Source organism: Salvia hispanica, chromosome 5 (genome assembly GCF_023119035.1).
Source record: "Salvia hispanica cultivar TCC Black 2014 chromosome 5, UniMelb_Shisp_WGS_1.0, whole genome shotgun sequence".
In the NCBI taxonomy this organism is placed as follows: domain Eukaryota; kingdom Viridiplantae; phylum Streptophyta; class Magnoliopsida; order Lamiales; family Lamiaceae; genus Salvia; species Salvia hispanica.
Window position 1 is genome coordinate 11,484,146 of NC_062969.1, and position 61,548 is coordinate 11,545,693.

General features: G+C 33.2%; 6 protein-coding genes across 11 annotated transcripts; 2 read left to right on the forward strand and 4 right to left on the reverse strand.

Moving 5' to 3' along the window:
• Positions 1–24,301: 24,301 nt before the first annotated feature.
• Positions 24,302–27,708, reverse strand: LOC125186260 (protein ABHD18). Of its 4 annotated transcripts, none has more exons than XM_048082616.1 (6): positions 26,948–27,708; positions 25,765–25,849; positions 25,515–25,684; positions 25,108–25,382; positions 24,736–24,931; positions 24,302–24,495 (listed from the first exon to the last, which is right to left on the reverse strand). In XM_048082616.1, exons 1-5 carry the CDS (start codon positions 27,321–27,323, stop codon positions 24,755–24,757), a joined length of 1,083 nt encoding a protein of 360 aa, XP_047938573.1. In that variant the 5' UTR covers positions 27,324–27,708; the 3' UTR covers positions 24,302–24,495; positions 24,736–24,754. The 4 variants fall into 4 exon arrangements, with proteins under 4 accessions (XP_047938573.1, XP_047938572.1, XP_047938571.1 ...); XM_048082615.1 differs by having other exon boundaries at positions 24,302–24,525; XM_048082614.1 differs by having other exon boundaries at positions 24,302–24,584.
• A 2,292-nt stretch (positions 27,709–30,000) lies between these two features.
• On the reverse strand, positions 30,001–31,614 carry LOC125188404 (protein POLYCHOME-like). The gene is made up of 3 exons (XM_048085224.1): positions 31,459–31,614; positions 30,678–31,079; positions 30,001–30,536 (listed from the first exon to the last, which is right to left on the reverse strand). The coding sequence occupies exons 2-3, from the start codon at positions 31,065–31,067 to the stop codon at positions 30,270–30,272; spliced, it is 657 nt and encodes a 218-aa protein (XP_047941181.1). The 5' UTR covers positions 31,068–31,079; positions 31,459–31,614; the 3' UTR covers positions 30,001–30,269.
• A 2,014-nt stretch (positions 31,615–33,628) lies between these two features.
• On the reverse strand, positions 33,629–36,668 carry LOC125188403 (ras-related protein RABA4d-like). Of its 3 annotated transcripts, none has more exons than XM_048085222.1 (3): positions 36,012–36,668; positions 34,766–34,941; positions 33,629–34,328 (listed from the first exon to the last, which is right to left on the reverse strand). In XM_048085222.1, the coding sequence occupies exons 1-3, from the start codon at positions 36,060–36,062 to the stop codon at positions 33,899–33,901; spliced, it is 657 nt and encodes a 218-aa protein (XP_047941179.1). In that variant the 5' UTR covers positions 36,063–36,668; the 3' UTR covers positions 33,629–33,898. The 3 variants fall into 3 exon arrangements, with proteins under 3 accessions (XP_047941179.1, XP_047941178.1, XP_047941177.1); XM_048085221.1 differs by having other exon boundaries at positions 34,766–35,073; positions 36,012–36,099; XM_048085220.1 differs by lacking the exon at positions 36,012–36,668 and having other exon boundaries at positions 34,766–35,301.
• A 151-nt stretch (positions 36,669–36,819) lies between these two features.
• On the reverse strand, positions 36,820–39,368 carry LOC125188401 (OVARIAN TUMOR DOMAIN-containing deubiquitinating enzyme 4). Its single transcript, XM_048085219.1, has 6 exons — positions 39,260–39,368; positions 38,152–38,653; positions 37,966–38,087; positions 37,657–37,697; positions 37,358–37,456; positions 36,820–37,169 (listed from the first exon to the last, which is right to left on the reverse strand). The coding sequence occupies exons 1-6, from the start codon at positions 39,260–39,262 to the stop codon at positions 36,998–37,000; spliced, it is 939 nt and encodes a 312-aa protein (XP_047941176.1). The 5' UTR covers positions 39,263–39,368; the 3' UTR covers positions 36,820–36,997.
• A 442-nt stretch (positions 39,369–39,810) lies between these two features.
• Positions 39,811–43,325, forward strand: LOC125187456 (protein cornichon homolog 1-like). Its single transcript, XM_048084052.1, has 4 exons — positions 39,811–40,051; positions 41,411–41,592; positions 42,429–42,551; positions 42,895–43,325. The coding sequence occupies exons 1-4, from the start codon at positions 39,977–39,979 to the stop codon at positions 42,965–42,967; spliced, it is 453 nt and encodes a 150-aa protein (XP_047940009.1). The 5' UTR covers positions 39,811–39,976; the 3' UTR covers positions 42,968–43,325.
• A 12,483-nt stretch (positions 43,326–55,808) lies between these two features.
• LOC125191036 (transcription factor bHLH48-like) lies at positions 55,809–59,642 on the forward strand. The gene is made up of 7 exons (XM_048088500.1): positions 55,809–56,795; positions 56,966–57,100; positions 57,211–57,276; positions 58,578–58,646; positions 58,913–58,984; positions 59,078–59,270; positions 59,354–59,642. Exons 1-7 carry the CDS (start codon positions 56,346–56,348, stop codon positions 59,389–59,391), a joined length of 1,023 nt encoding a protein of 340 aa, XP_047944457.1. The 5' UTR covers positions 55,809–56,345; the 3' UTR covers positions 59,392–59,642.
• The last annotated feature ends 1,906 nt before the right edge of the window (positions 59,643–61,548 follow it).

Sequence of the window (61,548 nt, forward strand, 5' to 3'; positions counted from 1 at the left end):
AGCTGTGTTGAGGAGTTTTGAGTTTGTATAATATATAAGTTTGCATTTTATCACTACCCACATTTTATAACTATGTTTGCATGTAACTTTTATCTTGAAACCAAACATTTTTCCATTGATAAATAATTAAATAAATATTAACTTGTGAGACTACCATATTATAATACATTATGTTTCTTTTGCAAATAATAAATAATAAATTTACAAAGTGTATGCTCCCCAAGGCTTTGTCACACAGGTAATTGTTATCTTTATCCCATAACGAATCTTACTAGACACCTGCGAAATGCTTACATGTTATCTATTTATGGTAAAATGAATTTATTATTAATTGCGTTTTGCATGATATAAACGCATTATCGGAGTTTAAATTGCAATGTAAGTTGGACGAGTCAAATAATACTCCCTTTTATTTCTAGTCCAGAATCTTAGTAGAATTCTTAATAAAATAAAATAAATCCATTACCCCTTTCAAAATATTACTTCATTCGTCCTATAAAAATTAACTAGTTTTGCTATTTTAGTTCATGCCTTAAAATTAGACTAGTTCTAATAAAAAAAACTTTTGAACAACTAAATACTAGGTCATGTTTGGTTGCCAGGATTCTGTTTGGGAAAGTAATCGAAATCAGATTCCTTAAATTTTGAATTCATGTGTTTGTTTTGGTTTTTAATTAAACTGGTAAAGTAATTAAAATCCCGATAACAAGGAAAGTTAGTACAACTTTCCAGGATTCTGAATCCTAGCTTTTCTTAGATATTCCTTTTCCCAGTTTTAGGATTCTTACATATGTAATATACAATATATTATTAATATTAATATTAATATTATTATTATTATTATTATTAATTATTATTATTATATTTTAAAAATAATTTAAAATTATGAATTATACTCCCTCTGTCCCATTAGAAATGCAACGTTTTCCTTTTTGGGTTGTCCCACTAAAAATGAAACGTTTCCTAAAATGGAAACATTACTCTCTCTACTTTTCCCTCTCTCTTACTTTACTCTCTCTTCATTAACTCACAAAATAACACTTGCATAAAATCCTGTGCCGGAAACCAAATGTTTCATATTTATTGGGACGGAGGGAGTACTTAATTTACAATAAGTAACTATAATTAAAATTATCATAGTTATAACTATATTATTATAATACTGGTATATATTTGTTACTATAATAATAATAATAATTAATAATATATTAAATAATTAAAATATAATTATGTAATATAAAATATGCAATAACAAATAATAATTAATTTTATAAATTAGTTGTTAATCAAATCACAGTGCAATTTTAAATTATAACATTTATTTAATTATGACATTCGTAAATATAAAAATAATAATAATAATAATAATAATAATAATAATAATAATCTTTATTATTATAATTATTTATAATTATAATACTCCATGCAACTATATTTAAATTATATTACTATTATATTATTATGATGGATAATCCATATTTAAATTATCCATCGTAATCATAAATATAATATTATAACTTTTATCATTTTTAATTAATGATATATTAAAAAATTTGTATTACTATTTATTTTATAAATAAAAAATAATAAGTACTCTGTATTTTTTTAGTTTGGTGTTTAAATCAAATATAAAATTTAAAATTTTAATATTTTCCAAACACATGAAAGTAAAGTTATTAGGAATCATACTCTCGGGATTCATTTTCCCAGGAATTATTTTCCTTGCAAACTTTACTTTCCCGTGAACCAAACATGACCTTAGTAAGGGTAACAAAAAAAATAAGAAAATAATATAAAAATCGTTTTTCATTTCCACATAATTATGAAAATTGAAGTTATGTTTTTGTCACATTAACATATGACTATTCAAAGTTCTAAAGCCAGAACTAAAGGTTTACTTAATAATTCTTTGATAAGGACTTAAAAGAACCACTAGTTCACTCCATGTGGCTTTGGTTAAACCCACATATATTCTCTCATTTTCTTCGATTCCAAATCATAGAAGTCTCTTGTGGAATTTACAGAATATAGATTGTTTATATAAAAACATAACCACAATAATATAACTAAATTGGCACATATTTAAACTTTTTAATATTAATTTGTATAATAATTAATATATGTCTATATTTAAAAGCTGAATTTTACCAAGGATCGTGTCCAATGAGGGGTGAAATTTTCAATTAGTTACTTTATACGTTTGGTAGTATGTTAAATTTCCACGAAAAAAAAGTAATTAATTCACTTCAAGTAAACTGTGATTGACTAATTAAAGCAACATGCTATCGCAAGTGCAAGTTAGTATGTACACACAAGAATTATCAATTTCCTCGTTCACAATGCTACCAAAGTTTTTGTTCATTTGTATACTGATTTCATCCTTCATTTCCACTACTCATTCTTATAACAACAAATGCCTTCGCCATCAGTGATGAGTTGATCTTAGATTCTTCTCTTTCGACAAAACTGGTGCGATGGAAAAAAAGTGATGCGTGCTGCAAATGGAACGGTGTGGAGTGTGACGCTTCTGTCTACGTTGTTACTTTGCACCTCAATGATGAGGCCATTTCCAGTGGAATTGGGGATTCGTCGAGCCTCTTCAGATTTAAATATCTGCAGAAGCTTAACCTCGCCTACAATTACTTCAATGATGCCATTCCAAAAGATGTTGGCAATCTGACTTATTTGACACACTTGAATTTGTCACATGCTGGTTTTGATGGGCAAATTCCTTCCGAAATTTCACTGTTAACCAAATTGGCTAGTCTCGATATCTCCAGCGACTTTCGCAGCACTCTTAGCCTTGAGCACCCAAATTTGGAGATGCTTGTCCATAATCTAACAGGGCTTAAAGAGATCTATCTTGATCATGTCAACATTACTTCGACTCACGAAAGGCGAAAATGGAGCCACATTGTATCATCATATTTACCCAACCTCACCACTCTTAGCTTGAGTCATTGTTTTCTACCCGGCCCTTTGGTGAGGTCGTTTTGGCAATTGCGCTCTCTTTCCATTCTTCGTTTAGATCATAACGATCTTTCATCGGTATCACTTCTTGACTTGATGTCCAGTTTTCCTAGTTTGGCCACTTTGACTCTTGCTAAGAGTCGTTTAAAGGGTTCGATTCCATCTACCTTTGCTAGCCTAACCAAACTGGTTCATGTCGATTTGTCAAGTAACCTTTTCTCGGGATCACTTTCTCCTACGAGATTTGAAGGTCATTCCAATCTAGTCCATCTAGATTTGTCGAATAATTCATTCTATGGCAACATTCCCCGCTCTCTCTTTGCTCTCCCTTCGTTGTTGGAACTTTATCTTAGCTTCAACCAGTTTCATGGCACTTTTCAACTTGCCAACTTTCGAAGCCTTCCCAATCTGCAATGCCACAAATCTCTATGCTCTTGACTTGTCTGGCAATAAGTTAAGTGGCAGCATACCCCCTTGCCTAGTTGGAAACATCCGGGGCTTGCGTTTGGGAAAAAACAACCTCAGCGGTAGCATTCCACATATTTTTTCCAGGGATTGTAGGCTTCAATATGTGGAGCTTAACAATAATGCTTTAAGCGGGAAGATCCCAAAGTCTCTTGAACGTTGCACGTGGTTGGAGTTGATGAACGTGGGGAACAACGACATCAACGATAGCTTCCCTTGCATGCTATCGTCCAGGTCGCGCGTTCTTGTTTTGCACTCCAACACATTCTATGGAGAAGTGAGATGTCACAACAGTTGGGAAAATCTTCAAGTTCTGGATATATCTTCGAACCATTTTAGTGGAAGTCTGGAATCAATAGACTTCTCTAGTTGGGGGGCAATGGTGCTACATAGTGATGAACAGTCAAGGCACCGCGATCACCCAATGTGGATATCATCAAGAGTGACATTAGTCATGAAAGGGCTAAAGTTAGAGTTTCACAGGATTTTGCCAGAGTTTGGTAGTATTGATTTTTTTCTTGCAATAATTTCATTGGAGAGATACCAAAGGCAATTGGTGATCATACCTCACTTTATCATCTCAACTTCTCCCAAAACGCCCCCAATGGAAGCATCCCTAACTCGTTTGGTAAGTTGAGAAATCTCAATTCTCTTGACCTCTCTCGAAACCAGCTAACAGGGCCAATACCGATGGGGCTTGGAGAACTCACATGCCTTGAAGTCTTGAACCTGTCATATAATAAGCTGGTCAAAATGATCCCAAAAGGCCGTCAATTTCAAACATTTTCAATTGAATCCTTTGATGGAAATCCGGGGCTATGTGGTTTCCCTCTCAACTGAAGCTGCAGTCATATTGATGAGCTATCACTGCGAGAACATGAAGATGTGGAAGCGAAGAGGGAGAATGAATGGGAATATGTATTTGCTGCACTTGGATATGTTTTGGGATTCAGAAGCATTGTATGGCTACTCCTATTATGCAGAAGGTTTAGAGATAAATACTTCGGCAAAATAGAAGAGGTTATTGAAGACATGTTCGTTAGAAGTGACATGAGAAGAAGGTGTGCAAGAATGGTAGCAAGGAATCAAGTCAGAGACAATACTCAATAGTGTTTTCTTTATAAGCAGTTTCTTTTTGGAGTAAATATGTGTATGTGTATGTGTATGTGTATGTGTATGTGTATGTGTATGTGTATGTGTATGTCTGTTTTGGTCTAAATAAGTGAAAGTTATTTTCATATGTTCTTAATTTGTTCTACTAGTATTTTTAATAACTTCTCATGTACATGATCAGCAAACTAGCTTTAATAACTACTCCATGTATAACAAAAATCAACAAAAAAAAACAAACATAATTTTCACTAATTAAAGAATAAGTAAAAATCATCAATTAATCTCAAACAAACAATAAAAAAGAATAAGTAAAAATTTACAAGGTACTGTATATGGCATACGCCTACTTTTATTTGTTTGGGCTTAGATCTGGGCCTATTAATTAGTTTACCAGGTAAAAAGATACACTCATTACTTTCGTATTTTTTTACAATTCTCTCTCTTTATATATAACTAGTATCACCCACGTGCGTTGCACGATTCATTCTATTTTCCTCAACTTATTTTACAGAGGGAATAATTTTATGAAATTATAAACAATATCATCATACGAAATCTAAAAGCATAAAAATATGTAATAAAAATTCATTATATAAATATATATGAAACCAAATAAAAATATATATTGTTTAGTAAATTCAGTAAAAATCTTTGTAAATAATATGACCAACTAATTAGAATTAATAAAAAAATTATTACTAATTAAGAATAAATCCGTCTCCATCTTCTCTTCTGGAATTCCAGTATTCATCCCAACATTTTTTATCTGCTTGTCTCTATCACCAATAGCCTCACCTTTTCCAGTCATAATCTCCAACACTTCATCGCCGCTTGCCAATGTCATCTTCTCCAGTCAGATTGCCTCCATCTATATAAGAACTTTAGACAAAAAAATAACAATAGTATAAATATATATATTTAAATTTGATGCTAAATTAGAAAATTGTTTGATAGGAACATGAACTTTTGCCACAATAGCAATGTATAAATATATATTAAAAGCAAAAATAATATCGTTGAAAATTTAGAAGAATACCTAAAACCAAGCAAAACTTTTGCAGAAAATAAAGCATCGAGTGGGTGAATTATAAACTATCAAATCATATATTTATAGTCCAAACAAATGAATTGGGAGGCTATCCTAAAACCTTTCAATTTCCTCCATTTATGATTAGAAATTTAATTTTTTAGTGAATACAAATGGACATGACGGCTCATACAAATGAATTGGCTCATTAATTTGTGATTTAGTTGTAGTTAATGTCTAAATTCATTTTAGTAGTGGTAATGGTATATTATTTGGTCAAAATCGGAAGGATTTTCCACTCTAAATAATAAAGAATTATGAATGTTACAAACAATAAAGAATTATGTTGCACATTACATGTGAAATGTATTATAATAAATATAAATATTCATGTATCAATTTAAGTTTGTAACTGTAGTGAAAATCATGTAGTAGTATTTTTTAGTTGAGAACCGGCTATTGACACAATCATAAAAGCTTTAAATTTAAAATTCAAAATGTGTTGCCTTTTGGAATTATTATAACATAAAATGTTAGTATCTACCGAATTTGATAATTATAAGTATTACTATAATAATAACATATCAATCTAAGTTTGTAACAGTATTAACTCCTTTTTTTAAATAGAGTCGTGACGGTATTGACTCATTATGTTTAAATTGTGCTTAAACAATAAATAAATTGTCATCATTATTAGAAACTAAATTCACATCAATATTTGCATATTTCACCCTATATTTATAAAATATTCAAATCTATACTCAGAATTCATAAATTTTTAAAAACGACCCAAAACTCGCCTTTTATATATGTATAGATATAGATAGATTAGTGTTATCACTCATGCTATGCACGGGACAAATGATTTTCAAATAATAAAGATATATTAACAGCTAAATATATTAAAATAAAAAGTTGAGTAGAGAATGAATATAATAAGACAAAGGATAAAGTGGAAATATGTTTCCATTTCAGAAAATGTAATAAGACATTAAAAAAAATATGTGTTTGAATAAAGGAAGCATATGGTATATTTATTAAATGTATTTATATCCTTACACTATATATTTGGAAAACACAAAAGTAAAAAAAATATTGTATAAATTTGATCATGATAACATAGTACTCCCTCCGTTCACTATAAGCGATTAACATTTTTTTGAGGTACATCCCACTAAAATTATATATTTTCCTTATTAGCACCCTGGCTACGCATGAACTAAAAAATGTGTTGAATTTTACTAAAAGGGTAAATGACTTCACTACTATGTAATGTACCAAAATCGCAAAATGACTCCACTACTATCAAAAGGAAGGAAGTAGTTTTATACTCAATAAAATATGAGTGTTAATTAGTTAGTGGAATGTGAGGTCTCCTTAAAAAAATGGTAAAAGTAAAAGGTGATAAATTTTTAGGGACGAACAAAATGAGAATAATTGACAAATTTTCATGAATATGGACAATAGTAGTATTTTTTATGAATTTTAGTAATTCAAGAGATTTGGTCTCTTTAAAGAATTTTCGTAAGTTAATTTATGAAAAATATAAACACAATTTGCAAACAATTGAGTATGTATTAATAACGAAATAATTTTAGTTCCAAGCATTAATTATTTTGAATTTACATTAGATAATCTATTTGTAATTAAGTTTCAATTATATATGCATCTTTCAATAAAATGTAGAACTGTAGAAGGACCACTTTTATATAAAGCTACTCGTCTACAACATCCTCCAATTTGTATTTATTTTTAGATAGAGAACCTCCAACTTTATTATCGAATTCATCAAGTTAAAGATTCATTTTACTATATAATAATTTCCATTAAGTATACCTATATTTTTTAAATTAAAAGTATAATAAAAGGAAAAATAATAATATACAAATTTAATTACAAAAGATAATTTAAATTGAAAATATTTATACAAAGTCTTATAAATTAATAGTCTGAATTAAAACCTAATTTTTAAAACATAAATATAATGATATTCCTAGATTTTTATACAAAGTCTTATAAATTAATAGTCTTATAAATTTTTATAAATTTTCAATTTTAAATTCAACACAAAAAAAGCTCAAATAATACTCTTTATATATAAAAGGTCCAAACAAGAATCCCTTTTTCCATCCTTTTCTCTATTGAATCTTTATTAAAACTGATTTATTCATTTATTAAATTATTTCAAATTTATTCATAATTGATAATTTTAAATTTTCTTTGTTGTTATTTTTGTAATGTATTTTATTTTCTACAACTAATATGTACAAAAATGATTCGTTATTAATAATTTAAATACATACATTTCACTAGTTTCCATATCATTTAATTATTTTTATCTCATTACTCTTCTCCCTCGCAATTTTCGGTAACACCAGTATTAAAACTACCCTAGAATTGGACCCCCCAACGTCAAAATCTTGAGTCGGCCACTGTGTATAGTATGTGCAGTGTGTGTGCATGAGCATGTGCAGTGTGTGTGCATGTGCAATGTGTATAGTGTGTGCAATGTGTGTACATGAACTCATTTATTTCAATTGTTAAAAATTCTAAAATTTTAGTTTTATTATAAAATCTAAAAATATAAAAGTTGAGATGATATTAAATTTATATATAACTCCCTTTGTTCCACGGTAGTAGAGTAACTTCTTTTTGGCACGAAGATTAAAAAAGAGATGTATATTGTATAGTGCATCATACTCCAAGCTCGATCAAAGACCTACTCCGGCCGAGGACGAGGTCTATGAGTAAGAAGATGCAAGAAGCCTTGAGGATGTTCATACAATGGATAAGCCTTGAGGAGAAATCCTGGATTGTTGACCCTTGAGGAGGGCTAGACGGAGCAGCAACGAGTGGCGCTTTGTAGGCTGCAGCAGTCGACCGACGAAGCGGAAGAGGCGATTACTGATGGGTTCGAGATGTTAGATCGAGCTCTGACCAAAACCATCGTCTGTGTTCTGTGATACTCTCACTATACCACCAGATGTGAACAAATACATGACACAAATGTCTATTGCCACTAACCAAGTCTCTGCTCTTCAAGGCGTTGTCACACAGGTAATTAATTTTACTCAATTTATTATTTTTTTGATAATTAAATTTAGTATTATTGCATTTATGTTTATATAGAGTGGATTTTCTTATTAAACAACATTTTACTCAATTTATTAGTATTTTTTTGATAAATTTAGTGAAGTATGTGTAAAGTGTGTAGTTTGTGTAAATTGTGTGTAGTGTGTGTGCATGTGTGTGTAGTGTGTGCAATGTGTATGGTGTGTGCAGAGTTTGTGTTGAGTGAATTCTTTTTTTCTAACAATTAAAAATTCTAAAATTTTAGTTTTTTATTATAAAATCTAAACATTTGAGTATAAAAATTGAGATGATATTGAATTTAAATATAATACTCTCTCCGTTCCACCGTAATAGTGTCATTTAATTTTGGCACAGAGATTAAAAAAAATATGTATAGTGTACATTTTTTGCTATAAAGAATTTTTATTGGGTGGAAATGCAAATGCGGGAGATAAAGGCCTCCCCAACATAATTCTGAGTACATTTTTTTCTTAATTAAAAAAAATTTAAGGATGAGAATATTTATCCCACCCATTTTTTTTTATATTTTATATTTTAATTTTTTAAATTCCACCCATATTTGTGGTTGGTGAATTGCAGCTGTGTGAGAAAAGTCAGAACTGGGCGTGCATCTCGAGGGTGCGACAGAGGAAGTATTAAATTATTCTACTAATAGTTTAGTACCTAATTAGCAACAGATCAGGTCCGTTGATAATTGAGCTCGAACGAAGAGAGGAAATTAAAATGCACTAAAAAATGTCTCTAGTCTATAGAATTCTTTGCCTAGTAGCCCGCTGAGTTCGTCATCTATGAACCCTACATTCCGGTGGTTCGAACTGTCTCTCCAAAATGTCTCTCGTGGTTTGTTGAAGGTGCCATGTCTCTCCAAAACATTGTCAGCGAGATGCCTGTTTTGCATAAGCCGCCAAGAACATCTCCAACGGTCCACTAAATTTGTGCTTCGCATATCCAACGGTCCATTTAGGCAGATAACAACATGAAATTCTTTTGGTATGGTAACGATATGAAATTCTTTATACCGACATTTTAGGTACGGTATACAATACAACATTTTCGGTACGGTAATACCGTATCGACCCAGCCCTAGACACACTTTTCTTTTTAGTTTGTCCCAAATAAGATGACACATTTCTATTTTTGGAAACTTTATCTCTCTCCAATTAATACACCAATCACTTTTTCCTCTCTAATTAAAATATTCAACTCTCTTTCGCTACTAATTGTCATAATTTCACTAGTAAAAATGGTTAGCATCGGATTAGCAAAAGATTTATACAATTGTTCATTTCGCCGTTGTTAAATTTTAGCAACATACTCCCTTTCGTCCCACTCTAAGTGCCAGATTTTCCGTTTTAGGATGTCTATTCTAAATGACATATTTCTAAATATAGAAACATCACTCTCTCTACTTTTTCATTCTCTCTTACATTATTCAATCCAATTCTCTCACAAAACAATACCTATGTCCACCAATAAATGTCACATTTTGTCATTTTCGTCTGTCCACTAATAAATGTCTCATTTGTTTTTTACTACTTTTGATAATGGACCCCACATTCCACTAACTTTATTTCACTCACATTTCACTATAAAACTAATATATAAAAGTAGCACACACCTTCCACTATCATTTTCCACTCACTTTCTACTACATTTCTTACAACTTGTGCCCGATCAAATTGGTCTTGTATTGGTGGAGGGAGGCAGTAATATATAAAATTTCGTGTCAAACTAGAAATGCTCCACTTAGAATGGGACGGATGAAGTATTAAATTATGCTACTAATAGTTGAGGGAGTAACTAATCAGATCAAGTTTGTTGATAATTGAGCTTGACCAAAGAGAGGAAATGAAAATGCACTCCAAATCGTCTCTAGTCTATAGAGTTCTTCGCCTAGTAGCCCGCTAAGTTCGTCGTCTATGAACCCAATGTTCCAATGGTTCGAACTGTCCCTCCAGAATGTCTCCCGTGGTTTGTCGAAGGTGCCCCTGTCTCTCCAGAACATTGTCAGTGAAACGCTGGGTTTGCACCAACCAGCCAGAACATCTCCAATGGTACTAAAGGTCCAATTAGGTGGATAACAGTATGAAATTCTTTCGGTAGTGATATGTATACCGAAACTTTCGGTATGGTAACGATATGAAAAATTTTCATATCGATATTTTAGGTACAGTATATGATACAACATTTTCGGTACGTTATAACTTATCGACCCTGTCCTAGACACACTTTTGTTTTAGTTTGTCCCAACTAAGATGATACATTTCTATTTTTAAAAAATTTATCTCTCTCCAATTAATACACTCAACCACTTTTTTCATCTCCAATTAAAATATTCATCTCTCTCTCTCTCTCCCCATCTTTTCTCTCTCTAATTAAACCCATAAACCAACAATTCCTTAAATTTGCCGGCTATGAAATGTATCATCTTAGCTGGGGTAAATGGAATATATTAGTAACATGTAGAAAAAGAGAAACAAGGTAAACACAAAACAGATTAATTTCTAGTGACAAAAAATTATACCAACATGGCATCTATTTCTCAGACTTCTTATCTCCACACTCCCAAATAAATAAACTTAAACCATTTTTTTAAGAGAGAGGGTGTGAAATTAAATGGAATTGTATGAAAGTTGAAATTGGAAAATGAAAGTCTTCTTGTTATAGAGAAAAGCTTAAATAGAGTTTGTCTTTTCTCTTTGCATTCAATTCATTTTTCCATTTTATATACCATACTCCTCTCTTTTGATTACTCCATAACTGTCTCTCACTCTCTTTTAAAATTTCATTTGTCTCTATCTACATTATGTTGATCTCCAATTTCTCTATAAAATGAGAACAAAATACTAGGTTTTGAGCAACCAAGAAAAGAAAGAGTTCCCTCTCTGCCTCTCTCTAGATCTCATCTCACTCTCCCCCTCTCATGGCTTCAAACAAAGTCAGTAGCAACGAGCTTCATCACTCTCACTCTGCACAAACAGCTCAACATCATCAGATGCAACACGATGATCAAATCAATCATCATCATCAAAATCAATATAATAATTCCATGTTTTCATTTGGGATGATGCCATCATCCTCATCAGTCACACCCTTCAATGTGTAAGCAACTCGGGCCTTATTTTTTATTCTAATTTATTTTCTAATATATATTTTAATTAATTATGATTTGTTGATGTGGAATCTTTGCAGAAGCAAAGAATCCGGCGCTTACGAATCAGGCTATTTGGATCGAGCTCTCTGTCAATACGGTTACCTCAACGGCCAACATCCATCTTCGTCTCAAGATCAACGTCGTAAACATTCATATACACCTACATCAATTTTATTTATTTTTGAGATTTTAGAATATCGAAATCTTTTCTATAGCTTTCTTGAGATTCTGATTCTTCATGAGAGAAATATGTTATTACTTGGCAGATTTCAGCCACTGGTTTAATTTGTGCAAACCCTCAAAAATATTTTTTCATTTTAACTCTGAAAAAAAGAATATACTATGTTTTTTTTCTCAAATTCTGAAATACAGTATGATTTTTTTGCTAACTTTTTCCATGTGCAACCAATATTTGATTTCAATTTGTTTAGCCTTTTTTTTATAAAAAAAATTATTGTCCGATTTTAATTTAATTGGCTAATTTACATTCAATTAAATTAATTTGTGTCTGAATTTATGCAGAGATGAGCCGGCACACTCTCAGCATTATCCCTTCTCAGGCCCTGAATGGTGAACCAATTTTTACGGTAATTAGAATTAAAAAAAAAACATTTTTTATTTTCATTATTGGCTTGTTTAAACTCTTAATTAATGATAATGGGGTTTTTGAATCAATTAATCTTGTGTTTTTGGTAGGGAATCAGCAGTGGTTTGCTAACACCATTTGAGGCATCTGACCCTAGGAATGATTAGGGCTGGGGAAAAATACTGAAAAAATGATATATCGCTCGTATCGTATTGAAAAATATCGAAAAATTATCGAATTTTCGATACGATACGATACCGTATCGTAAGTTTTCGATACGATAACGATATGAATTTCCTTATATCGCGATATATCGTTTTATATCGAAAATTTTCGATATATCGATATTTTCGATATATATCGATATTTTATTTTCGATATATATCAATATATATCGAAATTTTCGATATATATCGATATTTAACGATATATCGAATTTCGGTACGATATATCGAAATATCGATACGATAACGATATGAAATTTTTTTATATCGAAAGTTCGATATATCGAAACTTTCGATACGATAACGATATGAAATTCTTTCATATCGATATTTTCGATACGATACACGATACAACGTTTTCGATACGATATATCGTATCGACCCACCCCTAGAAATGATGTTCAAGAATCTACCAGCATAGTTCAGGTTATGAATTTAAATTACTGCATTAATTAAATACAAAAATGGCTATTTTTAATAAATCTAAATGATTCCCCATTAATTATTATTTAAGTATATAAGTGAAATTTTGTGCTTGGATTAATTAATTCCTTTATTTTGATTTTTCCATTTTAAATTATTTAATTTCAGCGTGGGGTAAACTACCAAGGGCCTACTTTAAGGCAAGATGTTCAAAAGTCAACTGATATAAAGGTATTTTCGCTTAATATTTGTACACAATAAGTTTTTAAAAAATTATTAAATATGTTATTTCTTGAAATAATTTGTTTTTGGAAATACAGACATTGAGCAGGCTTGCTCAGAATAGAGAAGCAGCAAGAAAAAACAGGCTTAAGAAAAAGGTATGATTTTAGTTTAGACAAAACAATAAGAAATTTAGGTTCATTTTTTAATTAATTAACTAATCTATGATAAAATATATAATTTCTTTGATCTTTGTTAATTATTAATGCAGGCTTATGTTCAAAATCTGGAGGACAAAAAAATAGAGCTAGATCAATTAAAGCTGAAAATTCAAAATGCTGGAGCACAAATAGTCATATTTAATTTCCATTAAGTTAACTATGTTTCTCTTAAATCCCAATCCCATATATAGCTAAAAAGATTCTCCAAATGTACATTTTTTGCTATAGGAAATTTTATTGGGTGGGAATGAGAATGCGGGAGAGCAAGGTCTCCCTTACAACAACATAATTTCAGGTACAATTCTTTCTTAATTAAAAAAAATAAGGAAGAGAAAATTTATCCCAACCCATGTGCATGGTTGGTGAGTTGCTACTGTGTGAGAAAAGTCACAGGGCGTGATATTCGAGGCGTTGCATTAATTAAAGAATTAATGAATTGATTCCGCATATTTTCTACGCGCGGCACAATTTGATATAGAGTACGCGCAATGGCTGGAGGTGCACCATTGCTTGACGGTGGAACTGAAGGGCGCGGTCAACGCATACCGGCCGGAGAGCGAGCTATGTAACACCATCAACAACTGGTTGGCCCACTGCAACCAGATCTTCGGCCTCAAGAGCAAGGCCCTCAAGGACGACGTCTTCCACGTCTTCTCCGGAATGTGGAAGGCGCCGGCTGAGCGGTGCTTTATGTGGATGGGCGGTTTCCGGCCGTCAGTGGTCATCAAGGTACAAGAAACCCTAATTTCAAAAATGGAAAAAAAACCCTAAAATCAGAAAATCCCTAAATTGAAAGATGGAATTGAATCAATCTGTCTGATCTCTCAATCAGGTAGCGTTGGATGAGATGAAGGGCTTGACGGAGCAGCAACGGGTGGCGCTTTGTTGGCTGCAGCGGTCGACCGACAAAGCGGATGAGGTGATTACTCATGGGTTCGAGACGTTGGATCGATCTCTGACCCAAACCATCGTCGGTGGCACTCTCACTGTGCCACCAGATCTGAAAACTTACATGACACAAATGTCTATTGCCACTAAACAAGTCTCTGCTCTCCAAGGCGTTGTCACACAGGTAATTAATTTTACTCAATTTAATATTTTTTTATGATTAAATTTAGTATTATTGCATTTATGTTTATACAGAGTGGCTTTTCTAATTAAACTACATTTTCTTTTAATAATGTTAAATTAGACATTTAATTAGTTCCCTTGGTCACCAGAAAAATTCGATGGCTTAATTAGGTTAATTATTATAATGAATTGATGATGCATATGTTGCTTTATTTCACTGTATAAAAATGGGAAAAATGGCAGTGTTCGGATTTGTAACATCGACTATAGTATGTATATGTGTGTGTTTATGTTCAAAAATATTCCACCAGTACTACTAATATATGTGTGGATACAATTTGAAGATGTAAATATCACTAATCTTTGACATGAAAATACCGTGAAAAAGTTCACCCAACTATAGGTTCTTGTATATCTTCATTTTGTTTGAATATGAGTGATAAAATATTGCTAAGATTTATATTTTAAATTAATATATACTGGACCGTGTTAAATGTCATATTATCCCATATTGAATCTTACTATGCTTACCTGTTATCTATTTATAGTAAAATGCATTTATTATTAATTGCTTCTTTGCATGATATACACACGTTAGCGAACTTTAAATTGTAACGTAAGTTGTACGAGTCATATATACTCCATTTTATCTCTAGTCGGGAATCTTTATAGAATTCTTAATCAGAAAGATGCCATCAAATAACAAAATAATAATAATAATAATAATAATAATAATAATAAATAAATCCACCAACCCTTTCAAAGTATTACTCCGCCTGTCTTATAAAAATAGATTAGTTTCTCTTTCTCTGTTATTTAACTAATTGCACTTTAAAACTCGTGTCATTTAAAGTTATGCTATATTAGTAAATAAATACTTTATGCACATTAATGTTTTCTCTCTTTTTTCTTTTCCATATTTTATTTGTCATAAATATATCACCTAACCTAAAATTTCTATATAGTCAACATTCATGTATGATGAGTTGTGTAATAAACATTCATTAATCTTTATTCTTATTAATATTTTTGTATAACTTTAATTAATTAATGAAAAAATGATTGATTTAATTTTTTAATTACAGGGTGATAGCTTGAGGCAACAAACCCTTCACCAACCCATGCTTGTGAGGCTCGAATAATTCAATCACGAATCTTTGAAATTGTTATCCATTCAAAGCGAGTGAATATATTAGCGGAGTCAATATTAACTTTTAGATTCTAGATATTGATCCTTTTGTGTTTTATTCGCATTGGTTATTTAGAATCTTAAAATTATAGATATTATGTTTATAGAATTATTCGGATTGTCTTTGTTAATTTAGTATAATTCATACGTTAGTTCTCAATTATCGAATGATTGATTGTTGTAAAATTTGAGATGTTTTAGCATGTAGATATATTTATAGAGAAGTTATTTTTGGGTCTTATTAATGAATTTGCATAGTTATTGCTATATATAAACTATAGTATTTGAGTAAAAATTGGTTTCTTTATATATTGAATTTCTAATTATATATTGTAGCAATTGTATTGGATTGATTTATTTATATTTTTTTTGTCTTATTGTATATCGATTGAATTTATAGAGACAAAATTTTCATCTTTCTTTAAGGATTCGGGCTTATTTTATAATTTATTTTGTTTTTATAATATTTTATTTCTCTTTCATAATATTAGCGCTAATATTTAAGTTTGTGTACGCTTGTGATAGGTTGTGTACTATAAAATTAAAGAACAATGTCTCAATTAAAAATACTTATATATATAGAATCTTATATATATGATACTGCGTATAGCGCGGGTGGAAAACTACTTTAGAGTAAACACCAAAAATAAGTAGCTACTGCGAAATATTTTGAGATATCACATATAAGTCCTTATTAATTTGAGATGTTGAATTAGCCAACATTTTATAACTATGTTTGCACGCAACTTTTTTCTTGAAACCAAACATTTTTCCATTGATAAATAATTAAATAAAAATTAGCTTGTGAGACTACCATATTATAATACATTATGTTTCTTTTGCAAATAACAAATAATAAATTTACTAATATAGGAATGAACATTGTCTAAAAAATCTTGTTATCATTGCTTACCGTTACAATTATGTATCGATATTTTAGAAGATAAAGTATATTTAATAAATAAATTTATTAATAAGAATATTTTTATAATTATTTAATTTGTATAAATTATTGATAAAATATTATGGATAAATATGTAATTTAAATAAGTATATAGGTATAATTGAAAACGTATAAAAAAAATAAGTAAATATAGAATATTTTTTCGGGTTTGAGGTTAGAGTAAATGATTTGAGTAAAATTAACTTTTGGTGTGATCCATACTCAAAAATGAGTTTGAGTTTGGTGTAAATGGTTGGAGAAGTAGCTAGACTTATATTTTCCTCCAAAAACAATTTTTATCATTTTTGCAACATATTTACCAACTTCACATACTAAACACACATCAAACAAAATATAAAATTCGATTCAATTTTTTTTGGTTCGGTTAAATTTAAGTATTTGGCAAATTTCAATTTTTTTGTTTGGTATGGTTCGAACGAATAAAAACAGAACAAATTTTTTTTTGAATTTCTTTATAAATATTATTCTTAAAATAGACACTCTACGTCCCTAAAAATTTGTCACAATTTAACTCGGCATGAGTTTACATAAATGTAGTAGAAATTAATTTGAAAAAGTTAGTGGAATGTGAGTTATACATTTATATATTAATTTTATAATAAAATATGAGTGAGAATGAGTTAGTAGAATATGAGCTCCACTACCAAAAATAAAAGTGAAAGGTGACAAAAATCTTGTGTCTGCCACTGTGCATGTGCAGCGTGTGTGCATGTGCAGTGTGTGTGCATGTGTCGTGTGAATTATTTTTTTCAACAATTAAAAATTCTAAAATTTTAGTGACATTATAAAATCTAAAAATCATAAAATTGAGATAATTTTGAATTTATATATAATACTCCCTCTGTTCCGCGGTAGTAGAGTTATTTCTTTTTGGCACGGAGATTAAAAAGAGATGTATAGTGTATTACTCCCTCCGTCCCGCTTAAGATGACACATTTTTCTTTTTAGTCTGTCCCAACTAAGATGACACATTTCCTTTTTTGGTAACTTTCTCTCTCCAATTAATACACTCAACCACTTTTTCTCACTCCTATTAAAATATTCATCTTTCTTTATCTCTCTACTTTAATACTTCCACCCACCTTCTCTCTCTCCAATTAAACACTTTAACTAATAACTCCTAAAATCCCGTGCCGGCTAAGCAATGTGTCATCTTAGCCGGGACGGAGGGAGTAATAAATATAATCAAATGTACTACACCAGAGTTAAATGTTATCTTTATCCTATATCGAATCTTTCCGCGAAATGCTTACCTGTTATCTATTTGAAGATAGAAATTGAATCAACCTGTCTGATCTCATCAGATAGCGTTGGATGAGATGGAGGGCTTGACGGAGCAGCAATGGGTGGCGCTTTGTGGGCTGCAGCGGTCGACCGACGAAGCAGAAGAGGCGATTATTGATGGGTTCGAGACGTTGGATCGATCTCTGACCAAAACCATCATCGGTGGCACTCTCACTATGCCACCAGATGTGAACAAATACATGACACAAATGTCTATTGCCACTAAACAAGTCTCTGCTCTCCAAGGCGTTGTCACGCAGGTAATTAATTTTACTCAATTTATTAAGTATTTTTTTAATAAATTTAGTAGTATTGCATTTATATTTATATAGAGTGGCTTTTGTAATTAAACTATATTTTCTTTGAATAATGTTAAATAAGACATTTAATTTCTTTGGTCACCAGAAGATTCGATGGCTTAATTAGGTTAATTATTATAATGAATTGATGATTCATATGTTGCTTTATTTCACTGTATAAAAATGGGAAAAATGTCAGTGTTCGGATTTGTAATATCTACTATAGTATGTATATGTGTGTGTTTATGTTCAAATATCATTCCACCCTACTACTAATATATCACGCAGGCGGTAGTACATGCACGCGCGCGCGCACACACACTTCACCTTCACACATAGTATATCTTTTACATATTTAATTTGTCATAAATATATCACCTAATCTAAATTTTCCATATAGTCAACATTGTATGATGAGTTGAGTATTAAAACACTCATCAATCATTATTGTTGTTATTATTTTGTATATCTATAATTAATTAAAGTAAAAAATGGTTGATTTAATTTTAATCACAGGGTGATAGCTTGAGGAAGCAAACCCTGCGCCAGCTACAGATGCATCTGACAAACCGCCAAGCCGTGCAGTGTTTTCCGGTCATTGCCAAGTACTTCAACCGCCTCCGCTCCCTCAGCACCTTCTGGCTCAATGATACGATACAACCTCATGAGGCGGAACATCAACCAGCGGTCGAAGAGTCAGCCGAGGGGTCGCAAGAGGTAGGAGGCGATGCTCCGGTGGTGCAACCGTCGATCGCTACGACCAAAGGCAAGAGGAACGTGCGGCCGCGATCAAGTTGGGCGACTACACTCCTAAGTAGAATAGGATTTGATCTTTCTTTTTGCTACGTTTCTTTATTTCCTTTTTTTAGACATTAATAGTTTATTTATTTGTTTTCCGCATGAGTCGAGCATATTATAAGCTCCGTTTCGAGTTTTCTTTGTTGATTCTTTCCCGAGATGAATAGGATTAGGTCGAATCAACCCTAGGGTCCTTAGTCTATAAATAGGGCATTTATTCATAACTTTCAATAATGAGAATTATATAATTTTGCCCAAATTGGCTTGAAACTCACGTTACAGATTCTGATCTTGCTGCCCGACGGAAAGTTATTCCGCGCACAGCCAACCTTCATTAGCCGTCGACCCTCGCAGGGCGCCGGAACCATTCTCTGCCGCCAAGCAACGCTGCCGGCAGCCGTTAAGGGGTTTAGCCCTTAACACTCAACCGCACCCGCCACGACTAAAGGCGGCAATGGAGAAATTGCTCAATGGAAAAAACATTTGATACAAAAAAAAAAAAAATTATGCATAGCAGATTCAAACTCTATTTCTTTTCCAGTTATTCTGCTAGATATTTTTGTTGGAGTGAAACTTGGAATAAGATTCAATCGAAATTTAAATTGCAAGATGCATAAGTAGACATATTTTTTCCTCCAAAAACAATTTTATTATTTTTGCAACACATTTACCAACTTCAAACGTTATTAAAACTTTGAAGTCGGAAAGCATATCTGCAACATTGTGATCGGTTGAACCTTGTTGGTTTTCTTTTTTCCTTTGTCCACTTCATCCCTTATGAAATGTAGTCTTACAACTATATGTTTCTAGGAAAGTTGTACTTTGTTAAACATATGTTGCTGCTATCACACTTGATTAGTTGATTGTGACGGCATTAATTTGTATGATTACAAAATCTTTTAGGGATTTTTTGGTATGATGGAATGGAGATTTTAATGGAATGTGCAAGAAATACAAAGGAAATAGAATTGTGCATAGTATGTGCAGTGTGTGTGCATGTGCAATGTGTGTAGTGTGTGCAATGTGTGTGTAGTGTGAATTCTTTTTTTCAATTATCCAAAAATTATAAAATTGAGATGATACTGAATTTATACATAAGATTAAAAAACCATCATGCATCATGCACCAAGCCCGATCAAAGACCTACACCGGCCGAGGACGAGGTCTATGAGCAAGAAGTTGCAACAAGCCTTGAGCATGTCCATACAACGGATAAGCCTTGAGGAGGGCTTGACGGAGGAGCAACAGGCGGGGCTTTGTGGGCTGCAACGGTCGACCGACTAAGCGAAAGAGGCGATCACTGATGGGTTCGAGACATTGAATCAATGGTGACACTCTCACTATGCCACCAAATGTGAACACATACATGGCGCAAATGGTTGTTGCCATTAACAAAGTGTATGCTCTCCAAGGCTTTGGTAATTGTTATCTTTATCCCATATCGAATCTTACTAGACACCTGCGAAATGCTTACATGTTATCTATTTATGGTAAAATGCATTTATTATTAATTGCGTTTTGCATGATATAAACGCATTATCGGAGTTTAAATTGCAATGTAAGTTTGACGAGTCAAATAATACTCCTTTTTATTTCTAGTCAGGAATCTTAGTAGAATTCTTAATAAAAGTATGCCAAAAAATAAAATAAATCCATTACCCCTTTCAAAATATTACTTTATTCGTCCTATAAAAATTGACTAGTTTTGTTAGTTTAGTTCATGCCTTAAAATTAGACTAGTTCTAATAAAAAAAACTTTTGAACAACTAAATACTAGTAGTATCAATAATGTGGATTCAACAATCTACTAATATTATTTTTATTACATTTTATCTTTGTTTTTCTTACTTTACTAATTGCGACTTAAAACCATTTTAATTTTAAGTTGTGCTAATTTTATGAGACGGATTGAGTAATTTAGTATCCAAAAGAAAAACACTCGTCCACAAAAGCACAATATTCCTATTCATTGCCTCTAAACATTAAAACCTATCAATAACAACATTTCATGTATATATTATTAATTAAGGGGTAACTATGTAATATATAAATACTTTATGCACATAAATGCCTTTTTCACTTTTAACTTTTTCATATTTAATTTGTTATAAGTATATCATCTAACATAAAATTTCCTTATAGTCAACATTACTATTCACACGCACACGGTACACGCAAGTGCACGCGCACGCGCTTGTGCGCACAGACTACACACTTCACGCATACACACTATAACATACATTGAGGAGGCTTGCTCACAATAGAGAAGCAGCAAGAAAAAGCAGGCTTAGGAAAAAATGCATGTTTTTAATTTAGACAAAAAAAAAAGCAATAAAATAGTTTCGTTTTTTATTAATTAACTAATCTATGAGAAAATTATAAAATATATAATTTGTTTGATCTTTGTAGTAATTAATAGTGCATGTTTATGTTCAAAAGCTGGAGTCTCAAGCCGAATCATTTAGAGTTGGAAATCTAAAATGCTAGCTAGAGCACAAGTAGTCATATTTAATCTCCACTGATTTAACTAATTTTCTCTTAAATTCCAATCCCATAACTAAAAAATTCTCCAAATGTACGTTTTTTTTCTATAAGGAATTTTATTGAGTGGAAATGCGAATGCAAGAGAGCAAGGCCTCCCTTATACCAAGATAACTCTGGGTACAATTTTTTCTTAATAAAAAAAAGTAAGTGTGAGAAAATTTATCTCACCCATGTGCGTGGTTGGTGAATTTTGCCTGCGTGAGAAAAGTCACACAGGGTGTAAATCTCGTGGGTGTTACGTTAATTAATGAACTGATTCCGCGTATATTCTAGGCGCGACACAATTTGATATGGAGTACGCGCAATGGCTGGAGGTGCACCATCGCTTGACGATGGAGCTGAGGGGTGCGATCAACGAGTACCGGCGGGAGAACGAGATGTGTGTCGCCATCAGCAACTGATTGGCCCACTGCGAACTTGTTGACATAACTATGTAAACATACTTTATGCACATAAATGCTTTTTCTCTTTTATCTTCCAAATTTAACTTGTTATAAATATATCATCTAATATAAAATTTTCATATAGTCAACATTACTACACGCACACGCTGCACACTTCACGTGCACACCTACATACTAAAACACACTGCAGCTTTACACACACTTTGAATTATAATTCAACTCTTTTGTTAAAGACACTGTATTTGGAATTGAATTATAGAATTTCAGTTTCAATTCCGCGTACTGAACGAATCCTTTATAAAAATTCTCAAAAATTGGGGATGAGTATTATATATATCACTCAACTAATATTTGTTTCCATTTTATTTGCTACAACCCCTTCTGACTCTGTGTGTGTGTGTCTCTCTCTCAAAATGAGAACTAAATATTTGGTGAGCAAGACAAGTTTGATTGGGCCAAAAATCCATGTCGATAATGATGTTATTGTTTAAATATATCGTTAAATGACATATTGGGTTTAAATATTACAGCCCATTGGATCTCTCATTTTTGTATCAAAACGCTCTTTGAATTGTAAGACCTTTTAATCTTTGGTGAGACTCAATTAGCTTTCCAAAATTTCACATTTGTAATCTATAATAAATATATAATAAATATATAAAAGGCAAGTTTTAAGAATAATTACATGATTGCCATTAATAATATAAAAAGATTTTTTTAATATACGTATTATATTATTAAATTTAAATATTGTGTAACCTAAATGAAATATTAATACTATAACTCTTCATTTTTTTCATAATTAACTACCCACTAATGACATTCATGGCCACTTACTCACTAACCTATTAATTTTGGGATTTGTATAGTTGTCAAATTATAAAGAGATCAATTTAAATATGTATGTGGATGTACAACTCAACCATCTTGAAGATTATGGACGAGCTTCTTGCTCCAGACAAGGTAATCTTGATTCTTCCAAGTTTGTTCCTTTTATTTGGTATTATGTTGTACTTTATACTGATATTATTATTATTGATAGAAGCTAATTTAGATTGGGATTGACTGTCTTCTTGTGGTCTCTCATTAATTATGAACAAGTAGGGTGAGATATTGATTCGTGGGAGAAGATGGCACGAGTTGAACAGTGATGAGGAACTATCTGGCCTAAGAATTGGCTTGGTGAGATAACATTGTTTGCACCTCCTCAATTATTTCAGTAATTCTAATCTAGACAGTTCTTGAATCTACTGCTCAATGTAACAGGTTTTTCAGAGTGCAACAAATTTTTATTCTCTCACTGTTCGTGAAAATGTTGGGTTTCTGTTGTAAGATATTTGTCTTTATAAATAGTTTTTGCTTCATTGTTATCAACTGTATTTCATGTTTAAGTTATTGGTACAATAAATTGCTATTGTATAAATTTGTGATTTTAGAACTTGAAATAATAATATTGTTTCTCATTCGGTATATGTGTTATTTTTTTTCTCTGTCTGATTTTATATTTTTTAATAATTTTTTTTATTCTATATATTTATGATTTCAGATTTCATACAATGATATTTTTATGAATTTGTAAAATCATTTTACAGTATAAAATAAGTTTAAATAAAATAAATAAATAAAAAGGGTCGTCCATCGCACGTAGGGCTGACAATTTTTGACACGGCATGATAACACGACACGAACCGGAACGAAATTAATGGGTTTGGGTCAGAGCTTATCGTGTTCGTGTCCTTATCGGGTCGACCCATTAAGGACACGAAAATTTCGTGTCGTGTTCGTGTCGCGTTCGTGTTATCCGTTAACAATGCGTGTTCGTGTCGTGTTCGTGTTATCCGTTAACTCATAATATTTTAATATTATTATTCTTATTAACACATAATATTTTAATATTATTATTCTTATTATTTTCATTTTTCAATACTTATTTTCGTGTCATTAATGGTTCGTGTCGTGTTTGTGTCGTGTTGACCCGAAACGGTTCGTGTCGTTAATGGGTTCGTGTCGTGTTCGTGTCTGAGGGTAGCGGGTCGTGTTCGTGTTCGTGGTTTTCTTAACGGGTTGTGTTCGTGTTTGTTGTTATCGTGTTCGTGTCGTTATCGTGTCGACACGATAACGACTCGACACGCACGATTTGCCACCCCTAATCGCACGTGAGTGATACTAGTTACCTTTAAATTGAGACTTTTCGATTTTCGAAAACAATGAGGATAAACCATATTTACTCGAGTTTTTGTGGCATAGAAATACTCAAACACACAAACGAGATTTATTGCAAAATACATCTCATATTACTTCAGATGAGGCACAAGATTTCAGGCCATAGAAACCGGTTTACAGTCTGGTAAAATGGAGCTCGAAACCAGCACAAAAAGAGGAAGATCGATTCAGACAGGCTGCTCGCGAGCTACTCACCTCGAGCTAACAATGGGGCACCATCTCTCAACAAAGACCATTTCAGTCATCAACCACTGTATCACATGGCCAATATGCACACATATCCACTGATTCACTACTACCATATACCCAACTGAACACATTTTTGAACAATTTAGCAATTATATTGAGTTCATCAGCAAGGTATTTTCCTTTTACAATACAAATTAGAGACCGAGAAGAGAAAGCAACCCTCGAGTGCAATTACAAATATCGTGAGTTAGAGTCGAAGAATTAAGACTTACAACATATCTTGTCAAGGTATCATGAAGGAGGTTCCTTCCACTGCAATCTATTAAGTCCGTCCACGATGGCTCTACGGAATTCCCCATTGTGAAGAAGGAAAGACGAGACGTGGCCCCCTGAAACCCACCTTACTTCTGATCCCGGCCACGCCTTCTGAAGCTCCAACACAGAGTGTCTCGGGATATAACCGTCGTCCTGCCAATAACACATGATGAATTCTCAATGAAATATAATGAATTCGAAGAAATGTGTAATTTTCGTAAAAATTGCAAAAATCAGTGATATTCACCTTCACGATCTAAGGGCTGAAAATAATTCATACTCCTACTTCTTATTTTAAGAAATTTAAAATTCATATAAAGGTTGCTTACAGTAGCAGCGACATGTATAACAGCGTTAGGGTTTTTGGGGATAGGAAACCGCGTGACATCAGTTAGAGACAGCACGTCCCGCATCCGTTCCCTCACTTCCTCAATCGTCAACGCGACTTTCTGCATGGCAAGATCTTCTCTAAGAGCTTCCCAAGCAGTCGCGTGCTTGAGAACCCCTTCACAGAATGCCACAACAGCAGAATGTGGAGAAAGAAATGGGAATGTAGCAATAGGCGTTGGATGCAAGGATCCAACCATGGCAGCATGCACTCCGCCTACATTCACGCAGAAAGTATTCAATGGCACGGAGATACAAAAGCAAAATTCACTACCATAGAAGTAAATCAGTCAATAAATCATTTTTTATATTCCATCAAGATCTAAAGCAAACGACCGACGTGTCTTACCCATGCTAAGCCCACAAACACCCATTTTCCCAAAGCCAGCTTCGTAGTCTAACCAATGCAAAAGGCTACGAGCCTCTTCAATGGTAGCTCTTCCTAATAGAAGCAAATCACTGACGCACAACAGCTTTGCACCATGTTGCTGCAAAGGACGTCTTCTTCCATAGAAAGGGCTGCAAAAGCGTCGCATCAGTAAAAGTCCATAAGCTGATGAAAATCTATGGATTTAGGTAAAAGGACAGTTTGAGTTCACCTCTCAAGCACCATGGTTGCTATGTTTTCCTTCAGCAGGGGCCCACCAAGGCGTAACCTACGCTCGAATGTATGGTCTCCTGTGCCTGAAACAAATGACATATGCCACACACTGTCGTCATTTGTCTAATACTATATATAATCCATATAATCTTAGGAAAGTGTTTACTTTGAGTGATTGGATAGATTGGTAAAACATGACTCGTACAAGTACAAAAATGTATCAATACGCTCGAGTAAATGGTAGATTAACTTGGAGTAATTTATCTATCCATCCTATCACCTCAAAGCAAATGCCGCCTTATTCTTTTGTCAGAACGACAAGAAGTTCCATACATCAATTTCTTACATGTTTGTTTCACTGGAAATAGACCAGGAGAAAAGAAAAGAAACTCTTCCTCTATAACCTTCCCGTGTGTGTGTGTCATGTACAGTTTTCAGATCATCTACGTATGTGCAAATGTATGCCTATCAACATATTCATAGCAATTTGAATGCAAAACGATATCACACAAACAAAGGCTCGGAACACTAATTATATCAATATCTTCATCATCAATCCCTCAATAGCATCATTCACCTAATCGACATCATTCTAAATTCAGATCCATCATTCAATTCAGAGGCTTCCACTACGTCCTAAACACAACCAATTCCAAATTCAATAAGCAAAATTAGCTCAAATGATCAAATACCTTAGTATATCCCAAAGCTCACATCCATCTTAGTAAACAAAACAGAATAAACCTATTGTATTATGATCCATCTAGGCTAATTCTCAAAAGTACGACATAATTCTAAAATCTAAATACAGCACCATCATTCAATTCAGAGGTTTCCACTAGGTTCTTGGAAAGACAATCACCAATACTAAGTCTCAAACACACAATCATTATATAATTACACACATACACATACACTGGGTTGTTGGTAAAGACAATCACCAAATACTCAAACACAGACTCATACAAACTAGATTGTTGATCAAGACAATAATCGATACTCAAAACACACAGACAATAGATTCTTGGTATAGGCAATCATCAATACTCAAACACAGACACACACAGAGAGAGCAGGACTAGCTACACAATCCTCAAACAACACAACCAGTACCCAAATCCAGTAACTTTCCACATGACACCGCAATATCAAAGAAAACAGAATGCAAACAAATGAAATACCAGCAAGATGAACAACACATGCCATCCTCTGCGGCTGGCAAGATTTGGGAGCAAGAAAGGCAACTCTTGCAGTGTGGCTCTCAGGTGGCAATGCATTGAGAAGCACCTCATCACAAGGGGTCTGAAACACCCCTTCTCTCAAACAAGCAGTCTTCGATTCCCAAACCGTTTTCCAAACCGGCTGCACCAAAGCAGGAGGCCAATTCTGACCTTCTATTTCAGGAAACAACTGATTTATCATCTTCTCAAGAAGCTCAAGCTTCGTACCGCCCCAACCCCTCGAGAAAAATGGAGGGCTAATCCTTGTTCTGTGCAGCAATGCACCATACACATGATCCAGCACATAGTAAAGGGTGCCCATGTTTACAGCCACCATCTCCTTTTTTGGATGAATTTGGGGGGAAACACACCACAAGAATCAAGAAAAAATTAAGAAAGACTAGATTTTTCCATCAATTTTGGGCTGTAAGAGAGAATCCCTCATCAAAGGAATCTAATTGGTACCAGAACGAATCACAACAAATTGCAATTCAGATCTAGCGAGCTAAAATTTCCAATTTCCAATTTCCAATAGTATTGCTTGAAGCTGGAACAAGATGAGAGAGGGATGATTTTAAAGGGAAAAAGATTACTTTTTGATTCGAAATGCCAAGTAACTTATACCCTACGATCACCAGATTAGGCGAAGAAAGGGAAGCGCGTGTGTATGTGTGTGAGAGAGAGAGGGGGAGAGAGAAAACCAGGGGCGGAGAAGGTGGTGTTGTGACACCGCGGATTTAGATAAGGGTCCGCCGGCGGCGCCACCTCACTATATCCGTAAAAAATTATCTACTGTATTAATTTTTGTCTAATAATTTGGCTGAATCAATTGCACACCTAATTCGAGTCAAATCATGGAGTAATACTTAATTATGGTATTTTTATTTTGAGTGAACTAAAAAAATAGTCCATGGACTATGCGTTTATCTCGTCAATGAACCCTGGACTTTAAAAATATCCTCAGACAACCCTAAACTAAGCGTTTATCTTGAAAATAGTCATTTTTCACTGTTTCCTGACGAAAATACCCTTTTGGGGGGTTTTAGGGGGTTTGGACAATTTGATCTTTTTACATTTTAAATCTGATATTATTTCAGTTATGTACTAAATGATATTATTTCAAAATTATCATTCTTCTTCCCTTTTGGCATCCTTCACTTTGTTTCTTTATTTCAATATTAGATTTAATTTTATAAAATTAAAATTTTAAATATCAATAAAAAAATTTAATCATTAAAATTACTATTAAATAACAAATTAATAGTTTTAATCAATAGTTGATAGTGTCTAATATTTAATCAATATGGTACGACGACGCCTTAGTTTTAATCAATATTTAATAGTTTTAATCATAAATACAACTTCATAATATTTTTAGTCAAATTATCCTATACATTAGATGCATATTTATTTCGGAATAAATCGTATTATATGATCTATTTATGATTAAAATTATTAAATATCGATTAAATCTAAGGTGTCGTCATACCTTATTGATTAAATATTAGACACTATCAAATATTGATTAAAACTATTAATTTGTTATTTAATAGTAATTTTAATAATTAAAAAATTATTGATATTTAAAAATTAAAATTTAAAATTTAATTTTATAAAATTAAATCTAATATTGAAATAAAAAAACAAAGTGAAGGATGACAAAATTAATAGTTGAATGATAATTTTGAAATAATATCAGATTTAGTACATAACTGAAATAATATCAGATTTAAAATGTAAAAAGATCAAATTGATCAAACCCTCCAAAACCCCCTAAAAGGGTATTTTCGTCAGAAACTGTGAAAAAGGACCATTTTCGAGATAAACGCTTAGTCCAAGGTTGTCTGGGGATATTTTCAAAGTCCAGAGTTCATTAGCGAGATAAACGCATAGTCCAAGAACTATTTTTGTAAATCACTCTTTTATTTTTGTTTTGGGTTAATTATATTGATATATACTTTCCGATTGCACACCTAATTCGAGTCAAATCATGGTGTAAAACTTTATTATGGTATTTCTATTTTTATTTTGGGTTAATGATATTGATATATACTTTCTGATTATGCGTATCAATTTTGTTATAGTAATTTTTTATTTTTTTTAAATTTTATTTAGTTATTATGAATCTATGATGATTCTATCATAATCTTTTCAACTCATTAATTTTGTTTTATCATTTTTAGATAACTGTTCATAAAATATCTTATCATGCCCACCATTTCCATGCAATTCAACAAAGGGAAATTGGTCTCTAAAATCATCAACTTTGCCAAAAATTTGGTATTTCCCATGAACTTTGAAATTGGTATATAATATCATGAACTTTGCATTTTGTTTGGTATTTCCCAAACTCACCCAAATATGATATTTTCGTCAAAATCTTATTTAACGTAAGCAACCGTGATATGTTTTATAATATTTTAAACCATTTTTTAAGTTCATAACATATAGGATAAAAAGTCACGTTGAAAACCATGTAAATTTAATTGTGTCAAGTATGATTAAAAAGCCTCGTAAGTTAGTCAAATATAGTAATAAACATGCCGTGGGAAATACCAAACAAAATGTAAAGTTTGTGATATTATATACCAATTTCAAAGTTCATGGGAAATACCAAATTTTTGGCAAAGTTCATGATTTTAGAGACCAATTTCCCTTCAACAAATCAACTCAGTCGATAGATTGATAACTATGATAACAAAATGTATTGCGATAAATTAGGAATTTAAAAATGTGCTCATCCCCTTCTTCGAGTCAAAAGAAGAAGAATAATTAAGTACTACTAGCAAAAAAGAATCCTAATCAATGAATCTCACCAATAATTATTTTAAATTTATACAACATCTACTTCTTTTTATGCAAGATTAACACGGTTGATAATCAATTAAAACTCAAACTCTATGCAATTCAAATCACTAAGTAAAAAAAGAAGAAGAAATAATTAGACTAAAATTGAAAATAGCTTACTTATTTACATTTCTTTCAAGAATAAAATTCATATCCAATGAATATGAATCTATGTTTCTCCCAAACTGTATCCTGACTACACTTCCAATCAAGAATTGAATATGAAATGTGATGTGTAGATGAGAAAAGCTACAAACAAATCAACAATACTTGTGTCTTGTTGCCATCAAGAAATGGCCCCCTAAAAGAAAACTCTTGAGTTGGGTCATCAGTTGATGATCAGCCATGCCACCATCTCAAAATCCTTTAATCTCAACCTTGGTTGAGAGTCCAGTCCTAATGAGCTTTAATCAAGTCTACAACGAGCTTTCTCTAATCAGCGCATGGACCTCAAAGTCCGCACCATTTTCTCCCTCTCGCCTCTCTTGGCAGAGGGCTTCATCTTCCAAAGCTCCTCCATCACTGCCTTCTCGACTGTGTCAATGCTGTTCAAGAGCTTCTTCTGCTGCATCATACAAGCTGCTCCTCCCCCCTTTTGATGTGTGATATCGAGCAATATCTTGGGAACTTTGCCTATGCTTGCTTGATCATGAGCTTGTGGGCCTTCACCTTCTCTTTCTCGCTCTCTTCTTCTTTCAATTGCCTAGATAGGGAGGAAAGAGAATTTAAGTCACATGTAATCCAGAATTTGAAACCACATTTACAATCAAACCAGAAGCAATTCAATCAACATCAAAAAGAGTGCAAAATGGAAATAGATTTCCAAGAGAATTGAGCATTTTACCCTCACTACAGCGGTGATGTCATTGAGAGGCCTTCTGGGATACCAAGCAGGCAATGGACTTCCGCCTGTGCCTCGGCTGCCACGGCCACTCCCCACCACAGGTGACAAGTTCTCCTTCCCTTCCAGCCTGATTTTCGGAGTCCCAAAACTACCCCCACGGCTTTGATGCCTAATTCCCGAGGTCCCAAGAGGACCTCCAGCTGATCCAGGATTACTGACCAACGTTGTATCTCTCCACCGGAATGGAGTCCTTGCATTCAGCCCTTCCTCATTATCATCTTCGAGAACAAAAGATATCGAACTCCTATCACCAGTTCTTGAAACTCGCCTTTGGCTGTAAGATGCTATGATGCTGTCTTGGGTCGATAGCCGATTTCTTGATTCAGGCATTTTGTCAAATATCTTCAGCATAATGTCGATTAGGTATAGTTAGATGCAACCATATCACGATAAATTGAGTCATAAAAATGGAAATTCACCCATCTAAGTTCTAATACATATACTCAAATCAAATTCAGAAATATAAGTACATCCCCCACAGTTTCAAATCAAACCCGCAATGAAGATTAAAGCAAACTTTTCAGTAAAACTCAAACGATTTCCCCAATTACAATGAGGTAAATATGATCACTATGAATCTAGTCATCTGTGCTACTAGTTACACAAAACATAGATTGATTTCATCATATCTTAACACACCTGGGAACTCTGATTTCTCAGCATGAAATTGAACTCGTAAAACCCTAAAAATTAGAAAGAAAAAAAATTAAAATCTCAGTACCTTCAAAAACTCTGTGATTGATCCGATTACTTCCTTATGGTGAAATCGAGGTGATTTCAGATCAGAAGTGAGTGGCTAAAAAGACAATTTATCCCCTCTTGTAAGTGTGGGAATTTGTGAATTAGTGAGTTCAGATTGAAGAAGGAGCTTCAGAGAAAGAAGGTGAAATGGCGATTTTCAGAAATGCAAGTGAAGCCGCTATTTATACAATTGAGTTTAAGCAGAAATGGAAGGCGCGGTGATGATGGTCAGATTTTTCCGTTCAAATTTCTGTAATTACCATTTTACCCATCAAATTTATTGTAGAGATAATTTCATTGAAAAAAACTATAGGATTTATTACTAAATTAATCTACACTAATTGTGTTACGCGTGACACATTTATAATGGTACATTGGTACTAGAATAATGCAAATTTGTTAGTAGATTAAAAGGTTAAGACTTGTTAGATTAAAAGGTTAAAAGGTTAAGACTTTGACAAAATTGACTAGTTTAAAGTTATTTTAGGCAAAATTAATATCGTCGACTGGACTAGTACTAATATTATTGTAGTACTAATAAAAATGTTTTAAACCATCAATAACATAAACTAAAGACTCTAATTATCGTGGTAGTACTACATAAAACTTATCATTTAAGGACACAAAAATTTGGATGCAATTACTCGCATCGAAAAGTTTTAAAAAATAACAATAATTTAGGATAAAAAAAACGTTTCTAAATTAAAAACATTAAGAACACATTAACTAAATCTTTTGTTTATTCTAGGAACCATCCATTTGGATCCAATTTAGTTAAGCACATGAACAATAAAAAGACTTTTTAAAGTATTGGTGGTATATTTAAAAATACAAATTAGCATTCTTAATTACATTAAAAAATTCCTTTCATAGATTTTTTTGTTTAAGTGTAGTAAAAAAATTGTTGGGAACTAAAGACAATACTTAATCAAATGCATGGACTATACAGTATACCCCCAAAGACGAAGTTTTATCAATATTCCCTTCATTCATTATTGAGAAAAAATTTCCTAATCTCAACCTACCAAGTTAATTATGAATTAGTGTTATGGTATATATCCAACTAATAATATTTTGATATTGTGACACATAATATAGAAACTATATACACCTAAAATATAGAAATTGCCTCAGTTTTTTAGCCATAATTAAAATTTTGTTATCATACTAATTAATTAATTAAAGGTTTAACTTTTTTATACTATATAAAAACAATTATAGAAAATTTCAAAAAATAAAATATTAAAGGCAAGAAAAGTTCCATTTTATATGCAATGAAAAATAATTTTATATGCATAAAAAATTTCAGTAGCATATCAAAAAATTAAAGGTGGAAGATTTTTTTGTTCTATGCATATTAATTATGGTCATAATCACATACTAATATGCTATGAAAATTTAAATTATGGTCATAATCAATTAGTATGCTAAAAATTATTCTTTGATTTCACAAAATGTCTAAACAAGTAAATAAAGTATGGCCATGAGTAAAACTTTGTTAGCATATAGTACTTATTTTCAATTTTTTAAAATTTTGATAGCGTGTAAAAAGTCATACAAAATTTCAAATGCCTTCCATTTTGATTAGGAACATTTTCTAATATTTTTCTTCTTCATAGTTTAACAAAAAATGGCATTGCATAATTTATGTTCAAGATTATTCTTTCATATCTCTCTCAAAGTACTCCCTCCGTCCCCCATTAGGAGTCACACTTTGACCGGGCATGGGTTTTAAGAAATGTAAAGAAAAGTTTATTTGAAAAAGTTAGTGGAATGTGGGACCTATTTTTTTATATTGGTTTTATAATAAAATGTGAGTGAATTGAGTTAGTGGAATGTGGGACCTACTTACCATTTATGCTAAAAATAAAGTGTGACTCTTAATTGGGGACGAACCGAAATGGAAAAGTGTGACTCTTAATAGGGGACGGAGGGAGTATTTAACAACCAATACATACTACTGTTGTAACTAATTGTCATCTCTATTCAAGAGGTTATTCTTCTAATTCCATCACTTCTTTATCATGTTCTACTATGTTCTCCTTTGAATGCTATAAGATATAGCTTAGGTAACAGAAATTAGGAAATTATCCCATTAAACAATATTTCAATTGAGAAAATACAATAAAGAGAATAAAAATGATCGGTTAGATTTAAAATCATGGAATGAATGTATGGTCTCTCTTCCTCTCTCTTATCAGCAAAGATAAGAAAACTGCAAGCTTCTTTAACTGGGAAAATGCCAAAATTCTACATGTACATCAAAATGCAAAAGCCAAGTACTTTGCTGCTTTACAATATCTTGAAAGCTTTGCTCAGTTATGCAACACCAGTTCTGTCATTTCAACCACAAAAAAGAAGACTAATCTAAACCAAAAAAGGTGTGTACACAGCAATGTATCAAGAAAAAAACACTCAGGTCATGTGCAGCAACCAGACTTAGATTTGTTATCTCCTTGACCATTAACCATGATGGCAGTGCCCTTCAAAGACGAAGACTTTGAATACTCACCATTCGCAGCCAGAGCCTTCTTGCTCACGATCCGGTATATCTCCGTGAGAATGGTCATGAATGCACCCTCCACGTTCGTTGCTTCAAGAGCTGACGTCTCCATGAAGTACAGATTCTCCCTCTCAGCAAACTCTTGAGCGTCCTCTGTGGGGACTGCTCGGAGAGTCGCCAAATCGGACTTGTTCCCGATCAGCATTATCACGATGTTCTTGTCAGCATGCCCTCTTAGCTCCTCCAGCCATCTGGCCATGTGATCAAAGGATTGGCGTTTTGCTATGTCGTAAACCAGCATTGCACCAACCGCACCTCTGTAATACGCGCTTGTCACTGCTCGATACCTGGGATCATCGTTGCAGAGACTAATTAAGGTCCAACAGTATCATATCAAGTAGCATAGATGAACTAGTGAGATGGATTTGCTCATTTAAATGGTTCTGCTTTTTTGTTCAGCTTCTAAGTGTATATGCAAGAATTTAGCACTCATTCATCCAATAAATTACTACTACATTCCAAGTATAGAGGAGAACACTAAATCCTTCAATTGAAAAATTCAACTTTCACACATTGCATAATAAAACCTAGAAACCCAATCTATCACAAAATCACACGCAAATAAGTCTCTCTCTCTCTCCATTAACAGTTAGCATATCCAAAAATCCACATTCAAAAATCAGCTAAAAGTCAGTTATCACATAAAACAACTAATAACAGTGGGAAAACAATGTAAAATCAAGATCTACTTCAATATTAATTGGAAATTAGGCCAAGATTTAACCTCTCTTGACCTGCAGTATCCCAAATCTGTGCCTTGACAGTTTTTTGATCGATGAGGAGCGTCTTTGTCTGGAATTCAACCCCAATTGTGGCCTTCGATTCCAAGCTGAATTCATTCCTGGCAAACCTAGACAACAACTGCGATTTTCCTACGGCGGAATCCCCAATCAACACGACCTTGAACACATAATCAATCTTCTGATTAAAATCCCCTCCAAAATTTGACATTGCCACACCCTCGCGATCCTTTCCTCCGATTAGATCATCCAAACATCAAGATTTTTTCACCGTGTAAACTTCGAAATTCGACTACAATCAACGAAAATCAACAATAATCTCCCCTTCCAAAGGATCATCATAAGACAGAAAATTCAATCGTTTTTATCCGGAACCACGAAAATTAAATCATTATCCGGCCAGCTGGAGTGAGTTTTGAGCGAAAAGGAGTTGATCAAATATTTGGGATTAGGGTTCGTGAGAGATTTCAATCGATGAATCGCATTTTTGTGTGGGAAAATGGGAATTTTTTGTGAGCTAGCTGAGCAGGAAATGAACCAACGGCAACTGCGGGGCCCAATAAACGGTTTTTGGCGGAGATTACTAGTTTGCCCTTTGTATTAAATGGATATTTTTAAAATTATATATGTGATCATTTTTTAGATGAAATCATTGAATATATTTGTTGGCATGTTTTCATCAGTGAAAAACAAGAAGAGATGTACAAGCAAAAAACATATCTAGCTTTCGGTTAATCCTACAACATTGTTTACAATTCCTTAAAAAAACTCATTAAAAAAATGTAGTATTACAAGGGCATTTTTGAAATTTTTAGGATCATAATAGCCCAGAAATTTTATTGTTTACAACATACAAGGCTACATCTAGCAAAATACATTATCCACATATACTCATGTTCGAACTATAAACACGGCCCAATCCGACCCTCAACCCGAAATCGTGCATCGACATGAGGACTTTGGAGACGTCTCTAATTCACGCATTATGCATATCGAATTCTACAATGAACTCTAAACTTATTCCATATTTCAAGAAGCAATGTTAGATCTTGCTAGATTATATATGTAAAATACAAATTGTAAACATCACAATCTGGTCCAAGAATTCTCATAATCAAAATCAATCTTCAGGATTTGAAATGAAGCAAAGAGAGAGTGATTATGAGTTATGACCATGCAATGCATTGTGCAAGCTTACACCCACAACAAATTCAAATGCTCATCACTCACAATGTTTGGTGATGCTTCACCTTCGCAATAGCCCCTCACCGGTGCCCCCATTGAAATGTTCGATATGAAAAGGCGTTGGGGATTGGTAGAGGTCCACTGAAATTGTTCAGCAAGAAACACAAGCAGGCTGATTTCTGATGGAACGTAGCCCTCGAGATTGTTGCCGGAGAGTGAAATGAATTGCTGTTTTCCGGGGAGTGAGGACGCCTAAGTGTAATCAGGAAGTCATCGAATCATGGTAGCCAAACTCACATGTTCAATATCCTCTCAGTCAGAATCAAAATCCACTAACATAGGTGTTTTGGCAAATCCATAAGCCAAAGATTCAAATTTCTGCCCAGCTCAAAGCAATAGATCAAACAACAAAACGAAATCCCAATTCTGCCTTCATAGTGGAACATAAACACTAAATAACCTTTTTATTGCTACATCTCAAACATAGGAAAGAAGACTTTTTTTTACAAGAGAATATGCAAAAGAGACGCTTCAAAATGCATCTTTCATACAAAATGCTACCATGGTTGAGATATGACGAGCACGTCAGCATACATCGAGCGTATGCCTCGCCAGTCACACATAGACAACGTGCACATCACCATAAACTGGTGTGCATGTTGAGATGTGTGCACTCGAAGGATGGATGCCAATCATCGAGATCAAAGTGCTAGCATCTTTTACAGTTTCTTTAAAGACTGAATACTGGCCAAATTTAATGCTGATACTGCAGTCTTTAAACTAATTCAAATTAAATTGGGCTGGAATCCAACTTATTAAAAAAACAAATGAAACTGAAGGTTCAGTAATAGACTAATAGTAAAGAATATTTATTTTTTTAAGTAATTTTGTCAAATTTGAGGCCATTATCCCTAAAGATAAGTAATGTTAGTGTACATGAAACTCATATATGAGCCAAGACGTTATAGAGGCATCAACCCTTAATAAGTTCCGGTCAAAAAAAGGCCATCTACCACGTTCGAGCAAGAGTCTCAGAGTCGAGGCCTTGCCCCTCTCTTAGCAGGAAGGTGCAGAGCATCATAGTGACCATATCCATGGTAAAGAACTCTAATGGGATCATCTTTTCCATATTCTTGCCCATACTCGGCTATAGATATCAAGCCGCCAGAATCTTCATCGCGCATGTATACAGTGATTGGCATCCTGGGATTTACGTGTCCATTAGTTCTCATATCACATTTACATCTCGACTAACACAACATTCGATTTATTGAGCATTTTTTATCAACAGAAACGGCTCAAGATGAAACCACCCCACCAGGGAAGGGCAAATTTATACTTGCGTGAATGCATAAAATAAACGCTGCTAATTGCTCGAGAGGTACACTTACTGTAGGACATGAGATGCCATTAATAATTCAGGTTCGCCTCCCCAAGAATGAGGCTTCCTTATTTGTGAAACGTATTTATCAAAATCACCTTCTATGAACCTGAAAGGTTGTAGCAAACAATATACTATTAAAATGCAGGATCTAAAAGAAAGGAAAAAGTAGAGCAAAATAAGAATATTGATGGACGAAAAAAGAGCACGTTTAAAAACTCAAGTTGTTGTTTATCTGATAGTTGTTGTTCATGACATCGTCTTGGCATCATTACATTATTCATAGACGATAAAAGAGGGAAGACTAACCATTCTGTTTCTTCTCTTCTCTTGATAAACTCATCCGCCACCTAACAAACCATGTAGATTCGTTGTGAAGGGACTAATCTTGAAAATTATGAAGAAATCGGGAAGGATTTGAAATGTTTAGTTCGATCCCCTCAAATTTCGTTGAAGTCTTAATGTAATGTACAAGTACAAAATGCAACATCAATATCAGCCTATTGTTATACACATCTTATGCCAAAAGCTAATTCGGCACATGTCGATTCTGTATTTTACATATGTATGAATACCCTCACAGTTTAAACTCAAGTTAAAGCCAAAGATGCAACTTACTCGAGCCCTTAACTCATCAGCTAGTTCTCTTTGCGCGTTCTCGTTTGGTGCTGGATTTCCCAGTCGGATACAAGCTCCATGAGCAACAGAACGGAACAAGCATCTCCCGTCTCCAGGTATACCTGTGCAGTCGAGGAGTTCTGTAAATAACATCTAATTAAAAGAAAATGACATGATGCTACTAACCAATCACAGTGTAGTCTGCCAGGACGTTCTTGCTATTTGAATCCCCGGCACAAGAATCTCGCCTCATCTCATTCCCCTCATGTGACTCAGCATATGAAGGTTGAGCAGTCGAAAAACAGACCATTAGTCCAATAAAAAGGCCGGCTGACACACTGCGTTGCCTCAAAGAAAAAGGCCCTACTTTACATTTAACACTTGAGCCCTGGCCTCGTTTGAGCATCAAAAGCCTCAAATTCAAATCCCCGTAACCAGCTGAAATGTTGACACGGGTATCCCGACGACCAACAGGGCCTTTAAATGTCAGTGAATGACATCCTAAAGAGCTACTAGACTTTGTATTGCTGGTTAAATGATTTAGTCCCGCGTGTTTGCTGAGGGTGGAGCAACAGCACGACGGGTGCTGGAACGCATCAGAAACACGGACAATCGTGTGTCTTTGCACGTTCCCAACTAAGCATACAATGCTCTTGGTGCATGTTGTGATGGGAGTGAAAACAGCCATCTTGATTTAGAGCAATAATGCAAGTGAAAAAGATCAAACACCACTAATAGTACATAAAATCTATAATCAAATCTCCATTTACACAAACAAACCATTCGAAAACACTAAAATTTAGGGCTTAAATTCGTATCGCCATAGTCAGATTATATATATATTAATAGAACCATACAGAATCACAGATGCAGCCCTAAATTGATCAAAATTGAATACCAAAAACAGAGAAACAAAGAGGATGCTTTTACCAGATTTATGTAAAAAGCCAAAACTTATAAACTTTCACACACAACACAAGGTCGCAGACAGAAACAGATGGAAGAACACATTAATTATAGAGATAGAAAATTAATTCTCAGGCATAAAAAACATTGATCAAATTAAGCATGCCACAAATAAATCAAAATAAACTGAATTGAATAGAATTACCTACATGACTTCCAAGGTTTCTATTGTGCAAATATAAAAAACAAAATTAGCTGAATATACGAATAAAAGACATCAATTTGAAGCAGAAAAGTAAGAATAAAACTCAGCTGGAAGCATTAGCTAAAATGAAGCAACTACAGAATAAAAGTAAAGAATAAAATAGCCATGTAAGTAAAGAATTACCATTGAATCTTTCTGAATTGTTGTTGAAATGAAAATAGAAGCTTCAAGCAAACTTCGGTTTCTCAAGCTTTGAAGCTCCGTAAACGACGTCGTATTTTGTTTGGACCGGTCGCAATAAAAATAGCCTAACTAATTTTTACGGCTAATAAATTAGTACTCCCTCATTTGAGGCAGAACTTTTCGGCACGGAGTTTTAGAAATAAATGCTGGGTGTGTTAAATAAATAGATAAAAAAGTAGGAGAAAGGAAAAGGCAGAGAGAATAAAATATAAAGTGAATAAAGTAAAAAGAATAAAGTAAGAGAGAGTAAAGTAAGAGAGAGAAAAAAGTTACTACCATATAAGGAAACGACTCACCTATGAAGAAACTTTCTGAAATGGTAAAATGACTCGACTATTAAGAAACGGAGGGAGGACTAGTATTTTCCTCTTTTTAGTTGTTCCTAAAAATTATGTTTTGTGTAAAAATATACGCATTTCACTTTTTTTAAAGGGAACGATTTTATAAAATAGCGAATAACAAAAATTATACTACGAATTTGGCTTAATCATATGGAGTATATTCAAAAAGTAAACCCACGTTCTCAGAGTAGAATTAGTGTGAGACAATCATCATTTTTTCTTCTTCTTAACCCTCAATCGCTCGTCAGGGAAATAGGATCCAAGAAAGAACTTGCAACGGGGGCAGTAAATTTCAGTGTTAATTCCTTGCAAAATCATGGATTGGTTACCATTTCTCTGGTTAATTTTCTCATGCATGAACCTAACTCTATTGGGATTAAATTTTTACGAGGTATTTTCTGTCCTTTTCCCCCAATTTTACAGTTCCTTAATTGCGATTTATCATCGCCCCTTTTGGTTTTTGTGATAATACTCAGTTCCAAGTAAAAAAAAATTGAAATCTTTTTGTAGCTGTGAGGATTAGAGACAAATTTTGTGTTCAGATTGCACATTTGAGCTTCTGTTTAGTTACTATTAGCATAAAGATTTTGTTTTGTTTATATTCCAGTTGAAAAGCTAATTGCTATGTCAATGAGAAAAATTTTGGGTTAGTCTAGTGTATGTATTTCTTGTCTTGTGCAATTTCTTTTTATGTGAAGTTTGGATTAAATTTGCAGCTTGGTTAATTAAATTTGTGAGCTAGTTAGAACACTGCAATTTTTGATAGCTATGAGGTAGAAAAATCATGATGTCTCTAGATATGAAAAGCCCACTTGATTTAAGTATATGTTTAATTGCTGTGAGAATAAAGGTGTTAATTATTTCTAGGGTTCTTGCTTATATGCTAATTAGAATCCATCTCTCTCTCTTTTTTTAATTTCTTGTGTCTTCCTTATTCGAAAAGTTAATGGCTCTGTAAAAGAGAAAATCTTGGCCAGTGTTTATGACTGAAAATAGGTGTTTGAAAGCTTCGTTATGACAAGAATATTAGTGTAGTTTGGATCAAAGTTTCTGCATTGAGCATTGCTCCTTGGTCCTTATGAAGTATAGCAACCAAACTCCATAGGGCCACTTTCTGTGTTAGTTAGGTTCATACACTAATTGTAGCAAATTAGAGAATATGACCAATGGTTGATTTGATGAATTGGCTGAGGATTTATTTTTCCTTCATAGTTGTCTGTATTTGGCCAGAATTTTCAGAGTATAAGTTAAAAATTTGTTCCTTCTGTGAATTTGTAGACAGTTTCCATGTCTACTTTAAAGATTGTTTTAAATTTTGCATGTCGGCTGCATTTGTGGATGCATAAGTTTCTATGCGGATAGAGAACTTGGCTTCAAATCTAGGAACGTCAAACACTAACTGTTTCAATGTTCTTTGTTGGTTTCTGCAATGAATCGTTTTTTTTTACAGCCAACTCCTCTTTGCTTACCTGCCTCGACTTCATGCATCATCCTCTTGTTTTAGTTCATAACTTATCTCGCAGTCTATGATGTTATGCGATTTCTTGATCGTATATTACAAGTTTGTTTAAGCGCCTAAGCTCTTTGCTTGGTATAGATGTTTCTTGCCTGTGTCCTAACGTTTCACTCTCGTCTGTCTACCTATTTCTTAATCTAATACCAGCATTTAATCCTCACATTTGTTCGTATAAGTATCTCAGCCACGACCCAACATCTACATGGATCTCAAAAGCTCGTTTGTTTTCTGTAGTTCTTAGGGTTCTCGGATTTGGAGGCAGACTTTTTGAATCCCTACGAATTATCGTCTCGTATCAACTATGTGATTGTGCCCGAGTATTTGTTGCATGGCGCACTGTGCATTCTCTTTCTCATGACGGGGCATTGGATCATGTTCCTGCTCTCGCTTCCCACTGCATACTATAATCTCAAGCAGTAAGTTTTCACCGCACAATTATTTTACACAGCAGATAGTGTAATTTACTCATACAATTATAACTATTTATATTCAATACACCATTTATATCTAAATTCATATTGCAAATATATGCTTCAAACATGTTTTGCAACCATATTTGCTATACCTTTTGTGCGAACTTTTATTAGTATATGATACTACTCCTATTATGTTATCATTATTTATTTTCATTAATACATCGTATTTATAAAAATTGTATCATTATGCATTACATGGTTTAGAGTTATATCAATGTCACATATGTTTCCTTAGTGGCAATGTTGAAAAATAGCCATTTTGTTTGGTCGACATAAATAGTTGCCAAAGTTAAAAATGTTTATACAAATTATAGCCACTTTTTTATGTAAATCGACTACGTTACCTTTAATGAATTGTAAAAAAACTATGTTCATGGGAAAATTAGAGGTTCACGCAATCATGCGAATTGAACAATTTCGCATGAGCCTTCAACTTAAATTACTTTCATATTTTTAATTACTATGGGCATTTTGGTAAGAAATTATATATTTTCGCTAGGATTTATATGTTTTTAAACTTTGGCTACTATTTATATATGGACCAAGCAAAATGCTTATTTTTTGCATCTATATTTCTTATCTGAACTGTAATATCTAGCCATGCCCTATCCTGCCCTTGGAAACGGATTAGGCCAGGAGAGACTGAGCCTGGCTAGGATCATCACGTGTCATCGTGTGAACATGCTTGGTTAAATTTGTGCATCCGCAACATCATTACATTTTCACCAGATTGCTCGTCCTGTTTCTGTCTAATGTCTCTCGAATTTAAATTTCAGGTATCTATCAAACAAACATCTTGTCGATGTCACTGAAGTCTTCAAAGTAGTCAGTACTGAGAAAAAGGCTCGTCTTATAAAGCTGGGGTTTTACGTCATCTTCTTTGGTCTAGTCATTACAAGGTTAGCTAAAATACTTACCCTCCAAATTCTCTGTTTCTGGTGAATGAATGCATAATTTTTTTAGTGGTCATTCTCATCAAATGTGTGTTGTTTGGATGTAGAACTATTGCTATGGGGACATTTTCTTTTCCTCCACTCCAATGACAAAGAATTAGATTTTCGAAGTTGATGTAATAAAAAAATTGCATATTTTCTAGGTTTTGCATCTTCTACATGGTCAAATGGTTTTGTTCTTTAATTATGTTTTATTTACTTAAAACTTCTGGTTTTCTTAAAATAGTAGAGGCCGTTCTTATCCAGCTCAATAATTCTTGATTTATGATGGTTGAATGGTAATATACAGGCTTGCATTGTCGGTTGTAAGCGCTGTATTTGCTGACGATGAGGATATTGTGGCTTGGTCGACCATATATTGAACTTGTGTAAGCCAGCGTGTGGCTTCTTCCTGATGATGATGGTGTGCCTTGGTCGAGAGTGAGACAACGCCATTTGCAACCGAGTCTCTCAATTTAATATAACATGGTTAGCCTCTCTCTCTCTCTCTCTCTCTCTACCCATAGATTAGGACAAGAGCTGATGTCTGATCTGCTCAATGGCTAGTAAATTTGTTGGTCATGACATATGTTTTTAAGTTGTGATCATTTGAGCCTTCTTTCTTCACATGCATTGTAATTTGATTGAATTTTTCTTTTTTTGGTGTTTGTCTGCATAATGTACCTTGATTATAATTGTTGAATAGGATGGCTAATTTGTACTACTAGTATTTTGTTTTAAGGATTTGTTCATTTTGACTTTGGTGTAAGTCCGACGTTGGGGAAGGTATTTCACTAGGTGTAGCATTCGAGATATTAAATGGAATGAAGAAAGATCTCTCAATATTGGAAATTGCACTTGTATCTTTACTAACCTTTATGTTGTTGATTCGTTCGCACAAAAAGCTAATGCCTTCAAAAAGATGTAGACAATACACTAGATATTACTCCCTCCGTCCACAAATAGGAGTCCGATTCACTTTTAGCATATATGGTATTAAGGTCCCACATTCTATTAACTTATTCCACTCACATTTCATTTAAAACTAAAATATACAAGTGGGACCTATATTCCACTAATTTTTTTCCACTTACTTTTTTTAATATGTCTTAAAACTCGTGCCGCCAAGAAATGGGACTCCTAATGGCAAAGGAGTAGTAATAAGTGATAAACTAGATAGCAGTCCAACCAAATTGTTCAATCTTCAACTACTACTACCCTCTACAAGTATTATACTCTCATTGTCCAAAAAAAAATATCTCGTCTATGGATAGCACGGGTTTTAATAAGAAATAAATAAAGTAAGAGAGAACGAGAAAAAACTAGGTAAAGTAAGAGAGATGAGGAGAAAAAGTAAGTAAAACGTGAGAGACATTTTACTTTATTTAGAAATAAGACTATTTTTTGTAGACATTCCAAAATTGCAAAAAATAAGACTATTTTCATAGATTTGAGGGAGTACTAGTTTTACTATTTTAGGTTGTTCACCAAAATTAGACTAATTTTAAACATAAAATTTTAAACACTACTAACACTATTAATATGGACATCACTATTCACTAATATTACTTCTACCACTTTTTTTTTTCAACTCTTTCTTACTTTATCAATTATGCATTATAACTGGTGCCATCTATAATTTTATCTATTTTTTGTGGATGGAGGTGGCATTATATTTCATTTGTTCCACTGAAGATGACTACTCCCTCCGTTCCATAGTAATAGGGGCGTTTTTCTATTTTCGTCCGTACCATAGTAATAGAGTCATTTCCCTTTTTAGTAAAAGTCAACACATTTTTCCACACCTACTTTACTCTCTCTTACTTTTTTCTATCTTCATCTCTCTACCTTTTTTATTTTCCACTTTATTCTCTATTTACTTAACTCACCTAACACAATTTTTCTTAATCTCCGTGTCAAAAAGTTTTACCTCTATTACTATGGAACAGAGAGAGTATATTTTTTGGGAACGTCTCACTTAAAGGGATATGATTCATAAATTGAAAATACTCTCATGAATAATCTATGCTTCATCGTGTTTCTTCATTATTATCTTCAATTCACGAAACATCTTGTGCTGAAAAGTAAACGTTTTCGCTTTAAGCGGGACTAATTTAACGGACAGGCGAAACACACATACAACGATGTTAAATGGGGCGCATTGTATTCCAGGCTGTGTAATGACAGATAATTTGGGGGGCACAACTGATTGGGCAGAAGACATGAAATTTCACATCACTGTTAAATCAATTTATTAATATAATTGAATGAAAGGACCAATGGGGCATTGGGCCCGATACCCCTATAACTTGTCTCGCATCAAAATATTCAATTTTATCTTATCACCTAAATACTTTATTAACTTTGAACATATCAAACATTGTTATTTTCATTGTCTTAAAATTGAGAGTGACCTACAACTATAATTCCTTCCTTCAAAGTGTATTCATGTTTGATTGTGTGCTAAAATATACGGTGAGTCGAATACTATTATGTTCTAACTTGGCTTATAGTATAATATTGGGTATGTCAAGAGTCAAGACTCACGAGCATAATTAAGTCGAAAAGCACTTTTGGAATTTAGAGATATGTTTTAAATTAAGATGATTTTCTTGTTAAAATATAGGAGTATTATGTTATTAAGTTATTTATCCACAATGATACAACATATTCATTGTTTAAGATGAATAAATTAGTCGGATATATAATACAATTATTCGTAATTGTAGAAAAATATAATTGTAGTTGGCTAATAATTTCATACTACTATTAAGTCAAATCACTTGAGGAGCTTAGCTTCTTCAAGAGCTGACATGCCGAATACTACTATTTCCTTCGTCCCACTTAAAATGACACGTTTTCCTTTTAAATTTGTCTCAATTAAGATGACACATTTCCTTTTTTGATAACTTTCTCTCTATAATTAATACACTCAACCATTTTTTCTTACTTCTTTTTAAATATTCATCTTTTTTTCTCTCTTTATTAGTATAATAATTACATCCATCTTTTCTCTCTCTTATTAAATACATTAACTAATACTCCCTCCGTCCCATTGAAGATGACCCACTTTCCTTTTTAGTTTGTCTCAACTAAGATGACTCATTACTTAAAATGGAAATACCTTTATCTCTACTTTATTCCCTCTCTCTTACTTTACTCTCTCCTCTCAACACACAAAATAAATTTGCATAAAATCCCGTGCCGCCCAAGAAAGGGGTCATCTTCCTTGGGACGGAGGGAGTAACTCCTAAAATCTCGTGCCGGCTAAAAAATGTGTCATCTTAGTTGGGACGGAGGGAGTAGTTCAAGCTTTGTTCGTTTAGCTAGCAAGTTGTACAAGTTCGAATGAACCTTTTCCGACTTAAGCCTAAAATAGCTCGCAGGCGACTTGGTGTATTAACAACCCTGCGCCTAGCATAGTAGTCCCTTAGTCCTGGAGAGGTTGTCAAGGTTGGAGGATGACAGGAGATTTTTTAATCTTTTATTTCGTACATTAAGTAGATAGATAAAAGTTCAACAAATGTATTAGTGAAGAAAGAGAAAATTAACTATAGTAATGTAACTGAATGCATAGATGATTATTTACTCTTTGTTTAGGCATATTAAAAAGTGGGATATCTTTTGTAAATTGTAATACGAATGAAATATTTACGAGAGCATATAAATCTCGTTATAAAATTGGACCCCACAAGTGAGGTGGGGCCCAAGTTTGGTGTATTAACTCCGTGGCTTAGTGTTGGGTCATTATCGGAGGCAAAAACTAGATTGAAGCTGTCTTAGTATTGGATGTGTGGGACATGGCTCATCAACTTCCATGGTGTTGTAAACTTGTTATTCATCTCAAACTCTACACTTATAGGGTCCTGACAGCTCGATAAAGGGTGGAGACATATCACCACAAATATCTTTTTTATATACTCCATTCGTTAATAATAGACGTAAGGCGTGACAGTGAACAGTAAATATTTTAATACAGATAAAATAGAAAACAACAAATTTATGTGACCAAATTTTATACAATCAAAAACTAGTTTATTTATATAAAAATAAGTTTATTTATGCATTTTATTAAAATATATGGATGCATATATAGTACATGAAAAGTGTAAAATATTATGGTCGTATATTTATGATTTATGTATATTTTTTTTAATTTTTTGGAACCATTAATTTTATTTAGTGCATACTTTATTTCAAAATTTAAAAATAATAGAAAGAAAATTCAAATATAAAAATAAAAATGAGGTTAAATGCTAATAAGTCTTTTTAACTTATCCACTTACCATATTTATGATTTTAATATATAATTAATACATCAAATATTAATATTACCTTATTTTGGTTGTACAAAATTTGGTTGTTTATCATTACCCGAAAGAAAAATGATAAAACCTATAGTTCGAAATAACTAGAGAATGGTTTTCAGGTTTGGCAGCTTTATTTTCGAGTGAGTTATATGTTTTTGTACTTTATTGATTGTGTGTTCGCTTTTGTAGGTTGTTGTTGAGCTGTCTTCCTTGGTTTTGTTCTAGCTACATAGTTGTCCGTTTTTATTTCTCTTTGATCTCTGTATCGTGTTCTGCAGTTTCTGGCTCGCCTCTCTTTCAGACTTGACCATTTTTATTTACCAAAAAGAAACATACGAGTATAATTTTCTTGAGAATGATTCATTAAACAAATACCAATGTGTATTTTTTATATAATCAAACGTTTCTTTTATTAATCAACTTCCTATATTTATATCAAGAATATTATTGTTCTTTCTATCAAAATGTCTTCTGGGGTAAAAGTAATTATTACATCACGGGTTCGCATGTTAGAAAATCAAAGAATATATTAAAATATCTTCATCTTAAATAATTTGTAATATCACATCGACAAACATAAAAAAAAAAATTGTAATATCATACGCATCGCAACGTATTCGACAAATGATGCAACTATTCAAATAATTGTCAAAATCTCATCATTTGCACATGCAAATGAAAAAATCTCAAAATAGTTCTTTCACATTGGCATTCATAGTTTTGTACTACTTAAATAGTTATATATTCTCTATTTCTCTTCGTCTAATAAAAATAGAACATTTTTGTCATTTTTATAGATCCCTTAAAATAGTTAATTATGTTTCAAAAAAATCTCTAATGAGATGAATTTTATTCTTCCTTCAATCAAATTTTTTTATCCTTTCTTACCTTATTGTGTACTGTTAAAATTCCTTATATTTTGAAAGTGTCTATTTTTATAAAATGGATGGAGGTATGTACATTGATTAAATAATAATTTAGAAAGTGGGCCCTAAAAGAAAAAAGCCCAAATAAATTGGGCCGAGGGAACAATAATCACGTGAGCGTAGGGCGGCTGGAGCCCCACTTAAATTTTAGGATTATGATGTTTTCTTCTAATTTCATAGTAAAAAAATGAAGGCCGATTATTTAGTGGTCCATGAAATGAAAAAGGCATTAATAAAAAAAAGACATCTAGATGTTAAAATATGTTGTAAATTAATAGAAGTACTTGTAAAGAAGTTACATTATCCTAAAACAATAGGTTATATGGTTGAACTTTTTTATCATTATGAATTATCGATAATATTTTAACTACTCTATTTATTTTTCATGGAAAATAATAAATGTATACTAATTTATTGGAAAATAACATTATTGCTTTTTATTTAACACAATTTATCAAATTAGGGGAGTGTTATATTGCTAACTCAATGCTTGATTGCTAACTATAACTCAATAATAATCATTAGATATTCAAATTAAAGGCATAGATCATCAACCACGAAATATCAATACTATCAACAAAAAACGTCAATAAGGCCATAGGATTAATTCCAAAAAATATCAATAGGGGTATTAATGTCAAGTTAGTTATAACTAACTTTTAAAAGAAATCCCAAAACTTTAAATTCATATAACATATATCAAATTAAAGATAATTTTATAAGGATTCCAACGATATACTACATGCATATGTTCCGACGTCAAAATTTGAAAAAAAAAATCTAGAATTTTTGTATTTTTCGTACACAGGCTAATGTCAATATAGCTAAGATAATATGTCAATATAAAGCATATACAATGTCAATCCTAAATTTGTGTTGACATTCTCAAAGCATTGTGTTGATATTTTCGAAACACTATATTGACATTTTCATTCAAAATCCTAATTTAGCGTTTTTTTTAAAAAAAATTCGATTTAATTATTAAAAACGAAAATTACACGTGGCAAATTATAGACCACACGTTTTTTAAAATGATATGACCTTAAATTAGTTGTAATTAACAATTAAATAATGAGTTAGCAATTCATCACTCTCCTACCAAATTAATTTTAAATTTATAAAAAATGGGTCAACAATGTCGACGGTTTGTTTATTGATTTATATAGTAGGAGTATTTAATTTGGGGAAGATGTGTCAACAAATGCTGCGGTAACAACCAACATTTTAAACAATCTGACATCTTATATGGAGTAGTTTATATTCCATGCGATTTTTTCATTTATTATAGTACTAGTACTACTTTATATTCTCCTTTACATAAAAAAGTTTAGTATCGTATTTTTATTTTTTGTCAGTGTAAGTTTTTAAATATAGACTACAAATACAGTAGCATAGTGTAATAAAATCGTTTATTTTTAGCTAGCAATTATGTGATCAACGGTGCATTATTATTACACCATAATTAGAATCTGAAATTAAATTTAATACCTAGCTAGGTCTTCCAATTATCTAAGTAGATGCCAAGCCTAAATTATGTTGTTTTGATAATAGTGTTATTATTGTTCTAATAAAGTTTATTTCGATTAATATAATTGACACGTCTTATGGTAGATTAAGGTAGGGTTATCATAGCTATTTTCCTATCAAAGTTTAAGATAATTATTATTGTAGATTATTAATTATTTTCGTCAGAAAACTTCCTCTTCTTGACTGATATCCCTATTTTATTAGTACTTCAATACAAGATATTCCATTTTGGTAATAAAATTATTTATTAACTTTTTAAAATTTTATTGAATAAATAAAGGATTCAACCCGATATATAAGCCCATAAAAATTGTTAAATTAATAATAACCGATATATTATGATAACATAACATACTCTTTATTTGTTTTGTACTCTATTTAATATTAAGAAATAAAAAGGCTTTATTTATTTTGCACTCCCTCCTTCCGTGAAGTAGAGTCATATTTCTTTTCGGCATGAATTTTGATAAATGTGAAAAAAAGTAGGGCTGACAATTTTTGACACGACACGATAATCCGACACGAATCCGCACGAAAATATTGGGTTTGGATCAAGTCTTATTGGATGCGGGTTATTATTGGGTCGACCCACTAAGAACACGAAAAAATCGGGTCGGATGCGGGTTGGATGCGGGTCGGGTTGGGTAACCCGTTAAAAATTAATACTAGTATTTTTATTTTGAGTAAAGATAATTTACAAAAATTGCATACACAAAATGCCGTTCAAATTTTAAAAAGGATAATATTAATTTATTTTGATTAGATAGCATCATTAATTACATATTTTTGTGACTAATTTAACTTTATTTATAATTTTTCATTTTTCATTTGTATTGTAGTACAGATATGTACCAGACCCTTATTAAAAGAAAAATTTTAGAGAGAATAACCATCCATAGTTGTAATGGAATAATGATGGAATAATTTTTTAGTCATTTTATTTAAACTATCACAATGATATAAAGATAAATAAATTGCTTTTTTTTTACAAAGTATAAATTAGGAAAACACTCTTTTGTTTGGAAATTCTCTCATATTATTTTTGAAACCATTGATATTTTTTCATTAATTTCTAACTTTTAATTTTGAAAATAATATTATACATATTGGTTGATTATTCTATCTAAAATTATTAACAATATAATATGGGTCATTCAATGATGAGACATTGTTGGACTCAACACATATAATAATAATACAACATTCAAATGTATAGCACTTGCTACATAAATTGATAAGATCATGAAAAATTATTAGTAATACTATATGATAAATCACAATATTTTCAATATTTCATTTACTGTATTATTTTAATATTACTTTTATAATTATTTCCATAGTGTGTAATAATATCATAATAGAGATAATATGATGATAACAACATGTGGAACACAACATGTAAATTGTAACATATCCTTTAATTATATGACTTGCTATATAAATTGATATATTTAAATAGTATGATAAACCACAACAAATTTTAGACCCATATTATAAAATTAATTTATGATTAATAATCTGCTATATTTTATAATGCATCAAATGATACATAAGAGCTAGTTCGACGATAGAAGATTGTTGCTCTCAACGTCCACCTAGGCGTGTGACACTTCAAGTGTATTGGTTAATATATTCAAAATATATAATTATGTCTTCATTCATGTAATTTTGGATAATAATATTAAATGACCATGTAATGACCCTACTTTGCATATTTCTCCATGTGTTATAATATATAGAAAATATTTGAAATTACAAGCTTCAAATTATATTTCAAATTACAAAAATTAAAGTAGTCAAAAGAAATGAAATAAAATACAATGACCGTGAGAGATCCAAATGAAAAATAGTACTAAATCAATTAGTGTTTAGAATAAAAGGATAATTTGAATAAATTTATGAAAAATAAGTTTATACTTATAGATACAAAATGTTAATTCAGGTATTATGTAGTAGCAAAACTAATCAACAAATAATTTTATAATATAATTTATTATTATTATTATATTCTTTTTATTTTGATTTAATAAGTTTAATTTAATTATTAGTATTTTCGCTCTTTTGAAGCAATTTGTAATCGTGTTGTTATCGTGCTTAGGTTGTTGTCGTGTTGTTATTGTGTCGGGTCAACCCAAAGTGGTTTGTGTCGGTATCATGTTCAGGTCGATATTGTGTCGGGTCAACCCAAAGTGGTTCGTGTCGTTATCGTGTTCGGGTCGTGTCCGGGTTTGAAGGTGGCGGGTTGGGTTCGTGTTCGGGTTTGGGGTTTCCTTAACAGGTTGGGTTCGGGTTTGGCCTTATTGGATTGGGTCGTTATCAGGTTGACCTGATAACGACCCAATCCGCACGATTTGTCAGCCCTAAAAAAAGTGGATTGAAGAGAGTTGGTAAAATATGAGTCTCACTTATGCTTTGAATAAATTAGTGGAATGTGAGAATAGTAATTATGAACTACTCCCTCTGTTCCAATCTAAGAGTAAGATTTAATTATGGCACGACTTTTAATAAATTGTTGGAGTATGTAATAATTGAAGTGAAGTAGTGGAAAGTGGGATCCTTTTAACTTTTTGTATGTTTAGAATTTTGTTTTATTTTATTTTTATGTAAATAATGATATTTGAGTATAAATTTGATGAATAATGGGGATAAATTTTATGTTCAAATATAATAATATCTAAATGTGAATCTTAAACTGGGACGAACTTAAATGGCAAAATGTAACTCTTAAACTGAAACGGAGCGTTATTTATGGTCAGATTAAAATAGCAAAATAAGACTCCTCACGCTGGCTGGGGAGTTATAGTGCAGCATTATTTCTGACAAAATGTACAAAAAGTAAGAAAAAAAAGTGTATGACAATGTTGTTTCGAGAATTATTAAATGTTTACGAAGTTATGATCAGGAATTTAATTAGAGAAATTAATGCTTAATTGGGAAAAGCAGTGCTAGAACGTAGAGAGCTCCTCTATGTAGTGATGATCTAAGTAGTGTGCCGACAATTTTGACCATCTTCACAATCACAGTTACTACTTACTACTACTGTTTTAGAATAACTATTAGAGTTATTTATTTCTATTAATCTGTTTTACTAATTGCACACACAATAAAATAAGTATTTTGTATAATATACTATTAAGTTAATAATTTTCAACAACTTTTTTATTTATTAGAGTAAAAATGGTATATAAAAAAATTATTGATGTCAGAGAGAGAGTTAGTAAAGAAAAAATACTAGGAGTACTCTATATAGATGGTAGACTCTCGTATATACTCTCTCTATTTCAAAGAATACTAGGAGTAATTCATTATTTGGACGGTATCTAATTTTATGCAATACTATTATTTTATTTATTAATGAAAAAAAGAATAAAATAGATATAAAATATTTTTATTTTAATAATGAATTTTAATAATGAATTTTAATAATGAATTTCTTAATAAATTAATTTTAATACTCCCTCCGTCCCGCTTTAGCAGTCCCATTGACTTTTCTGCACTTGTTTTGTAAAAATGATAATAAATAGTTAAAGTGGAGAAATAATAAAGTAAAAAAGAGAATAATGTAGATAAGACTCTTCTCTATATTATTCTCTTTTTTACTTTTATTATTTCTCCACTTTAACTATTTATTATCATTTTTACAAAACGAGTGCAGAAAAGTCAATGGGACTGTTAAAGCGGGACGGAGGGAGTAATTAATTTTGTGTTACATCTATAACGCAGATTATTTATATAGTTATTAGTTATTAATTTTAAATATTTATTAAATCTAACATGACCTTTTGCATGTAGAAGTAAATCATGAAGAAATCTCATAAGGTATACTACTCTTATGACCTTTTTCTTAATATTTGTGAAATTCTAAATTTATAATATTTCGTATAGTAAATGCAAAGAAAATGACGGGTTACCCACTATCATTGAATGGCGGTCGATGTTGTTATACTTCAATTTATAAGTATACTACTACTAAAATAGAAATTCATCAAAATGGTACTTACTACTCCATCTTACTTAAGATGGCAAAGTTAATTTATGATTTCTTGGACTACTTTCAAAACTATGGGAAAATACTAGCATCGATCCAAAGTTAATGATTTTTAAGATCAATATCCATAAATAATTAGGTAATACTGTAATTTACAAATGTGTTTAATCGCGTACAAAATTTTAATTTATTGTTTGCAAATTTATCAATTGACAAACACTTCTATGTGTGCATCCTCGTGGTGCACGCATCTCATTCTCGTTCACACCGCTTATGGCCTTCCAACTCCTCCGGTACCCTTAAAGTCCTCCTTCGGCTCTTCCTTTCCAACTCGATCAGTATCCTCACCCACTGCCATACAAAGGTTGCGCAACCTTTCTCCATATACTTACGCCTCCTCCGGAACCCTTGTCATCCTCCTCTTCACCACCATCATCACACACATTGTTGTCGTACAAAGGTGCCACATATCCCTCCTTCGCCGTTGTCATTCCCCTTTGCTTTGTACGGGTCAAACTCGAATTCGGATCAAACTTGACCCGCGCTTTGTCCACAAGGAGTATAATTAATTGCAAAGGAATTGTGGACTTGTCCCCACATGATGACACAATGGGCCTATCGCCCATACTGAACCACTTCGCACGCAATAGACCGCATCACTTTCTTGCCTTCACCTACATTTACTAATTAATCATATTTATGCTGTATTTATTTTATAAATAAACTAGCCTTTAAAAATTTAAGTGATGAATATCGTATTTACTTGCTATAAACTTATCTCTCCTATGATTTATATACATATCAAATGTGACTTCATTTCATAATCTAAAACTGACACTCGACCGTCAACTTTATTAGAGCTATTTACTGTAATTATATTGGTAAAAGTTCAAATATTCACTCATCGACATGGAAGTTGGTATAAAGTTGATAATAATAACTTAGAACGTCCAATTGTTTGAAAAAAATTATAAGGACTAATATAATTCGATTGGTGTGATCGTTCTCTTTCATATATATTTGTATATTTTTTTTTGAAGTTTTTCTAACATTGTTTGGATATAAAGATGAAATAAATTATACTCAAATGAAATAAATGCAGATGAAATTATGTCTTTCTAACATGTTAAAGAGGTTATAATTTGATTGCCAATCTATATATTTATGACGATGAATAATAGTAGGCTGCAAAAATAAGTATAGTTGGGCATTGCATTTTGTATGATCATTTCGTTGGGCGAAGGAAAATGATTTGCCCCAACATTAGTTATTGATAAAGCAAAAATTGGAGACATGGGTGATGGGTCATTGCCTTCCTCAATAAATGCGTTTTTATGTATGTGAATTCGAAAATTATAACCTATACATTAAAAAATATATATATGATTAAATGTATTTTTTTTAAAATATAGATAAAACTTGGGCAGTCGATGTTATAACAATTTGATAAATGATGACGCCATTTTTAAAATAAAATTGTCAACTCAACATCTATCTCATTTTAACGTACATGGAATTTTGCAATCGGTGGGAAATTAACACCTCTATGATCACTAGCAACTAAGGACCAAATGCACATCCTTGCACGCATACCACACGAACATCACGCGTTAGTGTAAAGTGGAACTCCGTGTGTCATACAAATGAGGTGCAAGTGTATGAATTTTTTTTTTTACTCTTTCATTTTTTTTAATTTCATTTTTCACTTTTGTGGACCTTTTTTCAATTTTATTAGTAAACTCCATACGTCCTCAAAAAATAGAAATCGGGAGTAATTGGTAAAATAAAAGAAATATGAGAAAATGTAAGAGCATCAACAGTGGGGCGCTTTATACTTCGGCACGTCAACATTTTATCCTCCTACCCATCCACCTCCAGCGGGACGCCCTATAGCCCGCCATATAGTTTTAACTACCCATCCACGTTGCAACGGGCGCGGGGCTGCAGTGGCACCCGATAGGCTTGCCCGATGCCAGAAGCTAGGCTTAGGGCGCGGAGGATGGCAAGGGCTTCGGGCGGGGGCCTGCAATGGCGCCGTAAGGCGCGCCCGATGCATTGGGCGAGCTATAGGGCGTCCCACTATGGATGCTCTAAGAGAGAGAAAAGATAGTGAAAGTAGTGTGTTAAGATTGTGGAGTCCACATTATTAATGGTGTGAAATTATTTAAGCGGATAATCCAAAATAGTAAAACTAGTCTATTTTGTAAGATGAAAGGATTATTTAAATACTCACTTCGATTCTATTCGAGATTTTCTTAATGTAATTTCTTTTAATTTGTAATTTTTAATCGAGAAAGATATAGGGATATTAAACCAATAATTAAAATGACATAAATACAAAAAATAGAATAAAATAGGTTATTATAAAGAATTATTGGTGTTGATAGGGAAATATGGGGGAGAGGTAGGGACCAAACTCCAAACGTAGCTTTTGCACTTGTCAGTACAATTTTCCGGTTTTCTCATAAAAAAGAAAACGAAGAAAAAAAAGGAAAAAAAATAGAGGCAAATCCATTTTACACTCAACGCGCACTGTAGAGAGAGAAAGTAACAAGAGCATTGCGCTTTGACCGCCATTGATAGCGTAGCTTTCTCTTCTCACAAGAAAAGGCGAACAAAAAGTTAAACAGTCATAGAAAGGAAGAAGAGAACAGTGTTCACCTGCGGCTATCACTATCTCAATTCCTTCCGCTGCTGTACATTTCAAATTGACGCGCCTTCACATTTCCCCCTTTTTCGCTTCTGATAATTGAACCTAGCAATGGAGTAGCCGTTTGCGTATTAGTGCGAAATGTCGGGAAAATGTTCTAGGTGTTCCAAATTCAGCTTCGTCTGTGCTTAGTGAGCGAGTGTTTGTTCAGTTCCGTTGGGGATTTTTTTATCCCCTTCCAATTTTTTGACTCATTCTTAGGATAGTTCGGATTTTGGTGGCGGAGCTGAGCTTCAATGTGAATCGCCAACCACAATTTGCTAGTAGTATTTGTGTCCTCGTTTGTTAACTCTTCAAATTATGGAGCCAAATGTTGAAGCGGTTCAACCGCAATTTAGATCCGGAATATCCGGAACGAAACCAGGAGGGATGGGGTTCGTGTTCGACGACATCCACGGCCTGATCCCCGCTCCGCCGGAGACGGACGGAACATCTTTCACGGCGCTTCTCGAGCTCCCGCCGCCGCAAGCTGTGGAGCTCCTTGTGAAGGAGGATTTTCCGGCGAAATCTATGCCGCCGCCAATTTTTCCTTCCAATATTGCCCTAATTGACCGCGCCTCGATGTTTTCTGTATTTGCTTCGGCGGATAATCCGCCGGAGAGCACGAACATTTTATCGGCTTCGAGCTCAATGAAGACCGATTCGGTGAAGCAGGAGCCGTTGGAGTCAGAGCATCACCGGAAGTCTTCATCGCCGGCGGTTTCGAATCAGAGCTTGAAGTCCATCAAGCGAAAGGAGAGGGAGATAAAGGTAATTTCAGACCCCTATCTCATCAATTCGCAAATCCAAATTGGATTCAAATCTGAGTTTGTAACTATCGTGATGTAAATTGATAAACGAGATGATTAACTCGAGACCAAAATTTGGGGGAAAATCGAATATTGTCCCAAATTTGTTGATTTTGATTTTTGAATACACAGGTGAAAGAATCAAGCAAAAAGAGCAAAAAACTGGAAGCAAATGAAGCGTCTGATGGGAGTGGCGAGCAGCTGCCATACGTTCATGTCAGAGCTCGCCGTGGCCAGGCCACTGACAGCCATAGCTTAGCTGAACGAGTAATTATCTAAAATCTCATGATTAATCACTAATTATCTCCTTGATCAAGATTAGTATCCGTAATTATTGCATTTCAAACCCTCAACTACTCACATGTCGTTGTTAACAGGCCCGGAGAGAGAAAATCAATGCAAGGATGAAGCTATTACAGGACCTGGTCCCAGGATGTAACAAGGTCAGCTGTCAATACGCTATCGTTTCATTAATACTACAACTTCTGCACCAGCTAATTGTGATGATTGAATCAATTATGTTGAGATTAACGGCTAGTTAGGTGTTTGGATTGCATAATCTTCTTCTTTCATTTACTATGCTTGCCTAATTCCCTGGAAGCTACATATGCCTTTTGTTTTGCAAAAGAACGTTTAGGGTCCACAGTCATCTTTTTAGTTAGGAAAGAAAAGTGGCGGGCCGCTGCTGAAGCGTCCCTCTCGTAATTCCTACGCTGCGTCTTCACCTTTTTTGCCTTTTACCATCTGTTTGGTTCGTTACCCGTCCATTCCAAGGCACTCTTGTAAATTTCTGCATTATCTCTCTTTCCACTTCTTCATTGATAGTAACTGGCACTTTATCGGATTTGGGTTTGGCCTTGGAAGTCATTTCCAATATGCTTTTGGGTTTTTTTAAAATATTTGTTCCATAGATGTTCTAGTCTTGTAGTTGAGCAGTTGAGGTATCTTATCACTACCGAGTTTTTCGTTCAATAGTTGGACCTATAACGTATGATAAACAAAATTATGCTGGTGTTGCTTTAAACTGAAGCTTCTGGACTCACCAGGTGTTAGATATTGATACTTCTAACTCTGAATGGTGTTTCTCTCTGACTGTTTGGCTGTTTTTCCCCACACAGTTTCTTAGGTCTCTCTCTGTGTATACCACTCTCGTGAAATTAATAATAAAAATTCATAAATTATTCTGTTCATGATACATTCGATGAGCAACAAACTTTCATCGTCTACATGTGAAAGTTTGATAAGGATATGCAGAGCGATTTGATACAGATGAACCATCAGATCAATACATTTTGTATCAGGCAAAGGAAAACCTTATGTCACTCACCAGTACTGGCCTTTTTTTCATGAAACCAGCAATAATGGCTCCACTATTTACCCTAGCGAATGATTCTAGTTAAAAAAAATTGACTTGTCAGGTTGGATTGTTCTGTTACGTTAGTTTATGGCTTTTCTTGTCATACATTTGGCCATTATTGTCCCTTCACTCCACTGTACTATGTTTAAGAAAAGGTACAATAACAGAATACTCTACGAACAAATTGCAGCTGCCACCTGAAGAGTTAATGAAACTAAGGGTATTAAAGAAGATAAGAGTTTGTTTGAAAGGCTTCGGCCACAAAATTGATAAATGCAATACAGAATGTTCCTCTTCCTGCTCCTCTTTTCTTTTTGGACATTTCTTTACTCATTGAAGAAAAAATTAGGGATGTGTCCTAGTAAAATAACTGGTTAGTCCTTACAGATTTCAGGTACTGCAATGGTGCTCGATGAGATAATAAATCACGTGCAAGCTCTCCAACGCCAAGTGGAGGTTAGCTGTCCCTCCTCTACCTGTTTTATTATGGTGATAAAAATTAAATTCCTATTTGATTTATTGAGTAAGTCTTGTGGCCTAAAGATTTGAATGTTCAATATTTTGAAACCTGGATCCGGATAATAGAAACAGATACTGTATATCATTATTTTATCATATCCTAATGTCTGGACCACAAAGGAGTTGAGGCGTCCCCACGCCTCTTCTATCTTTTGCCTTGTACTCATTTTGTAAGCTGATTGGAAATGCTTCTTTGGCTTCAGTTTTTATCCATGAGACTTGCTGCTGTTAATCCAAGAATTGATTTCAACCTCGACGCCCTTATAGCCGTAGAAGTAAGTCTATAATCAACTCGCTGAAAAAGGTGAAATGCTCCACATTATACTTGATACATATTGATGTAAACTCTCGAACCTCTGTTCCTGCAGAGCGAATCCTCCATTGATAACAGCTACCTAGGCATGTTTCCACCATCCATTTGGCCGGAGGGACAACTAAACAGCAGCAGACAACAACAGCCATGGCTCCTGGATGGACTTCACCCTGGCAGAGTAGATGACACATCTAACTTCATTACCCAGGAGAACTCATTGCTAAGCTACGACTCTCCTCCAAATTCAGGTAAACCACACTCCTTGCCAATGCATATTTCCATACATGGTCTGTGCAACTAATATCAGCCTTATCTTGCTGGTTTGACACAGCTTCTCTGCACTCGAGCCAGCTGAAAATGGAGCTTTGAACCGAAACCTGGTTCGCTCGCTCGTGTATATATGAGATATATTAGCACGTATTTAGGTGGAGATGAGGAAGGAAGAGTATCTCGGCATTGAGGTTCGATTTCCATCCGATCAATTGGCATTGGATGGGAATAGAAGAAAATGAGACTTTAGTCTGCTATATATAATAGTATAGATTAATATTGTATGTTAACACCTACTAACTTTTAAGTCATTCAATCTCCATACATCATGCATGACTAGTTGATCTCAATCTTTCAAAATATATACGTATCATAATATCTGCATTATTTCCCTTTTTTCTCTATTTTTTATTGATAAAAATTGGGAATGATGACTTAATTGTAGCGTATTGCTAAGCTCTCTCTTTCTCTATAAATGAGTTTATCGATAAAGGTCGAGCGAAGGTGTTCGGTTGGCAAGACTAAATCTCATGATTAAATATGTATCATGTTTGGTTCATAAGATTAACCCCCTCAACTTAATCCGAGATGGATAGTCTTATGATAATTAGTCATAGCCTCCTATCTCCAACTAAAATAATTCCACAACTTAATCTTAGATGGATAGTCTCATGATTATTAGTCATGACAACCGAACGCCACCTTTATCTTTCTTATTCTAGGTGGATGGACACGCCATAGTAGTAGGCAGTGGTGGATAACTGGATATAATCATATAATAGTATAAAGAAACAAATTTCATTTCAAATGGGATTTGGAACATACAAAATATATTGACTTTTCAAACATTAGAGCTGAACTCGGAGATCGAAAAGAGAAAGACTTTTTTGTTTTGGCAACGTACAACGTGGAATAGAGGTGGTTGTCCAAACCTCCTCCAAACCAATGCTATAAAAACCGGATCGGCAAGCGAACCGGTGAAGTTACTGGTTCACGGTTCAACTGGTCGGATCGGTCCAACCACTGGTCGGATCGTTTTACTATAGCATATATAATTAAATATATATTTTATAAATATATCAAATTTATTATATAATAAAATGTAGTTTTGATCAAATTCATATATATATATTTATATAATTTAGTGAAAAATAAAATATTACTATAAAACTTAATTGAAGATAAGTATAATTAAAACTTAAATTTAATTAAATATATATGACAATATTGAAAGTTAAATAAATTACTATTAAATTAGTGTAATAAATTACTATTAAAGTTTAAATTACTATTAAAAATATATGACAATATTGAAAGTTAAATAAATTTAATTAAATATATATGACAATATCGAAACTTAGTGTAATAAATTACTATTAAATTTTATTAAATAACAAATTTAATTAACATATTTTATTTACAATTAATTATAATAAATTAATCAATTTATAAAAATAATAGTTAATCATAAAATGAATGAAAATTTATTCATTGATTATAAGAATAATTAAAGTTATTGTTATACCACAACAATTGAAGTGGTGGAGCGGTAATGAAGTTGGACTTATATACATGAGGTCTGTGGTTCGAATCCCATTGGATACAAATTTTTGAAAAAAACCTAAAAATGTCAAAAAACCGGTTCAACCGGTTCCCGATTTCCTGTCGAACCGGCCAGTTCATCCGGTTCAAAACGACTCAACCTCTCAGCGGCCCAATATGGTGAAATGAACCGGCATGAGCACTGGTTCACGGCCGGACCGGTTCGACCAACCAGTCCAAACTGATTTTTAAAACACTGCTCCAAACAAAGCTAAGAGCATCACTATTGCACTGGGCTGGGCCGTAGCTCGCGAGTCCCGGCCCGAACACAGCGTTAAACGGGGCAGCGTCACGGCCTGGGCCGGTCCCGGTGACGCAGTTGCGTCCTTGGGCCGCTCTCGGGGTCCGGCCCGGGTCGGCGTTAGCGGTGCCCGTGCCGCAAGCCTCCCGTCCCGTCCCGGCGTTAATTGTGTGTGGGCCGGGCCGCAAGTCCCCTGATTTTTCTTTTTTTTTTATTTTACATTTTGTTTGCCTATTTATACACTTGTTCTGCTCCATTTTAATACTTTTCCACACAAACTCAAGTTCAATCCTCTTGTGTTCCAACATTTCCGGCTTCTATGGATTGGTTTAACAACGACCAACGACAGATGGAAGATTTCGTCAACTCCAACAACTGGCAATTGCCGCCGATGCCCGACCCAAATGCAACGC

Coding starts and splice junctions, on each gene's coding strand:
- LOC125188404 (XM_048085224.1), bottom strand. CDS start 31,067: ATGCCTGAATCAAGAAATCGGCTATCGACCCAAGACAGCATCATAGCA. Junction 30,537..30,677: donor ACATCACCGCTGTAGTGAGG/GTAAAATGCTCA, acceptor CTCCCTATCTAG/GCAATTGAAAGAAGAAGAGA.
- LOC125188403 (XM_048085222.1), bottom strand. CDS start 36,062: ATGGGGGCACCGGTGAGGGGCTATTGCGAAGGTGAAGCATCACCAAAC. Junction 34,942..36,011: donor GTGAAGCATCACCAAACATT/GTGAGTGATGAG, acceptor TATGTGTTCAAG/GTCGTGTTGATTGGGGATTC. Junction 34,329..34,765: donor GATACTGCAGGTCAAGAGAG/GTTAAATCTTGG, acceptor CGATGATCCCAG/GTATCGAGCAGTGACAAGCG.
- LOC125186260 (XM_048082616.1), bottom strand. CDS start 27,323: ATGGTGGCTGTAAACATGGGCACCCTTTACTATGTGCTGGATCATGTG. Junction 25,685..25,764: donor GCAACCATGGTGCTTGAGAG/GTGAACTCAAAC, acceptor ACGCTTTTGCAG/CCCTTTCTATGGAAGAAGAC. Junction 25,383..25,514: donor TGTTTGTGGGCTTAGCATGG/GTAAGACACGTC, acceptor GCGTGAATGTAG/GCGGAGTGCATGCTGCCATG.
- LOC125188401 (XM_048085219.1), bottom strand. Junction 37,698..37,965: donor CTGATGAGTTAAGGGCTCGA/GTAAGTTGCATC, acceptor ATGGTTTGTTAG/GTGGCGGATGAGTTTATCAA. Junction 37,457..37,656: donor AGAAGAGAAGAAACAGAATG/GTTAGTCTTCCC, acceptor ACAACCTTTCAG/GTTCATAGAAGGTGATTTTG.
- LOC125187456 (XM_048084052.1), top strand. CDS start 39,977: ATGGATTGGTTACCATTTCTCTGGTTAATTTTCTCATGCATGAACCTA. Junction 40,052..41,410: donor TGGGATTAAATTTTTACGAG/GTATTTTCTGTC, acceptor TGTTTTCTGTAG/TTCTTAGGGTTCTCGGATTT. Junction 41,593..42,428: donor GCATACTATAATCTCAAGCA/GTAAGTTTTCAC, acceptor TTTAAATTTCAG/GTATCTATCAAACAAACATC.
- LOC125191036 (XM_048088500.1), top strand. CDS start 56,346: ATGGAGCCAAATGTTGAAGCGGTTCAACCGCAATTTAGATCCGGAATA. Junction 57,277..58,577: donor TGGTCCCAGGATGTAACAAG/GTCAGCTGTCAA, acceptor TAGTCCTTACAG/ATTTCAGGTACTGCAATGGT. Junction 58,985..59,077: donor ACGCCCTTATAGCCGTAGAA/GTAAGTCTATAA, acceptor CTGTTCCTGCAG/AGCGAATCCTCCATTGATAA.